This window comes from Phascolarctos cinereus, unplaced genomic scaffold (assembly GCF_003287225.1).
Source record: "Phascolarctos cinereus isolate Bilbo 61053 unplaced genomic scaffold, phaCin_HiC Scaffold_5;HRSCAF=322, whole genome shotgun sequence".
Lineage (NCBI taxonomy): Eukaryota > Metazoa > Chordata > Mammalia > Diprotodontia > Phascolarctidae > Phascolarctos > Phascolarctos cinereus.
In genome coordinates, this window is record NW_027555958.1 from 470,216,985 (window position 1) to 470,289,073 (window position 72,089).

A 72,089-nucleotide genomic window follows, 5' to 3' on the forward strand; every position below is an offset into this window, starting at 1 on the left:
GAAAAAGAATAAAAGAAGACAGAAGGGAATCCTAACATATTGAGTCCTAATAGTTAGCATTTATATAATTATTTAAGGTTTGTGAAGTTCTTTAAACTTATATATATATATATATATATATATATACAAATATGTATTTCTCTGTGTATATATGTCTATATCTATATATAGACATGTATGTATAGATGTATACATACATATACTCATGCATGCATAAAAACAATCTACCCTGTGAGGTAGGGGCTGTTATTATTATTAAGGGAACTGAGATTGATAAAAATAAGTGCCTTTTAAATGTCTGTATAGGATTCAAACTGACATCTTCCTTTTTCCATATCTAGCATTCTACTCAGCACACTACACCATCTAGCTTTATTTTTTTATTTTTTAAAATTATTTTATTTTCAATTCATAGAACAAAACAAGCATTTCTATAATACCGTATAATTTAAAAAAAGGTGGTTGCATATGAAATTATAAATCTAACATGTACAATTTACTGTTCCCTCCAAATATAAAACAACTTTATCATGTAAATTTCTTTCTTTTTCCTTTTATTTCTTCTCTCTCCGGCCTCATACCGATATTTATCTATGTGTAATATTATTTCTATACATACTTCTATTTATCAATTCTTTCTCTGGATGCAGATAGTGTTTTTATTAATTTGTCCTTTATTTTTAATTTGTGTATTTATAATAGACAAAATGACTTAGTCACTCAAAGTCTTTCTTAAACTAATATTGCTGTTACTGTATACAACATTCTCTTGGTTCTGCTCACTTCATTATTCATAATTTTGTGCAAGTCTTTCCATGCCTTTCTAAGATCATTGAGCTCATTATTTCCTACAGTACAGCGGTATTCCATCACAGCCATACACCACAACTTATTCAGGCATTCCTGAATTGATGAGGATCCTTGCAATTTCCAGTTCTTTGCCACCACAAAGAGAGATGCTATAAATATCCCAGTCACATTGAAAGTTATAATCACTACTTGTGAATTTCCCTCCATTTTAGTTTTACTCACTAATTTCTTTCTCAATCTCTCTTTTTAACCTATCCTTGTTACCTTATCTTCTCCCCTACTCTCTCACCTCCACTTCACCCACCCCTCCAAGAGTCCCTCCCACCCTTCCCCACCCCCAATCTCCATCCATACAGCTCTCAAAAAGTCGCCTCTATTCTCTCCCCCACCCTCCCAAATTCCACTCCATACACCCCTCTAAAAATCTGAAAGTTATGACACCAAGAACCAAAAAAAAAAAACCAGAAAAAAAGAGAATCTGAAGCTATCTCATTAAGAAAACAAAACTGATATGGAGAATAAATTAAGGAGAAATAATACAAAAATTGTCAGATTACCAGAATGTTATGATCCAAAAAAGAATCTGGATACAATAATACAATAAATTATTAAAGAAAATTGCCCTTATGTTCTAGAATAAGAGAGTAAAGTAGAAATAGGAGAAAAAAGTTACCTTTTACCATTTGAAAAAGATCCTAGAAGGAAAACTTATAGGAATGTCATAGCCAGGTTTCAAAAGTCCCAGGTTAAGGAGAAAATATTGTAAGCAAAAAGAAAAAAACAGAATTTAAATATTGCAGAATACAGTCAAGATTTCATAAGACCTAGTAGCTTCTGCTCTACAAGACCATCGGTATTGGAACATTATATTTTGAAGAGCAAAATAGCTGGGGTTGAATCTAAGAATAACTTACCCAGCAAAGCTGAATGAAAAAAAATTCCTGAATGAACAAAAAAAAAATAGGCGTTTAATGAACTAAAAGTTTTTGTAACAAAAGGACCAGAACTCAGTGGAAACTTAGATACAAAAGATCTAGAATAAATACAAGAAAAGCATTAAAGGCTCATTATAAGGTGCTCATTAAAGTCAAACTGTTTATTATATATATGAAAATATTATCAATAATCTTAAAACTGTCATAGTTAACTAACGTGGTTGGAAAGAAAGGTTGGGACTGAATTGTGTATGATGGAGTAATTCTGAAAAAACAAAATTGAGCAGTAATAGTGAAAGGGACCAAGTATATTATAAAAATGGGGCATGAAAGAAAGAACTAATATACAGGAATCAGATGGGGGTGGAGAGCTGGCAATGTTGGAACCTTACTCTCATCTGGGTTGAAGAGGAAACAACGTACACCTGGAAGGGTATAAAAGTCTTCTGAACATGTAGAGAGGTGCAAAAACTGGGGTAGAGGGTTGGGGAGAGACTTATACTTTGTTTAAAAAAAATCTGTGCAAGCAGAGAGAGGGCTTGCATAGTTAGACAACAGTTTCTCCAAAAGAGACCTGGGAATTTTAGTGGAAAAATCCCAAATGAGGCCAGTAGTATGCCATAGCAGCCAAGACATATCCTCTGATGTGGATACTTGGAAGTAGCTCTGATTTCACCAGTGTGGGCACTCCTAATTGCAGAGCCAAGCCACTCATGTGGGGACTCCTGCCTCTATCATCCTGTAATCCCCCATGGGGTGGGGGGGTGGATGAGGCAACATGCTGGGGGCTTTAATCTAGTTTTCTTGCTATCGCATAGATGACAATGGAATGTGCAGGGTGTCCATTGTTTATCCCTTTCTTTCACCCCATAACCAACTCACCTTCTTTACTGGGCTCTCTGGTGACATCCATATTTGACACTACAATCTTCCCATGGTAATTGGCTGCTGATGGATTTGCTATGGTCTACCCAGGCCTGCCACACACCACCTCCTTCGTCCTGATAGAAGCACAACATATGTTGTTCATTTATGGGTACACTATTTTAGAAAGGACTTTGCTAAACTTGAGTGAATCTGGAGGATGGAAAGCAATGGCGTTCATGGAAAGAAGTGGGGATGCAAAGCCTGAGTTAAGTATGATATGATTACAGTCCTCAACTATTTGAAAGGCAGGACCTGAAGTCAAGAAGACTTATCTTACTGAGTTCAAATCTACCCTCAGACGCTTACTAGTTGTGTGATCCTCGGCAAGTCATTTAACCCTGTTTGCCTCAGTTTCCTCATCTGTAAAATAATCTGGAGAAGGAAATGGCAAATCACTCCAGTATCTTTGCCAAGAAAACATCAGATGGGGTCAAGAAGAGTTAAACACAATGGAAAAAAATGACTGAACAATATTAAGAAAGAGACATTCAGCTGTTTCTTTTTCCTCTTTTGACCTAGAAAAAGTGGTGAATGTTGTTGCCAGGTAGATTTTAGATCATTAAAACGAACAACTCCCTAACAAGACAAACACAGAAAGTCTACAATATAGAATTATAAGTACAAAACAAAGCACGATGTGAGGTCCTGGGGGAAGGCAATTTTTGATTAAGAAAGACTTCATGGATAAGGTAGAATTTCAATTGAGTCTATAAAATAGGCAGGAATTAAATAAGTAAAGAGAGAGTAGCATAGCATTCTAGGCATTGGTAAGAACTTTGTCAATGGCAAAGAAGCAATAGAATATAGCACCATAATGAGATGAGGGTCATAGAGTCAACTATTTTTGCTGGAACATAAGAGTGCATGAGAAGGAGTTTCCAAGTCGAGACTAATCCTTTCCTACCATTCTTTCTACCACCACCCATCTTGGTTGCCTAACAAGAAGTTTTCTTTTGCTTTCCTCTCCCCTAACCTTCCACTTTGTTTTCCCCTTCCTGACAAGTCTCTTTTGTATATTTCCTTTGGGAGTACTTTATACATCTCCAAGAGACACTGCACATCAGCTTAACATAAAGAAATTTTGAAAATCCATTTTTTTAAAGTTGCACTTCATACGTGATGGAAAAATATTCATCTTTGTAGATTTGTTGGAGGCACAGCAGCTGAGAAATGCTACATTTTTCAAGGGAAGATGTCTGTGGGAAAAATGAGGACAATCTACCATCTTGATATAACCAGGTGAAGCTCTCACAGGCCCAGTGCAATAACCATTTGATAATTCTGAATTGTGTTGGAGATACCACAAAGGCTCAAAAATGCCTAGGAGAACAGACGGTAAAAAATAGAGACAGAACAAACATCCCGTTCCCTCTTTCTAAATCCAAGGAGAGTCCTGCTTCTTTAATGAATATAATCATTACTCTACATGTGTGGAGGTCTCCATGTTTCCCCTCTATGATCACATTTAACCATTTCACTTTCCTAAATCTCTGTGCCTACTTCCTCCAAAAATTATCTTGTATATATTTTGTGTATATCTATATTTGAGCAGGTCTTTCTTCCAATTAGAATGTAAACACCATGAGGGAAAGGACAATTTAACCTTTCTCTTTGTATCCCCGGCATCCAGCATGGTGCCTGGCATGCAAATAGAACTTAATAAACTATTACTGTTTGGTTGTTTGTTTGCATGATAGGCTGACAAGAAGTCACAACCTTTCTCTTCCAAGATTCTTTGTACTTTTTTTTTTGGAAGTGATGTGGGCATAGTATAGACAACAGATTATATTTATACAGGAAGCCAGGGTGTGGAAACTTCCTCTACTAGCTCTATAATTTAAAGTATTCTACAGTTACCTAGAACACTAAGAGATGAAGTGAATGGTGAACATACAAGGGTGAATTGATAAATATTTAACATTCACTTCCTTGTCTGTATGTGTGACTGTGGTATATACAACACACTTTTAAGTTTATTCTTCATTATTCACATTTCTCCATTATTTTCTTATATCTAGGCCATCAAAAAACAATGAATCAGGCTCTGGTTTGTAATATTTCCTGATTTCCAATGTATAAATACTTAAAATGAAAATTTAATAAGCATCTCTCTTAAGCTGATTTGAACTGGCTCCAGCACACCCCTGGACTCACATAGATAGTATACAAAGGGTGCACAAGGAAGGGGGAGATAAAATTGAATAAATTATCTCACATGAAGAGGTGCAAATGACCTATTAAATTGAATAAATTATCTCACATGAAGAGGCGCAAATGACCTATTGCAGGGGAGGAGAAGATGGAAGGGTGGGCCATGGGCACTTGAACCTTTGTCTCATCAGTATTGACTCAAAGATGGAATAAGATACAAAAACAGTTGAATATATAAACCTATCTTAGCCAACAGGGAAGTAGGAGGGAAGGAGATTAAGTAATGGTACGGGGGGGGCGCTGACATAAGGGAGGGCAAATGAGGGGAAGTTGTAGACAGAAATAAAATGCAGGTGAGGTGGGAAAGAGTGAAAGGAGAGAGAGGACAAACAGAAGGAAGAATAGGATGGAGGGAAATACATAGGGGTAGTAATCAGAACCATAAATGTGAATGGGATGAACTCTCCCATAAAATGGAAGTGAATATCAGAAGTAGACAAAAAATCAGAATCCTACAATATGTTGCTTACAAGAAATACACTGGAAGGAGACAGACACACATAGAGTAAAGGTAAGGGGCTGGAGTGGAATCTATTATGCTTCAGCGCAAATAAAAAAAAAAGCAGGGATAGCAATCTGATGTTAGACAAAGTAAAAGCAAAAATATACCTAGTTAAAAGATACCATAGACAATGAAGCAATAAAATTAGAACAAGGAATAGTCTACCTGTCAGATCTATGGGGAAGACAATAATTCATGACCGAACAAAAAGTGTCTCTGATAAAGGCCTCATTTTTCAAAAATGTAGAGAACTGAGTGAAATTTAAAGCCATTCTCCAACTGATAAATGGTCAAAGGATACAAACAGGCAGTTTTTAGTTAAATAAATCAAAGATCTCTGTAGGTAAATGAGTAAGTGCTGTAAATCACTTTTGAACAGAGAAAAACAAATTAAAACAACCCTGAAATACCATTTTACACCAATGAAATTGGCTATTATGACCAAAAAAAGGAAAATGATGAACTTTGGAGAGGATGTGAGAAAATTGGGACACTAATGTACTGTTGGTGGAATTGTGAACTAATCTAACTACTCTGGAGAGTGATTTGAAACTATGCCCAAGTGGCAACGAAACTCTGCATACCCTTTGATTGAGCAATACCACTACGAGGTCTGTATCCCAAAGAGATCATGAAAAAGGGCAAAAGATCTACATGTGCAAAAATATTTATAGCAGCCCTTTTCATTGTGGTGAAATATTAGAAACTGAGGGGATGCCCATCAATTGGGGAATGGCTAAACGATCTGAGGAATAGGAATGTAATGGGATACTATTGTGCAATAAGAAATGATGAACAGCCAGATTTCAGACAAAACCTGGAAAGACTTGTACAAACTGATGCCAAGTGATATGAGTAAAAAGAGGTAAATATTGTATACCGTATCAGCAGCACTGTGTGGCAGTCAATTATGAATGACTCTGCTCTTCTCAGCAACTCAAAGATACAAGACAAGTACAAAGAACTCATGAAGTAAAGTTCTATCCATATCTAGATAAAGAGCTAATGGAATCAGAATTCAGATTGAAGCACATTTTATATTTACTTTATTCTTTCTCATGGTTTTATTTCCTTTTGATCTGGTTCTTCTTCCACACCTGTGTCAAATATAGAAATCTGTTTTACATGACATCATATCTATAAACTATGTCAAAAATGCCTACCATTTTCAGAAGGGAAGGAAGGAAGGTAAGGAGAAAAAAATGGAACTCAAAATCTTGTAAAAATGAATGCTAAAAATTTTCTTAATATGTAGTTGGGGAAAAATAAAATTGTATGTAAATTTAAAAAAAATATAAACTCTCTGTAGACAAAGGAAAAAGAAATGGTAGTTATAATAATAGCTGCCAACATAAGATTACTGGTATAGACATCTGACCATACTTATAAGGAAAGGATCAATGTCTTTCTACTGTCTCCAGGACAAAACACAAACTCCTCAACTTGGCTTCTAAAACTCTCCACAGCCTAGCTCCAGGCTAATTGTCCAGATTTATCTCACTTTATTACATTTTCCATGTTCTTGATTTTAACCCAGTATCACTTCCTGCTGTACTCTGAATATGGTATTCTGTATATCATCCAGAATACACTCCTTCATCACCCCTGCCCTTCAGAAGTTTTGGTTTCTTTCAAAGCCCATCATAGGTCTCATCTCTTCCAGAAAGCCTTCCATGATGCCTTTAGTTATTGATGATCTCTCCCTCATCAAGCTATCTTGTATTTAATTATCTATGTAAACACAGCACCTGTCAAGTAGAATACAAGTTTCTTTAGAACTGGAATGGGTTTTTAATTTCCCTTTCATGTTCTCTGTAGCAATGCCTTTCACAAAGTCTAACCAATTCGTGTTGAATCGAGAGTTGAGATAAACTCATTTCTGGCAGTGTTGTTGATAGGATCCATGTTTAGGCATATGTTGAGATAGATAGCTTCTGAGGGTTATAACACTGGTGGTGTGTATCTATGTTTGGAGTGGGTGAAGGAGGGTTTATTTGATCCTCACACAGGAAAGGTTACTTGGGCAATATCTATGAGTATACTTAATTGGTTGAGACCCATTGAGACCCTTTCTGCCTAGCTATATGATGAAGGTAATGACACTGGCTGCCTAGCATTCATTAGTATAATAGCTTTAATGATTTGATTGGTTCCTATAAAAAGATGCTGTATAAATGCAAATTATCATTTGGAATGATAATTGACCAGTTTTAGTTGCACAATCCTCACCCCTAATATCCATATGTCAGAAAATTAGGTTTGATAGTAATTCTTGAGGAAAGCCCCTCCCCAAACCATGGAGGTCCATAACTTTTCTTTTTCTTTTTCACTTTTTGCTGACTGAAAGAGAAATAGCTTCCATCCATTTTTTCCCCAAATGTCTTACATTCAAGGGCAGCAATATGTTACATTAAGGTGGAAAATTCTAAGGCAGGGTAAATATGAAGTCCCAGAACCTCTGAATGAATTTATATGAAGAGATTCATTATAATTTGTATCCCACCAGGAGTCTACACATGCAGCTTAACGAGATAAGGACTGTGCCAAAAACAAAGACTAAAGTGCTTTCCTGAAGAGTTTTCTGGTGAAAATCTCAGTAAGTCATCATTGATCATCTTTCCTCAGCTCCAGCCAGGTGCTAGGGAGACATGACTGATTAGAAGCAAGAACTAAACTATTCAATAAAGAGATGTAAGATATATCCCTGCCAAGGAGATAGAATGAAACAGTGGAAAGGGTACTAGTCTTGGTGTCAGAAGACCTGGCGTTGGAACCCAGATCTTTCCTTAACTATGTTGACCTTAGACAAATCACTTCCTTTTTATGGGCCTCATATTTCACCTCACCATGAACTCCAAGATCTCTACCAGGTCTAAATCTATGATTGGATAACTCAATATGAAGAATGGGAGCACACCTCTTTGGAGATCAATTGATTTCATTTTCTATAACAAAAGGAACATGCAGATTACCTGTGCCATTTGAATAATGTTATTGAAAGCAATAGCAAGTTAAATTCTAAGACAAAGACAACCTGTCATAGGCACTATCCTTGTATATTCATTCTTCTCTTCAATTTAATTAAAATCAGCACTAAGAACAATGAGGTGTTTATCAGAGAAACTTGCCATATTTTTCCCCAAAATTCTCTGCTTTACTTCTAGTTTTGGCTGCATTAATTTAATTTGTGCAAAAACTTTTTAATTTAATGTAATCAAAAATATCCAGTTTAATTCCCATGATCTCTGTCTCTTGTTTGGTCACTCCATAGATCTGATAGATAAAATTTTTCGTGGTCCCCTAAATTACTTATTATATCCTTTATGTGCAAATTATATACACATTTTGACCTTGCCTTTGTATATGATGTGAGATGTTGGTCTGTGCCAGTTTATGCCAAATTGCTTTTGAGTTTTCCCAGTAATTTATGTCAAATAGTGAGTTCTTTCCCCCAAAGCTTAGGTCTTTGGGTTGATCAAAAACTAGATTGCTGCAAATTATGTATCTATTCTATTCCACTGAGCCATTACTCTGTTTCTTAGCCAGTACCAGATTGGTTTGCCTTTATTTTGGTATATGGTGTGAGATCTTGGTTTATGCCTAGTCTCTGCCATACTCTTTTCCAGTTTTCCCAGCAGTTTTTGTCAAAGAGTGAGTTCTTATCCCAGAAGCTGGGGTCTTTGGGTTTATCAAATAGTAGATTACTATACTCATTTACTACTGTGTCTTGCAACCTATTCCACTGATCCACCACTCTATTTCTTAACCATTACCAAGTAGTTTTGATGATTGTTGCTTTATAATACAATTTGAGATCTGGAATGGCTAGGCCACCTTCCTCTGCATTTCTTTTCATTAGTTCCCTTGATATTCTGGACCTTTTCCTATTCCAAATGAATATTGTTATTATTTTTTCTAGCTGCATAAAATATTTTTTTTTCAGTAGTTTTCTTGGTATGGCACTGAATAAGTAAATTAGCTTAGGTAGAATTGTTATTTTTATTGTATTCGCTCAGCCTACCCATGAGCAACTGATGTTTCTCCAGTAATTTAGATTTGATTTTATTTGTGTGAAAAGTGTTTTGCAATTGTGTTCATAGAGTTCCTGGGTTTGTTTCAGTAAGTAGACTCCTAAATATTTTATAATATCTAAAGTTATTGTAAATGGAATTTCTCTATCTCTTATTGTTGGCCTTTGTTGGTAATATATGTATATGTATAAATGCCAATGATTTGTGTGGGTTTATTTTATAGCCTGCAAATTTGCTAAAGTTGTTTATTATTTCAGTAGTTTTTTATTTGATTCTCTAGGATTCTTTAAGTATATCATCATATCATCTGCAAAGAGTGATAGCTTTGTTTCTTCTTTACCTATTCTGATACCTTCAATTTCTTTTTCTTCTCTTATTTCTTAAGCTATTGTTTCCAATACCACATTGAACAACAGTGGTGATAATGGATTTACTTGTTTCACCCCCAATCTTATTGGAAATGCTCCTAACTTACACCCATTACATATGATGCTTGCTGAAGGTTTTAGGTAGATGTTACTTAATATTTTAAGGAAGACTCCATTTATTCCTATGCTCTCCACCATTTTTAATAGGAATGGTTGTTCTATTTTGTCAAAAAATTTTTTCTGCATCTATTGAGATGGTCATGTGGTTTCTGTTAGTTTTGTTGTTGATATGTTTTGTTGTTGAGAGTTTTTCTAATATTGAACTAGCCCTGCATTCCTAGTATAAATCTGACCTTGTCATAGTGTGTTATTCTTGTGATAAGTTGCCATAATTTATTTGGTAATATTTCATTTAAAAATTTTATATCTGAATTCATTACAGAAATTGTTCTATAATTTTCTTTCTCTGTTTTGACTCTTCCTGGTTTAGGTATCAGTAACATATTTGTATCATAAAAATAATTTGGTAAGACTCTTTCTTTGCCTATTTTCCCAAACAGTCTATACAGTATTGGACTCAATTGTTCTTTAAATGTTTGATAGAATTCACTTGTAAATCCATCTGGCCCTGGAGATTTTTTTCCTAAGGAGTTCATCGATGGCTTGTTCAATTTATTTTTTCTGAGGTAGGGTTATTTAAATATTTTACTTCCTCTTCTGTTAATCTGGGCAATTTATGTTTGTGTAAATATTCATCCATTTCACTAAGATTGTCAAATGTATTGGCATACAGTTTGGCAAAATAGTTCCTAATTATTGTTTTAATTTCTTCTTCATTGGTTGTGGATTCACCCTTTTCATTTTTGATACTGATAATTTGGATTTCTTCTTTTCTTTTTTAATTAAATTAACCAAAGTTTATCTATTTTATTGTTTTTTCATAAAACTAGATCTTAGTTTTATTTATTAGTTTGATAGTTTTCTTAATTTCACTTTTATTAATCTGTCTTTTGATTTTCAGTATTTCTACCAGATTGTTTTAATGATCACCACTTTGTAGTATAGTTTAAAATCTGGTACTGCTGGGCCATTGTCTTTAATATGTATTTTTTTTTCTTTGATTCCCTTAAAATTCTTCATCTTTTGTTCTTTCAGATGAATTTTCCTATTATTTTTTCTAGATCTATACAATATATCTTTGGCAGTTTGACTGACATGGCACTGAATTAGTAAATTAAATTAGGTGGGATTGATGTTTTTATTATATTGGCTTAGCTTACCCATGAAGAAATATATTTGCCAATTGTTTAGATATGACTTTACTTGTATGAAAATATTTTTGTAATTGTTTTCATATAGTTCCTGGGTTTGTCTTGGCAGGTAGAATCCCAAGTATTTTATATTGTCTGCAGTTATTTTAAATGGAATTTCTCTTTGCATCTCTTCTTGTCGTGTCTTTTTTTGTAATAAATATATATGTGTATATACATATATATATATATGTATGTATGAAAATGCTGATGATTCATGTGGATTTATTTTATATCCCACAACTTTGCTGAAATTGTTAATTGTTTTAAGTAGCTTTTTAGTTTATTCTCTAGGGTTATCTAAGTATACAATCCTATCATCTGCAAAGTGATAATTTTGTTTCCTCATTGTTTATTTCTATTTCTGTCAATTTTTTAATATAATAAATGCTATAGATAAAATTTCAAATATGATATTAAATAATAGTGATCATAATAGACATCCTTACTTCTTTTTCTGCATCTATTGATATGATCATATGATTTTTTTATTGATGTGGTTAGTAATGTTTATATATATTTTTTCCTAATATTGAACCAGTGATGCAATTCTTGTATAAATATCACCTGGTCATAGCATATTATCTTTGTGATATATTGCTATAGTCTCCTTTCTAACAACATTCCTCAGGGAAATTGGTCAATAATGTACTTTATCTGTTTTTGCTTTCCTTAATTTAGGTACAAAATTGACTTAGAGAAGGGATTTAGTAGGATTCCTTCTTCACCTATTTTACAAATAGGCTATTTAGTATTGCCATCAATTATCTTTAAATGTTTGTTAGAATTCACTTACAAATCCATCTGGTCCTGAGGATTTTTCTTAAGGAGCTTATTTATGGTTGGTTTGATTTCTTATTCCAAGATATGGTTATTTAATATTTTATTTTTTCTTCTGTTAATTGAGGCAATTCATAGTTTTTGTAAATATTGATCTATTTAATTTTTATGTTGTCAACTTTATTGTCATATAATTGGGCTAAATAGTTCTTCATAATTGCTTTAATTTCATCTTCATTGTTGTCATTATGTTTAATGAAATTATTGACTATTTCCATGATTTCTTCTTTGACACATGCATTCTTCAGAATTAAATTTAGTTTTTAATTAATTTTTATTATATGCTTCAGAAGTTCTTTGATGTATATAATTTTTATTGCATTATGTTCTGAAGTGATTGCATTTAATAATTCTGCTTTTTCTCTGTTTGTGAAATTTTTATGCACTAATACTTGGTCACTTTTTTGTGAAAGTACCATGTACAGATGAATGATATTTACTCCTTTCTATGCCCATCCAATTTTCTCCAGAGGTTTATCATATCTAAGTTTTCTAAAATTCTATTGATCTCCTTAATGTTGTTTTTATAAATTTTATGGTTTGATTTATCTGAGAGGGGAAAGTTGTGGTTCTCCACTACCATAGTTTTACTATTTCCTTCTGTAACTTATTTAACTTTTCCTTTAAAATTTTGATTGTTCTGCCATTTATAGCATATGTTTAATATTATTACTTCATTGTCTGTGGTATCTTTTAGCAAAGTGTAATTTTCCTAATTATCTCTTTTAATTTGGTCTTTTTTTACTTTTATTTTATCTGAGATCATGATTCTTACCCCTGCTTTTTTTTTTTACCTCAGCTGAAACAGAATAAATTTGGCTCCAACCTCTTATTTTGTCCCTTTAAATATCTTTATATTCAAATGTGTTTCTTGTAAAAAACAAGTTGGTGGGTTCTAGTTTCTAATCCATTCTGCTATCTGCTTCCATTATATGTGTGAGTTCATTGTATTCATGTTCTCAGTTATGGTTTCTAATTGTGTATTTCCTCAAAGTTATTTTCTTCTGTTCATCCTTCTCTCTCTTTTTCTTGTTCCTTTTCAGAATTCTGTTCTGCTTCTGACAACTGTCTAATTTAATCCACCCTTCCTTTTATCAGCTGCTCTTTCTCTTATCCTTTTCCTCTCCTACTTTCCTGCTGATATGATAGATTTCTATACCCAATTGAGTGTGTGTGTGTGTTCTCTCTTTGAACCAGTTTAGATGAGAGTGAAATTCAAGTGTTGCCCACCATGTTCCCCCTCCATTGTAAAAGGTCTTCATTCTGTACCTCTTTTATGTGAGATAATTTTCCTTATTCTTCCTTTCCTTTCCCTCTTTTCCCAGTGCACCCCTCTTTCTCATCTCTTATTTTTTTTAGATCATCCAAATATAATCAACACATCCATGCACTCTGTCTATGTAGATTCCTTCTAACTACCCTAATAATAAAATTCTTAGCAGTTACATGAATCATCTTCCCATATACATTTAAACAGTTTAATGTTATTACATCCATTTTGATTTCTCTCTCATGTTTACCTTAAGTTTTGTCTTTGAATATCCAATTCTTATTTAGCTCTGATCTTTTCATCAGAAATGCTTGAAAGTCTTCTATTTCATTTGTTCATTTTTCCCCTGAAGGATAAACTCAGCCTTACAGGGTGGATTATTCTTGGTTGTAATCCTAGCTCCATTACTTTCCAGAATATCACATTCTAAGCCCTATGTTTCTTTAACATGGAAGCTACTAAATCTTATGTGATCCTGACTGTGGCTCCATAATATTTGAATTATTTTTTTCTTTTCTTCTTGCAATATTTTCTCTTTGAATTGGGGGCTCTGGAATTTGGCTATAATGTTTATGGAATTTTTCCATTTCCTCTACCCTCAAGAGGTCATCTCTGAATTACTGGAATTTCTATTTTACCTTCTGGTCCTAAGACATTGGAGTAGTTATTTTTTTTAACATAATGTTTAGATTCTTTCTTTGATCATGACTTTCAGGTAGTCTAATAATTCTTAAATGTCCTCTCCTCTACCTATTTTCCAGGTCATTTTTATGTGACATTTCACATTTTCTTTTATTTTTTCCCATTCTTTTGGTTTTGTTTTATTGTTTCTTGATGTTTCATGAAGTCATTAGCTTCCATTTGCCCAATTCTAATTCTTAAGGAATTATTTTCTTCAGTGAACTTTTCTACCTCTTTTTTTCCCCATTTGTCCAATTCTACTTTTTAGAGAATTCTTTCTTCTATGCATTTTTGTCTTTTTTCTTTTTTACCATTTAGCCAATTATATTTTTAAGGTGCTATTTTCTTCAGTATTTCTGTGTCTCCCTTTCCAAACTGTTAGTTATATTTCTATAATTATCTGCATCATATTAATTTCTTTTTCTGATTTCCTTCTACCACTCTTATCTTGTTCTAAAGAACAAGTCTTCTAGGAATTCTTGTTAGGCTTATATCTAATTTGCATTTTTCTTTAAGGCTTTACTTGTGGGTATTTTTTCCATTTTTGTCTTTTTAGTTTGCGTCTTGAGCTTTCCTGTCGTCATAGCAGCTTTTTTAATAGTAATTTCCTTTTTTTTTTTTCTGTTCTTTCCTCATTTTTTCCAGCCTATTTCTGGACTTTGAATGTTATGTTAAAATTGACTTCTGCTTACCTAGAGGTGAGAAAGCACAGTCCCGTATTTTATTTTTTTGTGCTGGTCTTTTCAGAACTAATTATGGGGGTGTCTGTAAGTTAACAGTTTTCCAAGATGGAGTGATGCTAGGAGAGGTATGGTCGCTGCTTTCCTGCTGTACGCTCTTCTCTTTACCCAGAAAGGGTCCCTAGTAGCCTGCAGCCACAAATTCTAGCACTCCTCTCTGCCCTTGAACCTCAGTGGAGGTCTCTGTTTCCTTGTGATCATTCACAAGTGCTCCTCTCTGCCCTGGAACTCTGATCCAGAACCACATAGGGCAATGGAATACAAAGTATTAGCTCAGGATCACCCATAATCTCATTCTGACCAGTTGTCTAATCCTCTTACTGTCTTTGGTTTGAGAGCTCTTGAAGCTGCTTCTGTCACTGTCCCAGCTGCTTCCAAGGCCCACTATTGCTGGTGGTGTAGCATGGCTAGCCCCCACCCCAGTGTCATAGACTTCTTCCAACCTCCTAAGTTTCCTTGAGCTGAAAAAAATGTCTTACCTTAACCTTTTGTTTGCTATGCCTTTTCAGAATTCAATTTGATATGTTATTTCAAAATTGTTTGGAGGGGAATATTGAAGATTTCAGGTGAGTTGCTGACTACTCTGCCATTTTCCATTTCTAGACTTTTGAAAGTATAAGACTGCTCTCAGAACCTTTTTAATTTGGCCCTCTAAAAGAACAACAACAGCAAAAAAAAAAAGCTCTCATTGCCTTATGCTGGTTACATCTCTGCATCGGATAGAGCATTAATTGTAAATAAGGAATCTTTCCCACCAGCTTAGGTCTACTGCTTTCATGGGCTGTCCAGGAAATGATATCCAGGGACTTCTTTTATATCCCTTGATATTTTGTTACACTTCTCACAAAACAAACTGATCCCAAATACTTAACCATTTTCTGCAGCTCTTTCATTCAAAGCTCAGGATTTTACATTTTTTAATGGATAATTTGCTTTCCACTGTGTTTTAGGCATTCACATGCAATATAGATAATGTTAAAAGAATTTCCTATCAAAGAAAAGGAGACAAAAATTTTTCAGTATTTGTTTGCGTGTTTGCTTATTTCTTCATATGTTTGTTTTGCAGGTAGTGATGCATCTATTTGCAATTTAGCTGAAAAGGATTTGGAAAAAGAAAAAAAAATCCAGGGAAATTGAGTTTCAAATATAGGGTGAAGAGAAACAATGTTTTCTGTTTTGAATCACCCCTATGGCTAGTAAATAACACAAAATTTGGAATCAGGAAGATGAGTTCAAATCCTGCTTTAGACACTGGGGAAATCCCCTTGACTTCTCTGTCTCTATTTCCACATGTAGAAAAAGAAAATAACAATAGCACCTATCTCCCAGAGATAGTGGCTACATAATAGTGTTGCTTAAGACAAGGTCATGGGAAAGTACAAGACAAAGATCTCACTGGGGTCTTACCTATATGCATTCATTCTTTCAATTCAATTTAGTCTCAAATGAGGGAATATTTGTAAAGTGCTTTGCAAACTTGAAGTGCCATATTACTTTTTAAAGTGCATCATTTATTTGTCTCTGTAAATCAAAAAGTTAATATGGAAAATGTGGGGAAATTATGCCACAAAAATTAATGGAGATATTCTAGAAGTTAAGTTAGCTAATTGAAAACATCTACATATAGGAAATTTTAAATTTCAGGAAAAATTTTCTCTCTCTAATCCAATTGATCTAGAGCATGTTTCTGGACCTCTTCTTTGTCCCCATCTCACTTTGCCTTTTGATGATGCATATTTGTTTCATTCCTTGCTCTTCCAAATGCACTAAAAGATCCTTTAGAGGAGAAACTATTTTTCCATCTTTGTATTGTCATTGTTGAGTGCAGTGTTTTCTGCAGAATAGACACATAATAAAGATTGTTCAACTGGATGAGTGCTGTCCATAAAATATAAGATCATTTACCAAGATCTTCCCCCTTTTCTCTCTTCTTCATTTCCTATCATTCAGAGCTCTTTAGCTACCATTTCCTCCTTCATTCAAGTTTCAGGTGAAGAAGTAGGTATTTTTTGAAAGGCCAAACCTTCCACATGTTATTCATCAATTCCTATCTTATCCATCAGATTGACCCCATAATAAGAATAATTCTCTGTCTCTGTCTGTCTCTGTCTGTCTCTCTCTCTGTCTCTCTGTCTCTCTCCCTATCTCTCTCTCTATGTCTCTCTTTGTGTCTCTCTGTCTCTCTCCCTGTCTCTCTCTCTATGTCTCTCTCTCTGTCTCTGTCTCTCTCTCTTTCTCTCTTTGCCTCTCTGGGTCTCCCTGACTCTCTCTCTCTGCCTCTCTCTCTGTGTCTCTCTCTGTGTCTCTCTGTCATCTCTCTATCTACTAGATCTACTGGCTTCTCCTTCCCTGATGCCTACGAGTGTTATGATATCTTATTTTTATAAACAAAGTAAACAAACTAAAAGCCTCACCTTGATTCTCTAATCCCCCATTTCTGCTAGTTATCAACCTCTATCTTTCCTCCTATTTATTGAACTAAGTCTGCACTAGCTTCCTCCACTTCCTGGCCCATTAACCACTTTTCTTAACCCTCTGATGTATGTCTCTTGACTTCATCATTCAACAGAAATTACTTTCTTTAAGATTACTGATGATCTTACTTGCCCAGTCTAATGGTTTTTCTTGACTTCTATGAAGCACTTGACACTATTGTCTGCCTTGTCCTTGATACTATTTTTTCTCCAGGTTTTGGTGACCCCACATTCTCCAGTTTCTCAACCTATCTATGACTGCTCATTCTCAGTCTCCTTTAATGGTTCTCCAGCTACATCATGCTGACTAATGGTGGATACTTTCTAAAGCTGTGCTGGATCTTTTATTTCCTTTTCACTCTATGTTATTTCATTTAGTAATCTCATCTACTCCTATGGATCTAATTGTAATTTCTATGTAGAAGAGTTTCTATAATATGCCAAATGTGATCATTAGTCTTCTCTTTGGAGACCTTACGTAAAAGGGAGTCCAGTACTTCCTCTCCATTCAGCTGATTTCCATTTTGAGACATCTCTAATGATTTGGATGCTCATTCTTTTTATATGAGTCTTTACAGAGTTTTCATAAATGACAGGTTGTTCCAACCTAAAAAAAGGCTCAGAAGTGCAAAGAGACGTAATGACAATGACTGGAAAAATTGTGAAGCCGGAAGACATTCAGCAACTTCCAAATGTAAGAATGCAGTGATTCTGTGCCTGCCTCACTAGAACAGAGCTTTTGCTGCTGCTTCTAGGTAAGAGCTTGGCTAAGATTGCTGGGAACAATATTGCTATGTGTCATTGGCTTTAATGCCCTGTGGGGTTTCCACACTCATGAATACACAATGTTTTAACCAAAAAATGAATTGAAGTGTAATGTATTGGCTTTACAAGGTGCATTCCCACTGCTCAACTCACTTATAAATTAGGAAACAGGGACCTGACCTACCCTTGCAGTGACATAGGAAATTCCTGGATAAGAAAACATGGTGTCCCAATGCAAGTCAGTGCCTTCTCAGTACCTCTGTGTATATGTGTGTGTATACACATACACAGACATACACACACACACACACACACAGCATACACATACATATATAGACACATATGCATATACACATGTTTTATAATACTATAAAAATATATGCACACACTTATATCCATATCTATATACATACACATGTATATTTATAATGGTGATAGATGGACTGCACAGAGGTGTGTGTGTGTGTGTTTCTACGACTAAGCTGAAAAGTGGACATATACTTTGAGTAGCCAATATGCTGCACTTCAATTCATACTTTGCTTAAAAATTGTATATTATTATATTCATGGTTATACATACATACAAAAATGTATATACTATATATGTATATGTATATGTGTATATATATATATATATATATATATAGAGAGAGAGAGAGAGAGAGAGAGAGAGAGAGAGAGTGATATAAAGATAAATATACAAATATAGACATACATATAGATATTACAGCTATGGCTATAGATATATCAAATATGGATGTGGATGGAGTGTGAGGCCTATGTCTATTAATATTGTTGTTACAGGTGATTCCATATCATGCTTCAATGTTATTTCATGTCATGAGGCAGGCAGGTATTGCAGTTATACAGCATTGAGTTTCAAGTCAGGAAAACCTGAGGTCAAACACAGCCTCAGAAACTAACTACTTATATGTCTGTGTCATTTGATGTCTGTTCATCTCAGTTTCCTCAACTGTAAAGTGGAGATGATAATATCACAAATCTGCCATAGTTATTTTGAGGCTCAGATGAGATGAGATTTATAAAGCATTTAGCATAGCGGCTGGTCATAGGAGGCTCTATAGAATTGTGAATTGTTGTTATTGTTGTTGTTATTGTTATTATACAATGTATAAGGTGTGGTAAAGAAGCATGGATGGAAACACAAGACAACGTACTGCCAAAACAGTGCCAGGAGATCATGGCACCAAATGAGTGGAGACTGGGGAGGAATAAGAAAAACATATCAATTAAAAAACTCTATTAGGGATAGCTAGGGGCACAGTAGATAGAGCAATGGCCCTGGAATCAGGAGGACCTCAGTTCAAATTCTTCCTCAGACCCTAGCTGTGTGGCTATGGGCAAATTACTTTATCCTGATTGTCTCCAAAAAAAAAAAACACAACTATATTAAGGAACAACAAAGCATCAAAGACCGGAAAGGATCACTGCTTAGGTAGATGGAGACATGATAACAGATGATGGAAAATATATCTGCTCAACTCTTCATTCATTTCTGAATTGAATTCTAGTATGATGATCTTTGAGTAGGAACAGAAAGAATAAATGGTTAATGAAAGGAGTCGGAGCCCCAAACAAGTGGAGAGATAGCAAGACAACATTCTCTAATTGCCCTTGATGAGTTCAGATCATGTTGGGTTCAAGACCTACTTCTGACACTTAATGGCTACATTACCTTGAACAAGTCATTTAACTTTTCACTGCTCTAGGCAATTCCCTAAGACTGTCAGGTGCAGAGAGGTTTCCAGCCTACATTGGTAGAGGGTTTCTTTCACCTGGGAGTTCCTGGTACCAATGAAATCACTAGTTCTACTCCAAACAGCTATTGGATAAGGGCATAGACGACATGCTTATCAAATTTAGAGATCGCCGAGAGACAGGAAGGATAGCTGAAAGGATGAATTGTTTTTCAAGCATGGAATTTTAGATATGAGAGGGACCTGGAACCAGTCATTCTGTCCCAGAATACAAACTACCATAGTCCTAACAAGTGACCATTGAGCGTTTGCTTAAAACCATCAGTGAAGAAGAGGCCACCACCGCTTGGAGGGGGCTACTCCACTTTGAGAGAGCTCTAAGCATAAGGATGATTTTTTTCTTGAAATCAAGTCTAAATTGTCTTCTTTGTACCCATCATTACTGGTTCTGCCCACTGGAGCCATGCCAAACACATTGAATTTCTCTTCTTCCTGCTGGCCCTTCAAGGCCTTGAAGATAACTAGTATAAGATTATAGAATCTTACATTTAGAGCTGGAAGGAGATTTAATGGTCATCTGCCCCAATCCTCTCATTTTTCATGTGGGAAAAATGAGGAGCAGGAAGGTTTAGTGACTTCGTAGAATCACATGATCACATATTTATAGCTGGAAGGGACCTTAGATGGTATTGACTCTAGTTCCTTTATTTTATAAATGAGAAATTTGAAGCAAAAAGGGCTAAGCAACATTTTTAAGGTCACACAGCTAGTGATTGTCTAGAGTGGGATCTCAGTCCAGGTCTACTGAGCTCCAAATCCATTACTGTATTCACTCCCATACCTAGCACTTCTCCTGCTCAGGGTTACACAGACAGTAAACACTAGAGTTGACATCTGAACCCAGTTTCTCTGACTCTAAATCGATAATCCCATTCCACCACTCCCTGCCCTCAAGTCTTCTCTCTTCCATGTTTGATGTCCATATTTCCTAAGATCAAGTTTTCCAGATGCCCGATATTCTACAGATTAAACAAGCAGTTCTTTCACCAGCTAGAGGAAAATAGGGATATTGTGTTGCTTCCTTTCTTTTAATGATTCTAAATTTCTTTCATGCAGTCCCTCAATAGTTGTGCTTGATGTCTATGTCCTGGTTCCTTCTAATCTCAGACCACCTGAGTTCCGGAGTGATTTATCAGAACCATTTCTGAAATGGTTGGTGTTGTTATCAGTTCTGCCTTTCTTCTTGTCAATCAAGCATCTTCCTGCTGCAACTCATAAGCTAAAAAGCAAGGCTCCTTGGTATTCCACTCTATGTTCTGGCCTTTCTTATTATTACATTGCAATGAGCTGCAGAATTGCCGGCTGAGTTATCATTGCTGTGTGGGTGATTCATCAATTGATAGGCACTATCTAAAGTTTTTTGTTGTTGCTCTTCCAAGACTTCCTAAGGGTGATAAAAACATCAAGAACAAAGGAAAAAGATATAAAACTCTGCAGTACTAGCAATGTTCAATCTTTAGTTATATTTAAAGGTCATGCTCTCTTCCAGTGGATGTGTCTTGGTTTAAAGTGAGCCTCATCCTAACACTTCCTATTGAGAAAAGCCATCCCCAGTCCAAATAGATGGTTTTGGGAATTCATTCAGGAATCTCTCTCATTTAAAATAGCAGGAAGTTTAGGTCCTAGGACACTAAGAACTCTGGAAATATTTCTAATATTTCTAATCTCAACTCACAATTTTGAAATGATAGTGAGCCAGGGCTACTCAACAGTTACAGGTTCTTAGACAGCACTGGAAGGAACTCAGAGACCATGTAGCAGAAACTCCCCATTTGACCAAAGAAAAGAGTCCCAGTATCAATTAATGAATTAATTAAATGAATGAATTACCCAAAGTTATCTGGGTAAAAATCATCAGAAATGAATGCATGTACCTCTGTCTCCAGAGCCAATTCTCTTTCCACTGTAGTACAAGATAGAATCACAGAACTCATAATTCTCCTTAGGATATAAGTTCCCAAACCAGAATTATTGGTGAAATGAAGAGTTTTACTTCCTCTAAGAGAACATTAACTATTTTTGCTTCCTTTTATCTTGAGGGCCTGGATAGCCTTGGCAGTTTAATCTTTGCATGTGTGTGTGTGTGTGCGTGTGTGTGTGTGTGTGTACATATATTAGAGGGTAGCCCAGGGCCCTGAGTCATTTGCTCATGGTCCCATTGCTAGGGTGTACCAGAGGCATGACTGATTTGAAGACTGGCCCCATACTGTTCCAGGCTCCTTCTCACCTCACACCCACCTGGTTCATAACAAATGCTTATTTTATGGAATTCATTTCTGAAACAGAATCAGATTGATTGGTTTCTTTTAGTGAATAGCTCAAAGAAGACTTTGTGCACTACCATCCCCAATTGGGAGAGGATCCATATTAAAACACCCAACACAGAGAAGATGCTGCCCACATTTTGTCGAAATGATTTCCATTCAATTTAACAGACATGTATCAACTATTTATCAAATAGTTAAGTCATTCAGAAAGATTACAAAGACAAGTAAATCATAGTATGACAACTCCCCCCCCAACTCACTGGTCATTTTAGATGAGTTAAAATACTCATTCCTCATTATCACATATAGATTCTCCCTCTTCCATGAACACTTATTAAACTCTCTTTTGAAGTTCATTCAATCCATATTCTACTAACCATCATATACCATCCCTTAGGAAATTCTTTTTCCTTTCTTAATGAGTTCAGTGACTCTTTACCTCTGCTCCTTCCCTCATACTTGAGACTATACATATACATACACACATATGTGTATATGTGTGTATGTGTATTCCCAAGTACCTTAAATTTCTAGTTCCTCCATTTACTCATTTTTCATGACCTATCCTTGACCACACCTCAGCTACATATCAGACCGCTGATTTTTGCCGTTACCTACATGTTTAAATTCCTCATTCACGAATTCTAAAACTATTTTATACGCTCATAATCTTTTTGTCATTCTATCTTTCCCTTTGTCTTACCATTCCTTACCCTGTTATTCATTCTCAGTGTGACCTTCAATTTCTCCACCCCTCAGTCCTCATCAATCCATCACTCCTATACTGACTCCACTCTCTTCTTTTCCTTTTCATGACTCAGTGGTAAGCCAGTTCAACTCTACACTCCTTTCTACACTTGGTCTCTTTTCTCACCATTCTATCAAAGTCATCTCTTGCTTATTTGTGTGCTGCTGAATAGAGCTGGAGAAAAATAATGAAACATCAATGATTAGGTTTCATTAAATATAAATTTCATTATAATGTACACATGTATGTATATGTACATATACATGTGTACATAGAAATATGTATATGTGTGTGTGTATAGATCCATACATGTGTGTATATCTCCCTTTTTCACACACACATACTGTTTATCAAAAGGGTAGGCAGCTTCCTTGGGACTAGATAGCTTGTAAATTTCTTCTCTAAAATGTGGTTCCCGGAAGTGGATACAGTTCTCCAGATATTATCTGACCAGGTCAGAGTATAGTGTGACTATTACCTCCTTCACATTGGACATTGTACTTTTATGAATGATGATAATGTTAGTTTTATTGAATGTATTATTAAATTGCTCTCATTTGAGTCCAAAATCCACTCAGATCCAGAGGCCATATGCCCTAGATTGCAGTAGAAGAAGTAGGATGGAGCTCACTGAGCCCCTCTACTCTGATCAGCACTGGGGAAAGATGGAAGAAGGATGACCTCTTGCCACTGAAAATACATGGATACAATATTTTAACCTAAAGGATAAAAAGAAAGTAAGGAAATAAGATGAAGAAAGAAAAAAAAGGAATGAAACAAAAAATTAGAGAAAAAGTAAATGAACAGGAGAGGAACACATAGTCTATGTACAATAAGAGCAATATTACACTTTCAATGGTGACTACACACTAATTCCCTTGCTAGAGGTTGCCAAGAATCAGCATGGTGTAGTGACAAGAAACGGGTTCAGGTATTAGGGTGTACCACTTTCTAAATGTATGACCTTGGATAAGCTTCTTAACCCTTTTAAATGTTGTATTCCTCATTTGTAAAATGGGAATAATAGTAACTGATATTTCTATGAGACTCTATGATTTATAAAGTATTTTCCTAACAACAACTTTCTGAAGGGAATGTCTTATGATTGTTATTTTACAAGTAAAATTCTTTGGGGTTCACATTGAAACTCAGAGGTACAGTGACTTGCTTGTGGTCACTCAGCTAGTAAGCATCACAGTACAAATGTGTATCTAGCTTCTCTATGACTCCCAGTCCAATGGCTTTTCCCCATATGCTTGACTGATAACAATCAGTTACAAGCATTTAAGTACATGTTATATGCCAGGACAGTGTCATCCATTGAGGATCAGAAGGCAGCAATGATATGATCTTTGCATGTAATTCCATGCCTTTCTACCCTGCTCCCTCTGCTTTTGACCTAACATCTTTAGCTCCTCTGCCAAGAGCACACCATTACCAGCATGAAATTAAGACACTCCAGCCGTGTCTTCATAGGGCACCATTTTTGCAGTGGTCAATCACTGGATGGACATTAATATGTAGTATGTAAGTAAGGTCCTTTAAAAGATGAAATGTTTCAGAAGGCTGCACTGACCTGAACATTAAGGGGAGGGAACATTGCATCTGATCTCTCTACTCATACTCATAAATAGTGCCCAAAACACTGAGCTAGAATTACCATCACTGCTAATATAGAGCTAAAATTTGTCCAGGCCTTCTGAACACGTCTGGCTTTGAAAGTTAATTTTAGTTCTATGAAAAAGGAAAAAAAAAACCCTAAGATATGGAGGGATAAAAGGAGATTTCAAAGAAACAACTTAAATTTGGAAGAAAAGAAATAGAGGAGCAAAGAATCATAGATTTAGTGATGGAAAGGACCTTAGAGATCAATCAATACATTTCTAATTTTGTAGATGAACAAAGAGACTTGAAGTGGTTTGCCCGGGGTCACACAGCTAGTAAGCAGCAGAGCTGAGGCTTGAATCCCAAGCCCTTGCCTATGGGGATCTTTCTATGTTGGATTTCTGTCCCTTCCAGTATAAGGGACTATTCCGAAATCAGCACTAACAAAACTGCTTTAGATATAATATTGGTAAAATGCTTAGCACAATGCTAGGCACATAGAAGGCACAATATAAGTGTTAATCATAATAACAACACTTGCAATTATGATTATTGTTGTTGTCTTCTTAAGATTTTAGAATAACATTTGAAAAGCACATCTTTCTATACCTGTGGAGAAAATGGAGATAACATGTGCTAAGTGATCCTCCAATCGTTTTGCTTTGGAAGGGATGAAATGACTAAATTCAAAAAGTAGTCAGTCATTAATGGCTCAATGACAACTTAGAGGAGGGCCCAAGTGGAGTGTACCTGAGCTCTTTAGGTACTTACTATTTCTATAGATAACATAGACAAGGCCAGCTGGCATGCTTATTAAATTTGCAAATGAAATAAAACTTGGAGGCCCAGCTAACACCTTTGGTGATAGCATTAGAATCCAAAAAGATCTGGAGATAAATAGGAATGAGCAACTCAATTTCATACAACAAAAATAAAATAATTTTCTAGTATATCAAATGAGCAAGCAATGAGCATTTATTAGATACTCAATGTATGGTAGAAACTCTGCTTATCCTTGAGGAAACTGAAACAGTGCCTTTCTTCCAAGAGCTTACATTCTACTAGGAGTATACATCAATGAAATTACAGGTCTGTGTATATGTGTGTGGTCACAACCCACTGTTTAAGAAGTGCTGAGGGGGTCATGAGTAGAAAAAAAAGTTTAAGAAGCCTTGGTACACACACACACACACACACACACACACACACACACACACACACACACAATCATGCACATAGACATGTCTATACTCATGCATCTAAATATGAAAATAGGGTTCATGGGTGGCATGGATAGAGCGGATCTAAGGCACTGTCTGCCTGTGTGAGTTAAAAGGTGGAGGGCTGTGCCTGCATTACCAGCAGCTGAGATGGAGGAGAAAATCAGGTAGGAGCCATAACTGATAAGGCTGAGTGATCTCTTCTATTTCCAAGGAGATCTGCCACACAGCCAAATATGTCTAGTCTAGGAGAACAATATTTAGAAATTCAGGAAGATTCTTCTCTGATTGCTCTTAAGGGAGGAAGTAACCCTTAGCTTAGCTAGACCAGAAAAGCCTCTTCCAGCCAAATGATGGTTACACAGAAGCCCATCAAAACTAGCAAAGACCATGTAAACCTAGTTTCCCAAGTAAAAGAGCCAACAGAAATCACAGAAGTTCCCCAGATTAGAATGTACTGAAGAATACACAAGAGTAAGTGAGGTCTTCAGTTGTGAACAATGTAAGATCTGAGCTGGAACCTGGAGAGGGAGAGCCGTCTTGCCCAGTGGCAGTTCCCTCTCTAAAGGTGCAAGTCCTGGATCTCATGGAACATGACAGGACTGGCTTCTCAAACAAGGCCACTTCTCCAAGGTCTCTAGCCCACCATTCAAAAGTTTATGCCTTTCAAAAGACTCTCAATCGCCTCCTTTGCAGGTTTCTTTCAAAGTACGTCTCCAAGCAACTGACGTAAATTCCCTTTGGCAGGTACACATTATTGTGCTCATCTTAGACTCTGCTAAACAGAACTTACTTCTCCCTCTGGGTAAGCAGAAGGCAGCACAGGACTGTCTTTCAGGACACTGCCCAAGAGGCTGTTACATATACATATATTTGTTCTACTGGGGGGAATCCATCATGATCACAGCTCAGTATGTATTGGATAGATACAAAATAAATACACTTAGGTTTAATTGGGAAAAGTAGCAAATCTGGGAGAATTGGGAAAGGTCTATTGAAGGAGGTTGTGCTTAAGCCGAATATTGAAGGGAGCTAGGATTCTGAAGAGATGGAAGAAGAATAGAAAGCAGTCTTGGCAGGCAAGATAGCCCATGCTTTTGTACATAGGCAGTAGTTAAAATTCAATGTAGTGGGAGCCACAAGTAGGCCAGTTTATGTAGAATGTAGAACAAGTGAAGGAGATGTGTAGCATCTGCCTGGAAATATAGCTAGAGCCAGGTTGTGAACAAAGTGATTTAAATGAGAAAATACAAGAGTGTATTTGATCATAGAAGCACTTGAGAGCCATTGAAAGTTCTGAAGGTGACTGTGAGGGTGGAGGTGTTCTAAGATCTGTGCTTTAGGAAAATAAATTTGGCAGCACTTTGGACAATGAGGTTAGAGGGGGGGAGATACTAGATGCAGAGAGATTATGTAGAAGTATGTTGCATCACTAGATTATAAGCTCCTTGAAGGCAGACGTGGTCTTTTACCTCAATTTTTTATCTCCAGCACTTAGCACAGTGTCTGACATGTAGTAGGAGCTTAATAAATGTTTACTGATTGATTGATTGTCAACATCCTGATGGGTCTGTAAAATCCCAGCTGCCTTTCTCACCCCCCAGCCATTCCTATCTTTTTCTACCAGATGTTTTTGACCTAGCCAAGTGAGAGGTCATGAGGGCTTGGACCACGATGGTTGTGGTTTGAGTAGTAACGAAGAGTTTTTTCGAGAAAGCAGAACAGACAAGATGTGCCATTTATTTTATATCCAGGGTATGTGTTAGAGGCAAGAGTTGAGTGTGATTATGAGGTGTTGAGTCCAGGTGAAGCCTCTGGCAGAGGGCTTCAGGGCTTCCCAAGGGTCCCAGGAGGTCGGAGCTTTTATTATCTCCATTTCACTCATTAGGAAACTTTGAGGAACCAAGTGACTTGTTCATTGTCAAACCAGATAAAGCTCTGGACTTCCAGGCAGGCAGACCTGACTTTTCATCCTGCCATGGACACTATGGGACAAAGGACAACGTTTTGACTGCTCTGCCAGAGTCGAAACTCCTCAGCCTCTCACTCAGGTCCCTCTACAACATCTCCTATTTCTTGCACTCAGTAATTCATTCCAATGGCTTTTCAAACAAGCAATCCACTATGCCACCTCTAGGTCCTTCATACTCATGTTAACCCCTCTGCCTGTCTTTCTACACTTGCACCTGTGTCAGGCCTCCTCAAGGTCAAACACATGTCACCTCCTTAAGAAAGCCTCATCTGGTTCTCCTGGTTGGTGGCTAAGTCCCCCATCCTTCCCAGCCTCAGTTTTCTCATATGTATTTACGCGTTAGCTGGGTAGGTGTGATGACTTCTGAGGTCCCTTCCATGTTGAAGATCCCAGGATCCCTTCAACATTACCATGTATGTATTTTACATCTATATATTTGTGAAGAGAGGGAGTCATGTGGTGCCAGCCTGAAAGCCACAAGGATCTGGGCTCAAGTCCCATCTGTGCTACCTACTCATTGAGTAACCCCAAGCAAGTCACTGGATCCCTCCGTGCTCTAGACCACTCTCCAAGACTCCCAACTGCAGAGAAGGGGCCAACCAGGGTAAGGAGAGGGAGCTTCACCATCTGGGAATGCTCTGGGCCAAAGATATCACAAAATCAGACTTTGTCTTCGGGATGTTTACTTGGAGTCTCCCCTGACAGAATAGAAGTTCCTTGAGGGCGGGGACTATGTATTTTTTGTCTTTGATTTCATCATACCTAGCACACAGTAGGCACTAAGTGCTTATTTATTGACTGATTGGTTGGTTGTCCCTATAATCCTTTCTCCTTAGAATCTTCATGGAACCATGTAAAATGAAATGAATCGTATCATAGGTTTAGAGGCCATTGAGTCCAAAATACTAATTTTACAGATGAGGAAACTGAGGAAAAGGGCAGTTAATCAATTTGCTTACAATCTTCCAGCTATTAAATGTAGGAGGAGTAATTTGAACCCATGTCTTTCTGATCCCAAATCCCATGCCCTATCCCCTTAGCCAAATATAACAACAACAATAATAATAACAAGGTGATGATAAAGCTGATGATAACAACAGTAACAATAGCTGTCAGCATGTATGTAATACTTTGTGGTTTACATACATTTTCTCACTTGGTCTCTTTGGCAACAGCACCGGTGATGTAATTTGGGGAGCAGGCCCAGGTGGGCCATTCTCCCAGGATCCCCTTCCCTTCTTGTAGACTTTACCACCATGGAGCCATATGGGTCCTTTCTCCCACCCTCTGATTTGTACCTCCCATTTCTTTTTTTCTTTTCTTTTCTCCCTTGTCATCTCTTTGAAGGCAGTGGTTGGCTTTGTCTTTGCTTATGTTGGTATCCCTAGCACTCAGTATAGCACCTGCACATAATACACAATAAATGTTTGTTGCCTGGTGTAGGTGCCTTTATTTCTTCTATTTTTATAGATGAGGAAACTGAGTCAGAGACAGGTTAAGTGAATTGCCCAGGTTGGCAATGGTCACACAGTTTGTTATAATCTGAGGTAGGATTCACACTCAGGTTTTCCAAAGGCTAGTTATTCGGATGCTTACTCCACATTAAAACAAATTATAAACTCCTTGAAGGCGACAGCTGCATCTTTACCTTTGCATCTCCCTGGTTCCAAGCATATGACAGACACTTCTGTTGAATTAAAATTAATGGTATGAAAAGAGTATGAGTGGGGCTTTGCAGGGCAATTCTTTTGTGTTTACATAGAAACAAAACACAGTGACAGATATTGGGGCTAGCAGCCACCCAAGCTGGCCTGATGCAGACCCAGCTTCAGTTTCCTGATGAGCAGAGAGCTCAGTGAAAACAAAGCAGAGGAAATAAGGAAGTGAGGGAGAGTATTCTAATTTTAGGTTTTGCTTTCCGCTGCCTAGTTTTAATCACGCCTACCCAGATTCATTTTAAGCTCAGCAACATGCTTGTTTTTATGACTGCCCCCTTGCCCCTGCCTCATCTCACAGCACATCTTCAGCCTTAATAAAATGAAAGTTGTCTGCTGAGGCAGGAAAGGTCAGAAAGACTGTGAGGGTAGAGAGATGTTGGGAAAGAGGATCGCAGAATTGTAGGATTTCTGGGTTAGAAAGGACTTACATGAGCAGCCATCTAGGCCAGGCTAGAGCTGAGTGAGAATCCCCTCCCTTTTACCCCTTTCCCTTACAACATGCCTGACAAGTGCACCCAGACTCTACATAAAGACCCTCAGGAATGGGATTCAATTGCTTCCCGAAGCAGCCAATACCCCTTTGGGACAGCTCTAATGGGGAGGGCATTTTCTTTGACCTCAAGCCAACATCTGCCTCTCTGCAGCTTCCACCTTATGCTCCTAGTTGTGCCCTCCGAAGCCCAGTAGAACAAGTCTCATCCTTCTTCCAAGTGACATCTCTTCAAATACTTGGTGACAGCTGTCATTCACCCCCACCTCTTCTCTTCCCTAAACTAAACAGCAACAGTTCTTTCCATTGACCTACCCATATCATGATCTTGTGTAGGCCCCTTCACTGTAGAGATTGTCTCCTCTGGATGCTACAGTTTATCAAAGGCCTTCCTAAAGTGGGACATTGACGTTTGAATACACTGCTCCAGATGAGACTGGCTAAGTCACAGACAATAAGTTTATCACTTCTTAATTCCATTTAAATGCCATTTAAATCCACTGTAGTTTTAGGATCATATGGTCATAGAGTTAAATAAATAGGCAAACAGTTCAATAAGAAAGAAAGAAAGAAAGAAAGAAAGAAAGAAAGAAAGAAAGAAAGAAAGAAGAAGAAAGAAAGAAAGAAAGAGAAAGGAAGGAAGGAAGGAAGAAGGAAGAAAGAAAGAAAGAAAGAAAGAAAGAAGAAAGAAAGAAAGAAAGAAAAGAAAGGAAGGAAGGAAGGAAAGGAAGGAAGAAAGAAAGAAAGAGAAAGAAAGAAAGAAAGAAAGAAAGAAAGAAAGAAAGAAGAAAGAAAGAAAGAAAGGAAGAAAGAACAAAAGAAAGAAAGAGAGAGAAAGGGAGGAAGGAAAGGAGGATGAAAGAAAGAAGGGAAGAAAGAAGGAAAAAAGAAAGGAAGAAAGGAAGAAAGAAAAAGAAAGAAAGAAGAAAGGAAGGAAGGAAGGAAGAAAGAAAAAGAAAGAAAGAAAGAAAGAAAGAAAAAGAAAGAGAAAAGGAAATAGAGGAAGAGAGAGAGAAAGAAAAGAAGGAAGAGAGAGAAACAAAAGGAAAGACATAATAAAGCAATAATAATTGTTATGTATCAGGTACTATGCTAAGTGCTACATGTAAAAATAAAAACAAAAAGGACAATCCCTCCCTTGAGGAGCTTAAGTTCCAATGCAGAAAGATACCACAGAAAAGAGGGAAGGAGAATTGCTATATAGGGACAAGGCTCCTGAGGAAGGAGTGGAATCCTCCAAACAGTCTTGGGGAAGGGGGAGAGGGCTAACAGTGAGATGAGGATGGATGGCTTGGGTTTCTCACAAATTTGGCTCAGGCCTCAACAATTAGAGATGAGGGACATGGGGGATGGCAGGGGACAGAGAAATGTCTGATAGGGATTTTAGAAATCTTCAGAAAGACTTCCAAAATATTACAAATAAAGTCCAGCACTTTAATTTTACAGATGAAGAAACTGAGACCTAAACATTTTAAGTGACTTGCTCATGATCACACAATACATAAGGCAAGACTCAAATTCAGATGTTCTGATGCTAGGTCCAATGCCCTTTCCAGTCAGCCACCTAACCATACAAAATTCCATAGTTGGAAGGAAGGTCAGAGGCTACCTAGTATAAATGGTACCTAAAATGAATCTTCTCTACAGCATATCTAGGAGGCAGGTGGGTACAATAGCCAAGGTACTCCATTTAGATTTAGAAAACCTGGGTTTAAATTCTGCCTTTGCTACTTGTGACTTTGGATATGTCATTTGCTTGAACCTCAGTTTCAACGTCCATAAAATGAGTTTGACTGCCTGCTCTCTGATCTATGACCCTGATATGTCATCATCCAGTCTCTACTTGAAGATTCCCATTGAGAAATGGCTTCCTGAGGCAACCCATTCCAATATTGCACAGTGATAATTGTTATCAAAGCTTTCCTCGACCTCAAACCAAAATTCTTTTTTATTGTAACTTCCTCCCATCCCTCCTGGTTCTTTCCACAGGAGCTAAACAAAATAAACTCAATCCCTCTCTTCAAATACTTAATCAAAATTATTACATCTTCCTACCTCTGCCACCCCTTCCCTTCCCTTCCCTTCCTTCCCTTCCCTTCCCTTCCCTTCCCTTCCCTTCCCTTCCCTTCCCTTCCCTTCCCTTCCCTTCCCTTCCCTTCCCTTCCCTTCCCTTCCCTTCCCTTCCCTTCCCTTCATGACTGAATGTTCCTGGTACCTTCAACTGATAATCATTTGTTGTGGACTCAAATCAGAGTTTAGAATCTAATTGTGGTGATAGGGCAAGTGGACATAAGAGATTAATGAAAAATAATAACGTAATATTCTAGCATGATCCAAAGTGCCAAATGAATAATAAAGACAATAAGGACTATGGCTATGTCCTGATTAGTGTGAATAATGAATCTCCTGAAGTGGCCCATTTATCTAAACTCACAGTCTCTGAAGTTACAATTATGGAAAATCTGATAATTGGTTTCAGCCTAATGGATATATGCAGTGTGAATGCATATGATTCAGAGCTGGGAGTGAGCACTGTGGACTGTGGTGGTCTAGGCTTCCTCTAGGTTAAGGAGATTAAATTGTGCCCTGAAGGATGAGTGGAATCTGGTAGAAATAGAGGATGGGAGGACAGTCAAAGTGGAGAAAACAGAGAATTTATGAGTGAAGACCCTTAATTGCAGGTGATATTATGGGTCAGATTGATAAGATTTGATACTTCTGTAGGGGAGAGAAGAGAGGACTTGTAGAAGGAGGTAATTAGAAAGCTAGGTGTGAAGCTAATTATGGAAGGCTTTGAATTTCAAGTGGAGGGATTTGGACATTATCATGTTCTTCATGTGGCATCATTAAAGTTTCTTGAGCAAGAGTACAGCTTGATGAAATTGCATTTTAGGAAAACTAATCTTTCAACGATCACATCTTGAGAAGGAGTGAGGCTATGAGTCAGAATGACTCCCACATTGTCAAGGTTGGGGGTGATAGCCCAGTGACTTAACTTTGTAAGGCCTTCAGACTACTGTCCAAGACACTCTGGTGCAAAAGAGTTTCTGGCAAGTATTTGTGAAGGGTTACATCATCTGGTAGTTCCCTACACCATCAAATCATATGTCTGGAGGAAAAATAGTAGAGCTTATGTACTGGATCAGTTTTTTGTTGTTGTTTATCCTTCACTCTCAAAAAGGACCATGCCATCAGCAAGGTGATGTGAAGACTTGCAAATGAATTGCATTTAAGGAAGGGAGAGCTGTGCAAAGTCATTAGCCTCTCTTTGTCCTGCTTTGTCTTCTGGAGCCTTCTGGATCCACTGGCAAGATATGGATCAAAAGACCCAAGAGAGGGCCCTTGGATCAAAAGAAGACAAAATATCAATGGATCAAGAAGCATTTATTGTACACCTACTGTGTACACAATGGTCAGGCCCCTTTGCTAAGCCAAGGAATCAAAAAAAAGAGAGGAAAATTTTCCCTGCCCTCAAGGAGCTTACCTTCCAGTTGGAAAATAGCACCTGTTCATTTGAATAAATACAAAAAGCTTTATATAAAATAAATAGAAAGTGATTGGGGAGTACTAGCAGCTGGGGGAATCAGGCCAAGCCTCTCAAAGGAGATAACATTGGAGACTGAGCTTTGAAGGAAGTTAAGGCTAAGGTGGGGGCATTCTAATGCAAAATGGAGTTGGGAAATAAAACGTTATGCAGATCTGCCAGTGAACAGAACATAGAATGGATGAAGAGAAATAACATAGAAAAATTAAGCACATATTGTTTGTTTGTTGAAGATTAATGGCATCACTGGGTGATGTCTTGACTTGTGTATGAAATGCATTTAAGTGAGGCAGAGTAGTAAAAAGTCATCAACCTCACTTTTCCAAAGTCATCAAAGTTCAATAATGGAGAGGGAGAGAGATGAGGGATGAAGGATGAGAGATGAGGGATGGAGGGAGAGAGAGAGAGAGAGAGAGAGAGAGAGAGAGAGAGAGAGAGAGAGAGAGAGAGAGAGAGAGAGAGAGAGAGAGAGAGAGAGAGAGAGAGAGAGAGAGAGAGAGAGAGAGATTGGGTTCACCTGCTGGAGGAAATGGGAGGGGTAGACTCAAGACGGCATTTAAAGGAATTAGCTTTGGCCAGGTGTCTCTTCTGCTGAGATGGGAGGGGTAGACTCAAGACGGCATTTAAAGGAATTAGCTTTGGCCAGGTGTCTCTTCTGCTGAGAAGAGAATCTTCTCAAAGAAAATGGAGTGAAGGAAATAGGCCGGAATGTTGTCAGGAGCGTATGAGATGAAGAAAAGGGGTGAAGACACAGCTCCTGGTGAGTGACCTGAATACTTTTGGTGATGTATGTGGTGAGGTCCTCGGCTTGGACTAGGCAACATGGGGTGAGAAGGAGCTTGTGGGAAGGTAGAGCAGAGAATAGAAGGTTGAGAAGGCCCCTTGTGTCAAGTGGGATAAAGAACGAACCAGGAAGGAAAATGATTACTTTGAGATTTGTTGTTGTTCAGTTGTTTTTGAGTTGTGTCTGACCTTTCAGGACTATATTTGAGGTTTTCTTGGCAAAGATAGTGAAGTGGCTTGCCATTTCCTTCTCCGGGTCATTTTACAGCTTAAGAACTGAGTCCAATGGGGTTAAGTGACTTGCCCAAGGTCGCACAGCTAGTAAGTGTCTGAGGTCAGATTTGAATTCAGGAAGATGAGTCTTTCTGATTCCAGCTCTGGTGCTCTATCCACTGAGCCACCCAGGTGAGATTAGGCAGCAAAATTTTCAGTGAGCCTAGTCAACACTGATTCATGACTTCCTCCAGCTCTGTCTAGCAGCACATAAGTTTGGAGAAAGATTAAAGATGGTGGAAGTAATTCAAGGTTGAGTGGAGGTATAAGCCAGGAGGACAAGGGAGCAAGGGATTCCAAGTAAAGAATAATGTAGACTTCCAAGTGCTTCCAAGGCAGTGCTGTACAGCACTGCACAGCTGTACAGTGGAGGGAGAACTGAGCCTGGAGTCAGGAAGACCTGTGTTCAAATTTTGCCACAGATATTTACAAACTGTGTGACCTGGACAAGTCACTTAACCTCCGTTTGTCTCAGTTTCTTTTAAAGTAGAAACAATAAGACTTACCTCAAAGAGTTGTTAAGAGCTTCAAATGAGATAATATTTGTTAAATACTTGGCATGTAGTAGGAGCTATATAAATGCTTATTCTCATTCCCCCATTTAAATGTTTAGGAAAGTAGACAGGAGCCAGATTTTTGAGTTCCATGACACTTAACTAATTGCTTAACCTCAATTTCTTCATTTATAAAATGGGGCTGATGATACTGTCTGGAGTATCTGACTTGCTTTAAGGTTTGAATGAGTTAATATATGTAAAGGGCTTTGTTAACCATGAAAGGTTGCAGATTGTTTAGAGACTGGACTTGTTACTTTCTTAGTATTATTGATATAGAGAAGTCCTGTACGAGAAAACTCTTTGATCATGAGGTGAACACCTTCTCCGTGACTTACTGCTGCCTAGAGCAGTGAGGACTCAAGTGATTGGTTAAGGTCACATGAAGTCATTATTTTATCAAAAGTAGAAGTTGAACCCAGGTCTTCTTGGTTCTAAGTCCAGCTCTCTAACTACTATGCCGCACTGTCCCTATGCACCCAGAAGTATTCCATAAGTGATGGTTATTTTTACTCATCCAGGAAAGCTAACAGGGACCTGATTTTGTCAGATCATGACAAGGCATGTCCTGAGATGTCAGCTGGGTGTTCAAGGGAAAACCAGTGAGTCTGAATGCAAAGTGAATGGTGTGGTCACAGTTTTATCCTTTATGGAAACGAGGCCCTAGAAAACCCTCATCCACAGCCTCAGTGTTCCAGGGCTGGTGATGGTGTGTTTCTTGGGACAGAAAGCATAGACGTGGTAGGAACTTAAGAAATGGAGAATTACAAAAAAATTCCCTCCCACGGATGTCTAAAAATGATATTGCTAACAGCTTTAGGTATCACGGTTGTGCAGGCAGAAAAGTATTTGATTAAGCTTCCTGGCATCTTTTTGTAGTGTGGGTGTCTTGGGATCGACATGCATTCTCTCCCTGGGATTTCAGTTGCAGTGAGTGGTACTGTCTGGCTTCTGCATGGGCTCTGCATGGTAGATGATATATTCCATCTACCATGAGCTGCTTTAACCTACGACTTCCCTGGCTCAAGTCATTGACTTTCACCTTGTTCTTTCCAATGGCATGACCATCTACTTATCTGGGGCTGTGAGTCATTTGACCTTTATGGAAATTTGCATCCAAAGAGCTAAAGGCTGACATTTATGGAGGCTTTATGACTAGACTTGGGAGATTTTGGATTATTTTAAAAGCCAGGAGCTTCTCTGTTTCTGGTATAGATCAATTGTCTCTTGACCTAGTGCTTCTCCTATTGTTTGTTCTCTCAGCCTCAGTTTCCTCATTTGGTTCAAGCTAACCTTTTTACATTCTTAGAAATGACTAAGAAAATTTTATAATGACACTCACTAATTTCCATGTGGAAAATCAACTTGGCACAGCGAATGCAGTATTGGACCTGGAGTCAGGAAGACCTGAGTTTGAATCCTGTTCCATTTGTGTAACCCTGGATAAGTCATTGTGTCTTCATCTATATAATAAGGATGATAATAGTACCTACTTTTTTGAAAGTGAAAAATGCTAACCGCATTTTGCATAGCATCAATCACTATGAAAAGTGAATTCGTAGGCCATAGATCTGAATCAGGAGTTCATGAAGGCATTGCATATCTATAGCTATCTATGTATCTATATGTATATATAATATCTATGTATGTATATGTGTATATGTATGAGGGTATATTTGTATATGTTATATACATATACATATATGTGTATGTCCACATATGTGTATATTCATACATGCACATTTTGATAACTTTCAGAATAGTTTATTTAGAATTTTATTTATTCAATTTTACAAATTTAAAATTTTTCTGAGGAGGGTTCATAGGCTTCATCGGACTGCAGCCCAAAGAACCACTGGCCTGCACTAGAAGGGACCCCTTCAATTGTCTCCTCCAACCAACTCACTTTACAGAGAAGAAAATTAAGGCCCTAAGATGTACAGTGACTTGTCCTCAATGATCACTAAATTCCCATCTACCTAAAATCTAGGTAGATTAGCTGCTCACAGCTAGAAAAAATCAGAAGGGGGATCTGAATCCAGGTTCCATAACTCTGGATTCAGGGGCTGATTCATAAGAATTCTCATTTTGGTTATTTGAAAACTTCTTTTCTAAATGTGGTATTGATACTTTTTATTCATTACTGTCATTTCCCAGTAATCCCCGCTTTCCTAGTAGAACTCTGATTTGTGACAAAGAAGTACAGTAAAGGAAAAAAGACAATGCACTGACCATGCCTGTTAGTGCGTGTCTCATTACGCACCTGGAGTGCACCACCTCCCTATCCAGAGGAGGGAGCTGTTTCCTTATAAGTACTCCAGTATCAGTACTTGTCATTGCATTCATTGCCCCCATTTTATAGATGAGGAAACAAGGTCACAGAGGTTAAAGGATTGCCCACAGACACACAGCTAAGGATTATCAAAGGTAGGATTCAAATCCATGTCTCTTGGGGACCCAAGGCATGAACCCTTTTTACTCTACCATACTACTTTATTTAGAGGAGTTTCAAGTGTGGTGGGCATTATAGCCTAGAGCAGTCATAAATATACCTAAGTGTAATAGGTCATAATTGAGTGTGGGTATGAATGTATGTCTATGCATGTGAGTCTGTATGTGTATGTGTATGAATGTCCATGCCTTTGTCTTGCACCAGGTCCCCGCTGGCCGTACCTCTTTTGCCAAAGGTCGTGATACTTTCTTCTTTGGATAATGCCTATAATTAAAAAGAGGAATATATAATCAGGAATTTGGAAAGGTTAAAGGAGACTGAGTGCATTAGCCTGTGGCTTCTACTTCAATTTCTGTCATTACTCACAAAAATACACTTAGAGAATAGGCCCCGTGTGCCTCGGCATCCTGGTATCTCTGGCCCACATGATGCACACCGGGGACTCTCCATGTGATTTGGATCAATTAGTCACTCCATTCACTTATCACAGATTTTGATCTTAAGAGACTTTTGAGATGAGATCGCCCAACACCTTCATTTCACGTGGGATGATACTACGGCGATGGTGGTAAGGTGACTTGTCCAAAGTCACACAGGTAGTAATTGTCAGAGGCAGGATTTGAACCTGGGTCCTTTGCACTGAGATGTCATACTCCCTCCACCAAAGCACTGTTTACTGAGGATTTCCGTATTTTTAGGTAGATGGGAATTTAGTGACCGTTGAGGACAAGCCCCCTCACTCTTATTTATGGGATGGATGGTTTTCTTATGAAGAGGTAGTGATAGCAGCAATCCCTACCACCTCACAGGGCTCTTATGGAAGCCAATGAGAGAGCAGAAGTGAAAATAGAAGGCCCAGTGACATGTGAGATATGATAGGTGGTCATTCCAAAAGCATAACTCTCAAGCAGGAAAGTAAGTCATCAGTTAAATCCCTTCATTTTACAGAGAAGGAAACTGAGGCCAAGTAAGGTAATGTGACGTCCTAGACTATGAGGTTAGGAAGTAGCTGAGCCAGCATTTGAAGTGAAAGCCTATAATTCCAAGCTCTGCATTTTTCCCATCATACTCCACTGTTTCCCTTAGTTTAGAGATGGCCTGGCATCACTTCCACATTTTTGTTACAAATCAAATCCTGGGTGCTGACTTCTGAGTCATGTACTTTCCAATGGTGCAGGCAGAGATGTGATTGGGCCCTAGGGAATGAGACACAGGCCCAGGACCTACTAGCGCGATATCAGGCAAGACTATTTGAAGTCTTAATACATTTCATAAGGAAAAACAAAACAACCTTCCAATCGCAATAGTACCATTAACTTGCATGCCAGGATAAAGGCAAAATGGATACATGATTTACACATAAAGGGTGATTCTAAAATTAGGAGAGCAAGGAAAGTTTACCTGTAAGATCTATGGAGAATGGAAAAAAAATGACCAAAAAAGAGAAAACATGAAATGCAAAATGGATAATTTTGATTGCATTTAGTTAAAAGTTTTTGCACGAGCAAAGTCAACGCAACCAAGATTAGAACGGAAGCAGAAAGCTGAGAAATAATTTTTATATCCAGTTTCTCTGATAAAGGCCTCATTTCTAAAATATATAGAGAATTGAGTCAAATTTATACAAATATAGGTCATCTCCCAAATGATAAATGGTCAAAGGATAGGAACAAATATTTTTTTTCCGATGAAGAAATTAAAGCTGTCTATAGTCATATAAAAATGCTCTAAATCACTATTGGTTAGAGAAATGCAAATTAAAATAACTCTGAGGTACCACCTCATACCTATCAGACTGGCTAATATGACACAATAGGAAAATGATAAATGTTGGAGAAGATGTGAGAAAATTGTAACACTAATGCACTGTTAGTGAAGTTGTGAACTGATCCAACCATTCTGGAGAACAATTTGGAAACAATGACAAATGGACTATAAAATTATACATATCCTTTGATCTAGCAATATCACCATTAGGTCTGTATCCAAAAGATCACAAAAAAGGGTAAAACACCCACAAGTACAAATATATTTATAGCAGCTCTATATGGTGGCCAAGAATTGAAAATGGAGGAGATGCCCATCAATTGGGATATGACTGAACAAGTCATGGTATATGAATGTAATGGAATACTATTGTTCCATAAGAAAGGATGAGAAGGCAGACTTAAAAAACAAAACAAAAGAAAACAAACAAAATGAATAAAAAGCCTGGAAAAGCTTGAATGAACTGATGTTGACTGAAATGAGCAGAATCAGGAGAACATCGTACACAATAAAAGCCATGTTGTGAGATGACCAACCTTGATAGACTTATCTCTTCTCAGCAATGTAATGGTCTAAGACAATTAAAAAGAATCATGATGGAAAATGCTATCCATATCCAGAGAAAGAATTATAGATTCTGAATGCATATTGAAGCATAATATTTTCTCTCTCTCTTTTTCTTGTGGTTTTTCACTTTTGTTCTGATTCTTCTTTCACAACATGACTTTTTTTTTGGTGAGGCATTCTAAGTTAAGTGACTTGCCCAAGGTCATGCAACTAGTACATGTCGAATGTTTGGTCTGAGCCCAGATTTAAACTCAGGTCCTCCTGACTTCAGGGCCAGTGCTGTATACACTGTGCCACCTAGCTGCCCTACACAACATGACTTTTAATGTAGAAATAGGTTTAATATGATTGTACATCATCTATAGACTACATCAGATTGTGAGGGGGAAGAAAGAGGAGAATTTTGAACTCAAAATCTCCCAAAAGTGAATGTTGAAAACTAAACATAAATAAATTTTTTAAAAAAATTAAAAAAAGAAAAAAACCCATCAGTCAAAAGCCCAAGAACTGCACAGTCAGTGCTCTCCAGCAAAGGCCGCAAACAGCTTACTGATGGTTTGTCTCAGCAAGGAAACATTCGAGTATTCCTCTATTTCATTGCATTTTTCTGGAGTACCTAGAACCCTAAGGCCTATTGTGAGCCTAGGTAAAATACTGTGGGGGGACATCAAATGAACAATTTCCAGTGGTCCTGGGGTCCCCCCAACCTTCCCAAAGAGAGACAAACTGCCACGCGAAAGCACCAGGATCAGCCAGTATGTCTGGAGAACTTGTGTGCTCTAACTCTAAGTCAGTTGAAGCTGTCTTCTTGCAGTTGCAAGTAATAACTACGAGACAACAACAACAACAACAGCAATAATAATACCTAGGGCTACTTATTAGATAGAGCTTCAAGGTTTCCAAATGACCTAGAAAGGTTAAGGGGGTGCCTAGGGTTAGAAAACTAGCAGTAACATGGGATCCCAGTTTTCATCACCTACTTAGAGTTCAATGTGCTGCCTCCCCAAACATGAGGAAGAGCCATTCTTCCAAAGACAAATTTACCAGTTGTCTCCCAAATGGAATCTCCTCAAGGGCAAGGTCTATTTCCCTTTTTCCTTTGTATCTTTAAACCTTAGCACAGTACCTGGCATGTACTAAGTAAGTCCTTGCTAAATGCTTGCTGGTTGATCCATTAACCCCACCCCAAAATAATAAAGACTGCATTAAAGTTTCCAAGGTGCTTTCCTTCTAATAGCTGTGAAAGCAAAATATTCAAGAGTTTTCATCTCTGTTTTGCTGATGAGGAAATTAAGGTTGTGAGCAGTTTCATGACCTGCCAGGGTCACACATCTAAGACAAGAAAGTAGGTGGATGAATCAGTTCCTATTCTCTTGAGGTCATGCGCATCACTGCAACTCCAACACTGTGCAAGGATTGACACCCCGCAAATGAAAGGGACGGTAAATCCCCAGTCTTAGTGTCTTGCTCTAATACTGTCCTCAGGATTTATCCATAGGACTGGGTTTGATGTGAAGTGAAGTTAGAATGAGTTCCTCCTGGTGTTTCCAGAAATAAATCCAGTTGGATAGATCCAAGGCAGGAAATGACTAGATTGCAGGTTCTGATGGATAGAGGCCTACTGATGTTCCTGTGTGTTAACAGGCTTTTGAAAATGGGCATCTTGGATAGCCAGGCAGTGCTGACATTGCCTCATTGGCTCAGAGGAGATGGGATTCTTGATCAGGTACTGGCTGGTCTTACTATTCTCTGAGGAGTCTTCCCAAAGACAGATTCTATGATTCTTTGTGTAAAAAGTGACAACATATTATTTTAATAAAGTTTTACTTTTAAGGATCAAAAATATTCTCTCTTTCTTGACTGTATATATTTGGGGAAAAAAGGAAAATTAATTCCTTTTACTAAATATACATAGTGAAGCATAACAAATTCCCTCATTGGCCACATTCAGATTTCTCATTCCATACCCTGAATCCCTCACCTCTGTCAGCAGGTAGATAGCATGTTCCATCAGCAGTCCTCTGGAATCATGGATGATTATTGTATTGGTCAGAGTTCTTACAACTTTCAAACACATTTGTCCTAACATTGCTATTATTTTATAAATTGTTCTCCAGGTCCTGCTCATTTCATTCTTCATCAGTTTATAAAAGTCTTCAAGAGAGCAGGGACTATCTTTTTTTTTTTCTTATTTGTATCTAGCATTCAGTACAGTGCCTGGCACATAGTAAACACAATAAATGTATTGAATTGAATTCATGATTGTTTTTATAATATTAATATTTTGTATAAATCATTCTACTGGTTCTTCTCACTTCCCTCTGCATTCATCTGTATGAACTATGTCTCTTTGAAATAATTTATTTCAGGAACAGCTAGGTGGCACAGTGGATACAGCACCAACCCTGAAGTTAGGAGGACCTGAGTTCCAATCTGACCTCAGACCAAACACTTGACACTTACTGGCTATGTGACCCTGGGCAAGTCACTTAACCCCAATCGCCTTAAAAAAAGAAATAATCTATTTCCTCATTTCATACAGCATGATAATATTAATATGCACCACAATTTATTTAGTAGTTCCCCAATTTTCAGGCATCCCCTTACTTCCAATATTTTCCACCTTCACAAAAAGGGCTACTATAAATACCTGTTATACATATAGGCCCTTTTCCTCTTTTTTGATCTCTTTTGGATCTAGCTGGGTCAAAGAGCATGCACTATTTAGTAATTTTTTGTACATAATTATGAATTCCCTTCCAGAATCAAGACCATTAAACGTGTCAGTGCACCTGTTATCCCATACCTACTCCAACATTTGTCATTTTCCTTTTTGTCATCTTTGCCAACCTGATGGGCTTGAGATAATTATTTGGGAAATAGCTCCAAGCAATGTTGGCTGGAGTTCAAAACATAGGATTGAGCAGCAATGGACAATGAGGTAATGAGGTGAGAATCCAAAGTTGGGCAGCCTTTAGTTTCACACTGTGTGTCCTCATGGTCAGTGATAGAAAGGTGGTCAATCAGTTAGTCCAAAATGGTACACAAAATACAATTTTCTCCATAGGGACTGAACTTCATCATAGAGACAATAGGGTACAGTGGAAACAGCCTTAGACCTGAAATTGAAGGTGTTGTTTTTGAACCCAATATCAGCAACTTGTTATCTGTGTTACCTTGGACAAATTATTTTTTTTTTCCTTTCTATGTTTTGTTCTCTGGAAAATAAGGTATTTGGCCTAGATAAGTGTCAGGTCCCTTCTATTATTGAGTCTATGAGAAATTCATTGGCAAAACACCAGCTGAGGGGGGGTGTGTGTGTGTGTATGTGTGTGTGTGTGTATGTGTGTGTGTGTGTGTGTGTGTTCAGGGCTAAAATTGAATGTCCCAAATATCCAGGTCTTTGTCTTCCTTTTCCTCGTCAAATTAGTCAGTTAATCAGTTGACAAACATTTATTAAGCACTTGTCATTTGCCAAGCACTATATTAGGGGTTCATGGTGAGAAAAAAGGATGGGAATTTTGAGTTACGTTTTATACTAGATCTGGAATTAGGATAGGTAGTGGAGTAATGGGAGTAAGTTGCCTAAGCAGTAAGATAAATTCCCACCCTATTGCCATTAGATAAAGTGAGAATTCTACTGGTGTTGAAAGCCTTTCCCATCCTGGCTCCAGCCTACCTTTCCAGAATTTATCAATATATCTTCCAGTCTGTGATGTAGCCAATCTAACTTGGCTACTATCCTTGTACACACTGTCCTCCATGCCTACAGTGCCTTGTCTCCTCACCTCTCCCTCTTAGAACTCATGCCTCTCTCTAAAACTCATTCAAATGTCATCTCTTACATGAAGTCTTTCCTGATCCCCAAGCTCTTAATGCCCCTGCAATTCATATATCTTTTATATTTACTTACGTTGTCTGTGTTCATGAGTTCTTCCCCCCGCCCCAGACTGTAAGCTTCTTCAAGGAAGAGACCATATCCTTTTCTTTATATGCCTGGTGCCCAGAACAGTGATTGACATGTAGTACATGTTTAATATACGATTGTTAATTGACAAATTGGTTGATTGATTTTGTTTGTGCTAGCAATTGCAATCTCTAGGAAATCCCCAGAGTTATGCCCATGGAGAGAAATAGTCTTGGTAGTCTTGAAAGAAATTGTTTTTTGGCTGAAAAGGACAGAATGAAAATTATCAACATGGAGGATAAGTAAAGAGATAGTAAGAGAGCACTGAGCTACACTTGATGAATTCAAATCCCTCTTGTTCAGATGGAGTTTAACATTGGGTCCTAAAAGAATTGACAGATGTGATTGCTGAGCCACTCAGTTAATTTCTGAAAAACTGTGGAAACCACAAGAGGTATCAGAAGAGCTGTAAAGGGCTAACGTCTTAATTTGTTTTAAAAGGAAGAAAAAGCAATCCACATACTCTAGGCCAATGAGCTTGATTTTGATGCCTGGAAAATTTCTAAAATGGATTAACAAATAGATGATTGATAAAAATCTAGAAAGAGAAGTATTGCTTATCAAGAGCTATCATGGCTTCCTCAACAAGTCATGACAAACTAACACCATTTTTTAATTGATAGAATTGGTAAACCAATTGATAAGGGTGTGGCTATGGTCTACCTATATGTAGGAGATGGCAAGATTTGACCTAGACTATAACACAATTAAATGGATTCAGAACTTGTTTGATGACTGGGATCAGACATTGTAACGGTTCAATATCGAAATGGTGTAAGTTGCCAGTGGAGGACCCTAGAGATCTGTGCTTAACTTGCTACTGTTTCACATTTTCAAAAATGGCTTGGTTAAAGGCATGGTAGGCTTATTGAATCTCCATGTGACCAAAAGGTGAAAGATTTGTCATAATAGGGCCAAGATCCAGCCAGATTTTGATAGGGTGGAGCAATGAGAAGAATCTAATAATTTGGGAATAACAGAGATGAAGGATAAAGGTAAAGTCTTGTACTTGGGCCCAACAATTCACATACATATAGATAGAAGATATATGCATACACATACATAGAAGGGGATGAAATGTTCACTCGTTTCTATGGATTTTACTGAATTAGAAGCTCAGTATGAGTCATCAGTGTGATATTGCAGCAACAAACAAACAAAACTACTGTGCTTTGAGTTGCATCAAGGGAGACAAAGATTCCAGGAACAGTGAGAGATAATCCTGCTTACTCTCCTTTGTCCAACCTCATTGAGAGCTCCATGCTCAGTACTGGACACAACAGCTTAAAAAAATACTAACAAGGTGTAGGATGCCCTCAAAAGAGGAAGTAGGATGGTGAAGGGCCTTGAGTCTATGTCATGTCAAGATCAGTTTGGAAAACTAATTATGTTTAGCCTGGAGAAGAAGAAATCAGTATGGGGATGAGGAAATCTTCAAGTAAAGGATCGTAATGTGGAGTACACTTTGAGTTCCCTGAAAGACAGAAGCAGGAGCAGAGCCTAGAGAAGAGAGGAGGTAGGATGAGGTAGGGTGAGGTGGGATTACAACTGGTTTCAGTTCCTTGAAGGATTGTTGCCTCATATTGATATAGTCATTTGCTTGTTGTCTGGCCTACTAAAATGTAAGCTCCTTAAGGTCAGTGACTGTTTCTGCCTTTATTTTCATCTTCAGCACTTAGCTTAGAAACTGGCCCATAGTAAACACTGAATTAATACTTCTTGACTTGAATTATACACAGACTAGAGTTGATCTTTTTGGTCCCAGAGGGCAGAATAAGGACCATTGGGGGAAGTCATGAAGATACAAATTAGGTCCTTAGGGAAAAGTCCTGACCATTAGAGCTGTCCAAAAGAACAACAGGCTGTCTCAAGAGGCAGAATGTCCCCTCTGCTCCTAGGTCCCTTCCAACTCTCATGTTCTGTACTTCTATGAATGAACCCACAGGATCATTTGGTTTTCAAGAGAAAAAGAAACAGTACTGTACTCTTCTGGGCCTTCTCCTTTCTCTTCTTAGCCCACCTCTTCCTTCCTCAGGCCTCATGTTTCATACTGCACTAGACATTTGTTTTTAAATATTTCATTTTTAGTAATTTTCAGTTACCAAAAATTTATTTTCTCTCCCTCCAACCTTCCCACTTTTAGGAAGAGGGAACTAAACTCAAAGAAATATGCATAGTTAATGAAAATTAATTACTCCATTGACCATTTCCAAAACTACGTCTCACTTGGTATATTGGTTCCATTTCTTCCCTGTTAGAGGATAGCACACATCCTCATTGGTCCTTTGGAAACTTGACTCGTGTTTTCAAGGGTCTAAGTTCTCATCTTTTTCAAAGTTCATTATATTTATAATACTGTGGTTATTGTATAAATGATTCATTTGGTTCTGCTGAAATCACTACACATCATTTCTTAAAATTTTTTTCAGTTTCTCTAAAACCATCCCATTCCTTATTTCTTACAGCACAACAAATTCCATTACATTTCTAATTTGTTCAGTCATTCCCCCTAAATTTCCAGTTCTTTGCCACTACAAAAAGAGCTATTGTGGATTCTATTGGACATATGGTAATGACTTCATAATCTTTAGCATTCACACTGGCCATGAGTAGAGAGTCCAATAGAAGGGAAAGAAGGATAAGGAACTGGTTCATTTGCAAGGTGTAGACAGGGCTCTCATATGGAGGAAAATGATTAAACAAACTTCCCAAGTATGGGGTTTCCAAGTTGATAGCCAAAGGGAGGAAGCAAGCCTGAGTGCCAGCCTTATCCACCTGCAATGAATGAGTTGCTAGAATATCAAGGGCAGTTCTGGTGCTCTAGTAAGGACAAACAGCAATTGTAGGAGCTATAGTATAAGTCCACTGAGGCAGCGTCTGTGCTGGTCTGATTCCAACCCAATCACTCCCTCCTTAAAGAAGGGCTGAGATTGTGTTTAGGACTAAGAAAGTGGTCTGAGGAGGCCCATGGGATGGACAACAGAGATCCGGGCTTGCTACAACACATTGACTGGTGGTGGTGTTTGCTTTATAATTTTCTTGGCTTCTTCCTCTTCCTTTGCAAGAAACATCCAGTTCCACCCCCATAAGCATACACATTCACTGGGGTTGGGGGAAGTGAAGCTATTTGTAACATCACGGTAGCAAAGACAAAATTCACAAATAGAGGCCAAATGGGTAGGTACAAGAGTTCACTGTTGATCCATGCAGTGGTGTTCCCAGACCACAGAACTGAGCCTACATCTTAAGGAGAGTGTCGGTCTCTGCAGGAGCTCTTTAATTCTCTTCTTTCTATCCTCTTTTATCAATTCAGTGATAGCATTTCTTCTGAAGTTTCTGCCCTATCAGTTTCTGTGGCAATTTCTGACAGTCACACAGCAGAGCAAAGTTCTTTTCAGGAAATCAACTGGAATGCTCAATGTATGTTTCCCCAGCCTCTCAGCAGAACAACATTTTGGCATCAGGCACCTTCTGTCTGGGGGCTTGGGCCTGGGCTAGTGTTTTTGGATTCGTCTATATTGGAGGAAATGAGTCACACTTGATCAGAGGGTTGATACCACCTACTCTCCAAACCATGTGTGCAGCTGGGGGAAGGAGGAAAGAGAGCTCCATGGTGTGGTTAAGGTTCATTCCCCTGCCGGAGTTCCATTTGCAGAGCCTGCTTTCTGTTATTTCGTTATCCATAGACCAGTGGCTGCAAAGTCATATATACAATGTTTTGAGTTTTCATGTATACAGTGTTATGAGTAGTGCCTACTAAATTCTGATTTGCATAATGCCTTATAGGGAGAAGCAATCTGTTGAATTAATGTGGTAGACTCAGCATCACAATAGGAAGGCCTAACAGGATAAAGCATTCCAGCTCCCAAACTGGTCAACCAGGCCATCTGGTTTTTGAATTGCACTGAACGAAACAATCTTTGTCTAAAAGTCACCTTGAGAAACATTAGGGTAATCAGCCTCGGCTTGTCCATGCCTTATCTTTAAAATATGAAGAACATTTAAAAAGTCACACCTAGTTATTTTTAGTGCGTTGTTTATAATAGCTGACATTTACATATGGTTTGCAAAATTACCTTCATAATTGTCTTTTTGTCTCTATGCCTTCTACTGTAGAGCCCCATTCTCATGATCAGTGACTGGCTTACGAGGTCCACTATTTCAGGCATGCCCAACCATGCTTCATTTGACACCCTACTCCCCGGCTGCCCTCTTGACATCTTCAAAAGTAGCTTTACCTCCATATACTCTTCCACCCACTTCCAGATCTGGAAACCATCATCTAATCAACTCTGCCACTGCTCTTGGAAGGTGTATGGCAATGGGGAGTACTCCGATTCACCATTCCTACTAATATGTAAGTTTTAGCGTACCCCTTAGCAACCAATCCTCTATATGCATTGTTTCCACCTGTTAGATTGAGGTCAGAAAGGAAGTCGTATACAGGGCTCATTTTCTAGAGCTGTATAATTTCTCAGTCCAGGAAGTAGCATTGAAATCTTCATAGTCATTGACTCTCCGCTCTCTTCCAGGGAAAGTTTCTTCTGTTAGCATTACTAAATATAGAAATGTTTAAATCTTCAAAGTTCAGAATTTTGCACAGCAAGGGAAGAGAGTGAAAAAGAAAAGTACCCACCGTACAAGCACAAGTCAGATAGTGAAGAGGAATTTATTCCTACACAGAAAAGGGAATGTTAAGCAATAAGGATCAATTAAAGGACCACAACAGAATTTAGTAACTTTTTACTACTAATACAATGATTTAGACAGTTGAATTTTTTTTTGAATTTTATTAATTTATTTTGATTTATCAACAATCACTTCCATACGCTTTTGAGTTGAAAACTTTTCTCCCCCCTCCTCCCCCCCTCCCCAAGATGGCACACAATGTGATATAGGCTTTATATTTACATTCCTATTAAACATATTTTCACATTAGTGAAGTTGTAAGTAAAAAATAAAACCAATAGGAGAAGCCATCAGAAAGATGAAACAAAACTCAACGGAAGGTAAAAGTAAGTGATAGCGATTCAACTTCCATAGTTCTTTCTTTGGATGTGGACAGCATTTTCCATCCCGAGGCCTCTGGAGATGTCTTAGATCCCTCTAATGCTGAGAAGGGTTCAGTTTAACAATGTTAGTCATTGCATAGCATGGCTGTTATTGTGTACAAAGTCCTCTTGGTTCTGCTCACTTCACTCACCATCAGACCATATAAGTCTTTCCAGATTTTTCTGAATTCAGCCTGTTCATCATTTCTTATAGCACAATAGTATTCCATTACCTCCATATACCACAACTTGCTCAGCCATTCCCCAATGGATGGGCATCCTCTCAATTTCCAATTCTTTGCCACCACAAAAAGAGCTGCTATGAATATTTTTGTACATGTGGGTCCTTTTCCCATTTGTTTGATCTCTTTGGGATACAGCCCTAGAAGTGTTATTGCTGGATCAAAGGGTATGCACATTTTTGTAACCCTTTGGGCACAGTTCCAAATAGTTCTCCAAAATGGTTGGATCATTTCACAACTCCACCAACAATGTATTAGTGTTCCAATTTTCCCACATCTTCTCCAACATTTATTATTTTCCTGTTTTGTCATGTTGGCCAATCTGATAGGTGTGATGTGGTATCTCAGAGTTGTTTTGATTTGCATTTCTCTAATCAATAATGATTTAGATCATTTTTTCATATGACTATAGATGGCTTTAATTTCTTCATCTTAGAGCTTAAACAGTTGAAATTTAAGCCTCACAAAATAGAGTGTTTGCAAGGCTGCTAATTAATTAGCTGTTTTACATTTCCCCTCTGCATCAACTGGCATTATTCTGTCAAACAGTAAAGCAGGGATTGTCCTTCTGATGGCCTGCTTTTCCAATTCTGATTCTTTCTTTGTTGCAAGTTCAATCTTGTGATTGGTGCCATACTTGCAAACAATCAGCTAGATGCTTCTCTCATTGTCAACACTCTCAGGAGTCTATGTTATTTATAAGTTCAATACTAGAGAATAAAAAATTTAAAAAAATAAGGCAGGACAGCCAGAGTCCTCCAGTATAAGCCTGGGAAGTTTGGTCCATGTTCCACATGGGAAAGGATCCTTTTTCCATGCCTCAATTGGAGTCACATGTTATCTTCTTGGAGGTCTGATACAAGCTGCCTGACCCACTGCCATCCAATGCAATTGAGGCTCTTTAATTACCTGGGTGAACCACATCTCTCACAGAAGAGTAGATTCCTTTTAAATAGCAGCAACAGCTTCTGAATCCTAAACACTTGCTATTAGGGAATGATGGGAAAATTGTTCTCTGTGTCTCACTTGACCTTGGTGCTGGAGCCAGGCTGCAAGGCCAGGATGAGCTATTCTCTTAAACCCCATCCCATTCTATATTCCACTGGGAGAGGATGTGGTTTACCTGGGGCCATTGATGCTACTCATGTACTTCCTTGATATTCCATGTTACCATTTTAAGGAAATTGGTTTCTGTCTTTATGACAGACCTGAAGTAGAAGTGATTCTAACGTCCTGCTGGATCTATAAGTAGTAAGTAGTTTTTCATGAAATGTGTGTGTGTGTGTGTGTGTGTGTGTGTGTTAATAAGACAATGGAATCATAAAAGAAAACTATTCCTCAGAACACAGGAATGATAGGACAAATATATTCCTCAACAGAGACCTCAACAATCCTTCCCACACCATTTTTCTATACACATACTCATTCATAGCATCTGACAGGCTCCTGGGAACATAGGAATATAACAATCTATATTATGGAATATTGCAAATCTTCCCTCAAGAAGGATCTTAATCAATATTCATTGAACTCAACTTGATGAAAGCACTAAATCTGATGGTAAACTATGAGAAACCAGTGGGCATATGCAATGATCTGATATAAGAAGGCTTGGTCCTTTCCTAAGACTGAATGAGCTTTAGCAACAGGAATGAATTAGCCTTACAATTCAGCAAAGTTTCATCATCCCAGGCTGTAAGCAGCCTTGCAGCTAATCCTCAAGTGTCCTTTTTGTCCAAAAATGAAGCAAAGAAGAACCCACAGAGTTACCAAGTTAGAGAATGTGGCCCATTGGAGTGGTTATTGGAGTCAGTGAGGACACATTAAGTACCTACTAAGGTAGAGGATGTGAAACCATGTGGCCTTTTCAAAAATCAAGCTAGGCAGCCATGAGGGCTAGAAGCAAGCCATAGATGGTGTGGAAATGGGCACCTATTGTGCTAGGGAAAAACAAAAACCCAAATTACTTTGTTTTTAGTGGAATGATAGCTCACTTTTCTTGAAGAGCAAAGCAGTAACTGGCTAACACAGGTACATCTGTCTTTATTCTCCTTACTAACTAAGTGGAGTAGATAGAGGATTGGACCTAGGGTGAGGATGATCTGAGCTCAAATCCATCCTTAGACACTTGCTATCTATTTGATGTATTTGCATCAGTTTCCTCATCAATAAATTGGAGATAATAAAAGCATTATAGATTTGGGTAAAGCTCAATAAGTATGGAGTAGGGACAAGGTACATCAGAAGACATTGCTAATGTGGTCTTGGTACCACTAACTTCTAGATTTCACCAAAAGTTAAGTTTAATATTGGGGTATTCATAAGTGTTTATATTTTTATCATCTTTGAAACTGGGGCCTTTAAACTATCAAGCTCAGATCTTAATACCCCTACTGAGGGACCTGACAGCAAACATCCATTAAAAGAATAAAGTATTTAGTCAGAACAATTTTACAAATGCAAAGATACTCCAAATGAATATATCCTTATCCTGATTCCCACCAAAATGGCCTAGGAAGACAGTTTCCCCAAGATTTACCATTTAAGTATTGAAAGCATGCATTCAACTTATTTTCTTAGCTAAAGAAAACCCCAAGATCTATCAAGGAATGAGGAATTGAGTGAATGGTTGGGTCAACTTGCATCACAACTTCTTGGAATTCCAACTTTAACCAAGACAGAGTTCAAATACCAGCTCTTAGGAAAAGCTTTCCTGATTTGTGTAGTTCTCTCCCATATCCCACATATTCATAAAAATTACTTTGTATTCATAGCATATATATATATATAATATATATGATATATAATATGTGTGTATATATGTGTGCTTGTGTGTGTAAGCACAGCCATATAATAAGCACATATATACATGTGTGTATATCTACCTATCTATATCTTCATATATATATATATATATATATATATATATATATATATCTGTACCTATTTGTCCATGTCTATCTATCTATCTATCTATCTGTCTGTCTGTCTGTCTGTCTGTCTGTCTGTCTTGTCTGTCTGTCTATCTCATCTATCTATCTATTTATCAATCTACCTACCTACCTATCTATGGTGAGAGGTAAGCTCCTTAAAGGTAAAGGAGTAGATTAGTTTGCCCTTGTATTACCCACCACTGGCACGTAGTTTGGGGCTCAATTAATGCCAATTAAATTGAATTGTATATACAGCAGGAGAGCCTACTGATTTCTACTAGTCAGGAAAAAAAATTAACTCTGTCCTCAAACCACCCCCCCGAAAGACATTGAGCCTCTTCTCCTGGGATGGAGGGAACAGTTCTTGGACCCACCTTCTGTCTAAATTAGATTGAACTTAATCCGTGGAGTTTGCAGTTTATTTAGAACCTCTAGTACCATTATAGGCTTGGGGAAATCAGTTAATTGAACAACAAGCATTTGCCAAATACATATGTGCCCAATGCTGTTCCAGGTTCTAGGGGCAGAAATACAAAGAGCAAAATAAAGGCAAGCCTTGAGGATTACGCAACAGACATATAAGGGTATATAGCATAAAGATAAGCAGAATAAATACAAATTATTTGTACAGAGTAGAAAAGGGATGAAAATGGGTTGGGTGTCCAAAACTGCCCAGAAAGGTTTCCAGTTTAATCTTGTGGGGCACCCTAAACACTAACATGCTATGGAAGGGGGTTTAGTCCAAAGAATCTCTACTAATACATGTATTCTTTGGGCCACAATTCCCCAGTTTCAGGAAGTGTGCATTTCTTTGTTTTTCCTTTCACTGTGATCAGAAGAAACACGAAATTCCCCGGTTCCCAAGATCAATCCTTCCTGTACGAGAAGCTTCAACTATTTGTTTTTTATTATTCATAGTTAATTATGATTCTTAGTTCCTTAAGGCCCAGTCACAGCAAACAGTCACCACCAATAAGTTGGGCAATAATGAAAATGTCTGGATAAGATACTTGGTTAAACCTCTAAGTATGCTGAGCTGGCTTTAATCTCTAGACTCTCACAATAGGATCAAATAGGATAATGCATGCGAGTGGCTGGCTTGTTGGCCTAAAGGATAAGGTGCTGGCTTTTCTGAGCTAGGGAAAGGTGTGGAAAGATTTCTTCTAACATTCCGTTTGTGTCTCCTATACAGGTCCTGCTGATATGGTCACTTTTGAGATTATTTTTTCTGTAATACTTTCGTTCAGGTAATTCAGAAAGCCAATGTAGATAATGAGACGGATGAATGAAAACAAACATGATGGCCAGATGAATAGATGTCTGGGTGAAAGAGAAAGAGAGAGGAGAAAAAGGAGAGAGGAAAAGGAAGAGTGTATATGAAGCACTTTCTACGTCCTAGGCAGTGTGCTAAACAGTGAGGACAGAAACAGAAAAAGTGAGCAAGTCCCTGTTCTTGAGGAATCTACCCTCAGACTGGGGGAGACAAACCAAACGAGCCAGTGCTGCTGAGGTGTGGCTAGAAGTCGGAAGGGTTTAGTGGCTGCTGTTGCTGTTTAGTCATTTTTTAGTTGTGTCTGACTCTTCATGGCCACTTTCAGGGTTTTCTTGGCAAACATACTGAAGTGGTTGGCCACTTCCTTCTCCAGCTCATTTTTACAGATGACAAAACTGAGACAAATAAGGTTAGGTGACTTGTCCAGGGTCACACAGCCAGTAAATATCTGAGGCTGCATTTGAACTCGGTTCTTTCTGACTCCAGGCCCACCACTCTATCCACCTACTGACTGAGAAGATGTCAAAGCTCAGGGGCCTTTAGGCTATAAAATATGTCAAATTAAAGTCCTAGAGATCTTTCCTCTGGGCTCAGAGGCAGCACATATGGTAGGGCTGATGGTGGGATAAAAATGTTTCAAGTCAGAAGGCACAGAATTCAGATCCTATTTCTGATACTTCCTAGTTTTGTCATCCTGGCCAAGGGACACAGCCTTAGTCTCTTATCTGTAAAATGATATTAACAATACTTGCACTCCCTTCCTCAAAGAGTTGTTGCGAGAACAAATCATTTTTAAGCCTTAATATTCTCTGAGAGTATGACTTAAAGTTACTTGGATGTAGTACGATAGACTCAAAGAAATACAAGAATTGGAAAGACATGACCTGAGTCTATTCCCACATCCCTCCATTTACCAGCTATATTACTGTAAGCAAGCCACTGAACCGCTCTGAGCCCCAGTTTTCTTATGTGGAAAATGGAGACGATAATGTGGCAATAAATAGAGCGCCAGGCTTGAAGTCAGGAAGACTCATCTTCCTGAGTTCAAATCTGGACTCAGACACTTACTAGCTGTGGGATCCTGGGTAAGAAAATGCAGGTTCTCCACCAGCCAGCACCACATCATCCGTATGTGGAACCATCAGTTATGGTAAGTGAAGAAATAGCAAATGTTGTGCATAAGTCCAGTTACTCTGGCACTATGTCAGGTGATAAATACACAAAGACTAAAACAATCCCTACCTTCAAGGAACTGGCATTCTTATATTCTGGTTCAATACTTTCATTGTACTGTTGAGGAAACTGAGTCCCAGAGAGGTAAAGTTACTACTCACTGAAGGACATACACACATGGAGTTTCCACCCTGGATCTGAACTTAGTTCATAGGACTTCAAGTACAGCATTCTTTCCACTGTACATGCCCTATCAACCTATCAAATGAATAATTATACCGCTAAGCACTATTATTATTTATCATTTCAAGTTGGGAGTGCCTTGAGATTAAGTTGAACTGAAAGGATAATATTTCTTTTGGGATTATATAGGAAAAGAGAAACTTCAGCTAACTTGATGCCCTACCTTTTTTTTTTAATCAATTGATATTCATTTACTTATTTAGTTAGTTTTTAGTTCCAATTTCTCTCTTTCCATCCACTCCTCTCCTACTCATTGAGACGGCAAGAAATATGATACACAGTACGCGTATAAAGTCATTCAAAACACAATTCTGCATTAGTCACATTTGGGGTGGGGAGGAAGAGTAAGAAAAATAAAGGAAATGTTTCAATCCGCAATCTGAATCTATCATTTCAACCTCTGGAGTAGTTTTAGAGCATGAATCCTTTAGAGTTGTGGTAGATTATTGTATTAATCAGGATTACTAAGTCCTTCACAGTTGATTATCTCTATAATGGTGCTGGTACATTGTTCTCATGGGTCTGCTCACTTCACTTTGCATCAGTTCATATAAGTCTTCCCTGGATTTTTCTGAAACCATCTGGCTTATTATTTCTTATAATACCATAGTATTTCATCACATTCATATACCATAACTTGTTCAGCCACTTCCCAATTGATGGACATCCTCTGTTTCCAATTATTTGCCACTACAAAAAGAGTTCTAAAATGTTTTTGTGCATATAAGTATTTTTCTTGTGCTTTTCCTTTTATCTCTAGAATATAGACATAGTAATGGTATTGCTGGGCCAAAGTGCAATAAATGCACCTACCTTTAGTTTTGTTATGAGTCTTAAATGAGAAGATAATTATAAAGCACTTAGATTTATACAGTCTATATGTTACTTCACTCACAATAGAATGTAAGCTCCCCAGGGGTAAGTACCTTCTCTCTCTCTCTTTCTCTCTCTTTCTGTATTTGCCTATCTAATAGTATATACATTTTGCATGTTAATGTGTTTTCCATCTTAAATAAAATGAATTGAGATTTAATTAACTAAGTACAGGTCATGAAATCAAAGAATCTTAGCTGTGGAAGAAACCTCACAGGCTGGTTTGATCATCACACACTCAAAGAATCTCTGTGACATCCGGAACAAGTAGTCACGTAAGTTTGCTCCATGTCTTACAGCAATGGGGCGCATACTACCTTCTGAGGCAGCCCATCCCACCTTTATCTAATTATGATTTTTTGAAAGATTTTATCTTATAATAAGTCAAAATTTTCTGTAGAATATCCACATAATTGTTTTTTGTCCTGCACTCTGGGCCAAGCATAGCATGTTTATTCCTTGTTCAAAGTGGGAGCTTTTCAAATACTATAAGACAGCTACCATGCCCTCTCCTCACCTTCACACTTCTGTAAAAACTGTCTCCAGACTAAATGTCCTCAGTTCCTTCGAGTCATCATAATATGAAGTGGCCTTTATATTCTTTATTCTGGTAACCATCTTCTGGAGGACTCTAAGTGCTTCCTAAAATATGGCATCTGAACTTGAACACAGCTCTCCAAATACTGTCTGACCGGAGCAGATAACATATGAAAGAGAAAGTCCTATTATGTAGTCAGAGAAGAAATGGATAATGTCTTTATATCATAAAACTGACATAGAATCGACATATTGTAGTCATGATAAATGATTAAAAAGGACAGCAAGGAAAAGAACAGTTTCAAAGTCATATTTCAGTCAGGAGGAAGACCATGAGAAGAATTATATTACTGTGCAGGGTTGTTGGACATATTATAGGCAACCAAGAGAGGGCAAATTACTTAATTCTTCTTTTATCAAAGACAACCTTCTTTGGCCTGAGGATAGAATAACAGTAGTTAACAAGTAACTGAAATATGACATGGTGATAGAGGACCTTGGCTGCACTAAATGATTTCAAGTCACCACTCAGGGACAACTACCTCCAATAGTGCTATAAAAAACAAACAAACAAACACATCAAGAAACAGGAGTAATGGTGAGGCATTATCCAATCAAGTTAACAAGAATTTATTAAGCACCTACCACGTGCCAGGCACAGTGCTAAGCTCTGAAGACACAAAGAGGCGAAAAAGGGTCTCTGCCCTTATGAAAGTTGAAATCTTGGTACAATCATAGAGACTGGGAGAGTAACTGCAGAATTGCAGAAAGGTAAATGGAATGACAACTTTCAAATAAAGGAAAACTCTTCAAACACTGGAGTTGAGGTTCTATTAACATTCTGGGGGCATAAATTATTAAAGGGATAATTTGTGTGCTTGTAGAAAGGAAAGCAGTGATTAATAAAGGCCTTTGTGTTTTCACCAAAAATAAGCAATTAACCAATAAGTCTAATTTCCTGCTTTGACTGTTACCAGAATTAACAGATTGAAAGATGGTCATGACGTTCGCTAGATTTTGGCAAAACATTGGAGAAAGTGTCTCATGAAGTCCCTTTGCCCAAAATAACGAAATATAGGATAGCTAATGCTTCAGGTAGGGGCATTCAGAACTGGGTAAATGACTTGACACTTAGCTTTTTTTTTTTAATTAATGAATCAATTTAAACCCAAAGTACGATGACTAATGGCACAGCCCAGAGGTCTTGTTTGGCTTTGTGCTGTTATGCATTTTTATCAATGACTTGGGCTAGGAAATATGTGCCACACTTATCAAATTGGCAAATTACACAAAACTGGGAGAAATAAACCATATGTTGCATGAGAAATTCATCCAAAAGGACCTCAATGGACTATAAGAATGTACTGAATCTTATTAGATGAAATGCAGTGGATAAGGGTTAAGTCCTCCTCTTCTACACTTGAGTTTACAAATCACCTACATGAATATAGGATGAGAGAAGTGTATCTGTGAAACACCTTGTGTGGGGAAAAAAAACTAACTGAGAGTTTAGGGGATTGTAATAACAATGAGGCAACAGTGCTATGTGAATGTAAAAGCAAGAAAAAAAAATAGATGAGTGAATGAATAAATAAATAATGAAATGTATGATTGTATTAGAAGAATCATAGCATCCTGAATTGGAAAGGTGAGAGCCCTGCTTTCATTTATACTGGTTAGACAACTCACAAAGTATTGTTCAGTTGCAGAAGCCACTATATAGGAAGGACTTTGAAAAACTGTAGAACTTCTGGAGAAGGGCAACTGTTTTATTGAGGGCCCTTGAAACTGTGCAAAACAGGATCAGTTGAGGGATCTGAAGATGGCTAGACTTAGAAAAGAAAACATATGGGCACATACTAAGTTTTTTTTTTTTTCAAGGACTGGGAGGACTAACATGTGGAAATGAGATGAGATTTATTTGCTTAGCTCTATCAATCAGAACTAAGGGGGATAGATGGAAGTCATGGAGACAACTTTTAGCTTGACATGGAGAGAAAACAAAACAAAACAAAACAAAAAAATAACAAAAAAAAATAACAGAGCTGCCCCCAAATAAAATGGACTCCCTGGCGAAATGCTGAGTTTCTTATCAGTAGGAGAATTCAAGTGAAGGCTGGATTGACAACATGTAGGGAACATCGTGAAAGCAATTCCTGTTCATGTATAAAATTGATCAAGTGGAAAAAGAAGTAGGAGACCTAACTGATGAAAATACCTCTCTAAAATGGAATTGGGCAAATGGAAAAAGAGTTACAAAAGCTCACTGAAGAACAGAATTCCTTAAAAATTACAATTGGGCAGGTTTAAGTTAATGACTCCATGAGATATCAAGAAACAATAAAACAAAATCAAAAGAATGAAAACATAAGAGAAAATGTGAACTATCTCATAGGAAAAACAAATGATATGGGAATAGATTGAGAAGAGATAATTTAAGAATTCTTGGACTACCTGAATGCCATGATTTAAAAAAGAGCCTAAATAACCTATTTCAAGAAATTTTCAGGGAAAACTGCCCAAATATCATCAAACCATAGGGTAAAATACAAATTGAAAGAATACATCAATCATCACTTGAAAAAGATCCCCAAATGAAAATTCTGGGAATATTATAGGGAAATTCCAAAGCTCCCAGAGAAAAAAGACTTCAAGCAGCCAGAAGTAGTCTAAATAAATAATGGGGTACTAGTCAGGACCACATAAAATTTAGCAGTTACCTCATTAAAGGACCAGAGGACTTGGGATACATTTTTGAGGGCAGAAGAGCTGGGATTACAACAATGAATAACCTATCCAGCAAATATGAATACAATACTTCAGGGGAAAAATGGATATTTAATAAACTAGAAGACTTTCAAGCATTCATTATGAGAAACTCAGAGCTGAATAGAAAATTAGACTTTCAATAAAACATACAAGAGAAGCATAAAAAGATAAAAATGAAAGAAATAAGGGACTCAGTGGGGTTAAACTGTTTATCTTTCTATATGGGAAGATGATACATGTATCTTCTAAAAATGTCATTATTAGGGCAGTTAGAAAGATTCTACTTAGGAAGAGGGTGCATAAGTGAGCCAATTATATGGGATTACATTAAAAAAATGGACAGATGACAATCAGGGATCCCCTTGGAGAAGGGGGAAGGGAAGGGAAGACTGGGGGAAATTATCTCTCATAAAAGAGGTGCACAAGGACGAGCTTTTGCAATAGAGGGGAAAGGGGGGGTAAGGCAATGTTGAACCTCACTCACATCTGACTTAGTTGAAAGAGTGAAATATATTTACATCTATGTCTATCAATCTATCTATCCATCTCTCTATCTTCAATCAGTAATAAAAATCTATCTTACCCAGTGGAGACATATGAAGGGTAAGGGATGAGAAAAAGAAAGGAGTGATAAAAGGGAGGGAAGATAAAGGAAGGCAGTGCTCAGAAACAAAAAAAAAGACTTTAAAGGAGAAAAAATATACAGCGAGGCAGCTTGGTGGTACAATGGATAGAGTGCCAGACCTAGAGTAAAGAAGATCTGAGCTCAAATCTGACCTCAGGCACTTACCACATGTGTGATCAAGGGCAAATGATTTAATCCTGTTTACCTCAGTTTCTTATCTGTCCAATGACCTGGAAAAGGAAATGACAACCCATTCCAGTATCTTTGCCAACAAAACTCCAAATAGGTTACAAAGAGTTGGACATGACTGAAATGACTGAACAACAATAAACAATGAAAAGAGAAAGTGAAGAATAAACAGAAGAAAATAGAGTGGAAGGAAAAGAACAGCTAGCAATCACAACTGTGAATGTAGATGGAATGAACTCACCCATAAAATGGAAGTGGATATCATAATGGATTATAAACCAGAATGCAGCAATTTATAGTTTACAAGAAACACATTTGAAATAGAAAGACACACAGAAGTTCCAAATAAGGCGATGGAGAAAAATCGATTGTGCTTCTGCTGATGTTAAAACAAAAGGCAGGGGTAGTAATCATGATTTCAGATGAAGGTAAAGCAAAAATAGACGTAGTTAAAAGGGATAATAAGGGAAACTACATCTTGCTAAAAGACACCACAGACAATGAAGTAATATCAATACTAAACATATATGCATCAGATGGCATTTCATCTAATTTCTTAAAGGGAAAGTTAAAAAAATTAAAAAAAGGAAAAGTTAAAGTATAGGAGGAAGTAGACAGTAAAATTATACTAGTGAGGGATCTCAAATTCCCCTTTCAGAGCTAGATAAATCCAACCATAAAATAAATAAATAAGTGAAGGAGATGAATAGAATCTCAGAAAATTCAGATATGCTAAACTCTGGAGAAAACTGAATGGGAACAGAAAGGAGTATACCGTTTTTCCCTATATGTGCCATCTTCACAAAAATTGACCATACCTTATGGAATAAAAACCTCACAACCAAAAGCAGAAAAGTAGAAATATTAAATGCATCCCTTTCAGACCACAATGCAATAAAAGTTATATTTAATAAGGGGCCATAGAAGCACAGATTAAAAGTTGATTGGAAACTAGATAATCAAATATCAAAGAATAAGGGGGTCAAAGAAACAATAAATTATTTTTATTAAAGAAGATAACAGCAATGAGACAGCACTCCAAAATTTGTGGATGCAGCCAAAACAGTACTTAAGTGAAAATTTATTTTTCTTAAAGTATACATCAATAAGAAAGAGAGAGAAAATGAAGTGGGCATGCAACTAAAAAAAAATAGTAGAAAAAAAAATGAACAAACCTAAATGAGCTCAATAAGAGGAAAAAAAATCCTTAGGACCAGATAGATTTAAAAGGGGATTCTACCAAATATTTGAGGGACAATCAATCCCAATACTATATAAAGCATTTAAAAAATATAAGTAAAGAAGGAGTCCTCCCAAATTCCTTTTATTACACAAATATCGTTTGACACCTAAAACATGGAGAAAAAAAAGAAAAAAAAGTAGTCTAATTTTGTTAATGAGATTCAATGAGAAAATTTTAAATAAAATATTAGCAAGGGGATTACAAAAATATATCACACATATCATACACTCTGACAAGGTGGGATTTATACTAGGTATGCAGGGCTGCCTCATTATTAGGAAAATTATCAGCATAATTGACTGTATCAATAATGAAAACAACAAAAATTATGATTATATCAGATTAAGAAAACTGACAAAATTCAATGCCCATTCTTATTAAAAACACTAGAAAGCATAGGAATTGATAGAGCCTTTCTTAAAATGATAAGTAATATCTACGTAAAACTAAGAGTAAGCATTATCAGTAATGGGAATAAAGTAGAAGCCTTCCCAATAACATCAGGAGTGAAACAAGGATGTCCATTATTACCATTATTATTCAATATTATCCTAGAGTTGTTAGCTGTAGCAATAAGACAAGAGAAATAAATTTAAGAAATAAAAATAGGCAATGAGAAAACAAAAGCATCACTCTTTGCAGATGATATATGATAAAACTTGAGGGAATAAACTAAAAAACTAGTTGAAACAATTAACATCAGTAAAGTTGCAGACTGTGAAATAAACTCACATAAATCATCAGCATTTCTGTATATTACCACAAAATCCAGAAGAGATAGAAAGGGAAATTCCATTTTAAATAACAGCAGATAGTATAAAATACTTGGGAGCCTACTTGCTAAGATAAACCCAGCAACTATATGAATACAATTACAAAACACTCTTCATACAAATAAAGACCGATATAAACTGGAGAAATATTAATTGCTCATGGGTCACCAAAGCCAATATAATAAAATGACAATTCTACCTAAATTAATTCACTTATTCAGTGCTATACCAGTCAAACTACCAAAGAAGTATTTTATAAAGCTAAAAAATAATAACAAAATTTATCTGGAAGAACAAAAGATCAAGAAGAAAAAAAATGTGAAAGAAGGTGATCCAGCAGTAGAAGATAGCAAGCTACATTGCAAAGTGTAGTCATCAAAACAATTTTGTACTGACCTAGAAATAGAGCAGCACATCAGTGGAACAGATAATGCCCACAATTCACAAGGTATGGTAACGTATATGGTTTCAGAAATCCTACCAAGGGGGAAGGGTAAAACCCCAAGGAAGTGAGACTTTTTGTGCTCTTAGGTGAATAGGAAGCTATAGTCTGAGGCCACCAGAAAGCTGCATCCAGAGAGGTCCAAGAGATCCTTGCTCCACTCCTAGATTAATCATGTCCTGACTTTGTCTCCTTTTCCTACCTTATTATATGCCTGTGAATAAGGTGTTGGAAGGACAAGGACTCTCATATATTGGTCACATCACCAGGAGGAATAATTATGGTTAAAGGTAATTTAAGTCTAAAATAGGGGAGAAAACTGCATCATTGAGATCTACCCTTTTCACTTTACAAATGAGGAAACCAAGGTTCAGAGATTATATGACTTGTCCTGTGTCACAGAGCTAGAAAGCATCTGAGGTGGGATTTGAACCCAAGTCTACCTGGCTCCAAGTCTGGCACCATGGATCACTAGCACAAACTCAAATGGGAATAAGAGCCACTAAACCATACAAAAAGGATGCATGTAGTGGCATATTGACTCAGAAAACCACATATTAACATGATCTCTTTTTTATTTTAGTTTAATTTGTTAAATATTTCCCAAATACATTTTAATTTGATTCTGGCCCATTCAGAAGTGTTGCAGGCCAAATACAGCTTAGTGACCTTGTGTTTGATACCTATGCCTTAGACAGGGGGAGAAAACTTAGATGTGTTAAATCATGGGATTTTAGGACCAATTTCCATTGAAAGGAAAGAGATCCTAAGTGTCCCAGGAATAGCAATGCCATCCGGAACACTTCTAATCCAGCCTCATAGCCATCATCTAGAAGAACAAAGTTAGAGAATGAGACCCTTGTAAATGTCCCTGCGAATGCTTCATTCCTGCCTCCTCAGTAGCCCTTTGTCTCCCAGCTGCAATATCGGCTTTCTTTCTCATCTTCCAGAAAACTCTTTATTCTGGAAGCTCAGTCCAGCCCCATAAATCCACATATTAGAAGTATACTCCCCTTCCCACCCTACCCCCACACTCTCCCTCACATTGGATATTTCTTTTATGTGTTGTCTTTTCCCATTGAATCTGAGGCCATCTCCAGTCATTCTGATCAATATCTTGCCACTGGACACATCTGGCTCCAGAGAACAGAGTGAGGCTAGTAACTTTGCACAGCCATGCCTCAATTAAATCTAATTCACTTGCATGTCTCTGCATCACCTTCTGATGTCATGGTTTTCTTCAAGAACAAAGGACAAACAAAAACAACACCAATCTCCTGTTGGAATGTAAGCTCCTCGAGGTCAGAGGCTCTCTTTCTACTTGTGTTTGTTTTCCCAGCATTTGACACACTGTGTGGCACATAGTAAGCACTTAGTGAATTCCTGTTGGCTGACTGGCTTCTAGAGTTGCAGGCAAGATTGTTCCCATGACCAAAAGCCATTGCACTGTCCAGTGGTTCAATGTGGGGAACATATATGGTGTGATCAACGAGAGTGATGTTTAAGATGTTCCAGTAGCATTGGCTTTGCCTCTTCAACCTAAGGACCATTAGGCTTCTCCAGCAGATTTACCACGGAGCCCTCTGATAGGTGTGATCTCATTCTATTCCAATGTAAATTCCTTGAAAGTAGGGATTGTTTTGTTTTTCTTTGTGTATCCCAATACTTACCCCACATTAAGTACTTAATAACAATATTCTCATTGTCATTCATAAGATAATAGCCTTAGAGTGACAATCCACTTCAGAAGTGATCTGCTTCAAATCCCACATTTTACAGATGAAGAAAATGAGGCAGGTGAGTGACTTTCTCAAGGTCACTCGGGTAGTAAAAGGAGGGCTGGGATTTAAACCCAGGCCACCTAAATCCCAGCCTAGCACTTTACCCACTATGCTGTACTCAGGTTTCCAGGTCCAGATGATTGATGTGGCAGAAGATTGAAAACATTAGCATGTATGGTGGCTGAGTTGCTATAGGATAACAACAAAACAAGGAACAATAGCTGATACGTATAGGACACCTACTCTGTGCCAAGCATTATCTCGTAACAACCCTATTATTATCCCTGTTTATCCTATCTGCCACCTACAGGGTCATAGTAAGATTTCAAATTGGGTGCACTCTAAGCACCTCAAACTCAACAGTTCCAAAACAGAATTCATTTTCCTCCCCCCGCACTCTCATCTCCAAACTCATTCTTCTTGTCTCTTCTTCATTTCCCATCAATATATTTGATAATTTCTCTGCTTCCCTGGCTACAATACTTTCTCTTAAATATAATAGCAACTTAAATTGGTTACATCACAGTTATATTGTGAGATCCATTCAGACTTTTTTTTTTTTTGAGGGTTGTGGGCAAGAGGATCACGAAGAGGGGTAGAAGATCATCCTCGAGTACTAACTTTGTAGGAACATTCCATTCCATGTTCAAGATTAATCCAAGGCCCATGATTCTCTCCAGCAGCCAAGGACAGCCCTCATGAGTTTGCCAAGGGCCTTTGTGGCTTCCACTTTACCTTCATCTAAACATCAAGACCATGCATAAAACATTTGCTTTCACTTCAGAAAAAGTTCTGCAAACTATAGATGAAGATGAATTTATCTTCCAGGCAGATGGAATCTGGAATCATTGAACTGAGAAAAGGAAAACTTGTTTTGAATCACAGGGATTTTTCTTCATTGCCTTTTATCCATCCCCCTATCCTCCTGCTTTAGGAATACACACATACGTTTGTGTATGTGCTTATATATGTATATATGTATGTTTATATGTGCATGCATGGATGTATACACACATGCATACATGCATACACACATACACATATAACTAAATATATGGGTCAAGTTGGAACTTTCTGGATGGTGTAGTTTATTTTGGAGAAAGAAAATGAATCCACAATGTAACTGCGTTTTCCAAATTCTGTTCTTTTTTTCCTTTCTTGTCTCATAAAGGATGACAAGACCAACATTTGTTTCACATCTCTAAAAACAAATGGAAACCTCTGATCAGGAAAAAAAGGGGGAGATAGGGAGGGAAGAATTTCACTTGCATTTTAAAGGACATTTAGGTTTTGTCAGTTGTTGTGAGAATAGTATTGGATGCCTTTGTTTCAAAGCTGGATCCCGAAGGAGCTGTAAAAGACAAATAACACTGTGGTCTTCCAAAGTTTTAAATGATAATAATAATAGCAACACATTCAGGTTTACAAAACACTCTTTTCCAGAACAACCAGGTTGAGGGAGGTTTTTGTTTTTATTCTCGTTTTACACATGGGAAGCTGAGGCTTCGAGATTTTAGTTGACTTAAGTATAGATTGTGAGACAATGTTAGTAAAGTAGAGGTCAAGTACAGATATCCTGACTTCTGTCATGTTTTATTCCCTACCCTATGCTGCCTTAGGGATAGAGGAGAAGATTCCAACTGAAATCCATATAGCTGATATGGTTTAAAAAGCACTTCCCATATATCATCTCATTTGATCTTAACAACTAATGTGGGCTGTAAGATGGACAGGCATTATCAGTCACATTTCCCAGGAGGGTTAACCTCACCAAAGATGTTGACTGATTTGCCCAACATAAAATAGCTAATATATGAAAGATCTCATTAACTTGAAAGATAATCATAACAAACGAATAGGATATTAAGAAAGTATAATTTCACTGCACTCTGCCCTGGCCAGACCACTTGTAGGGTATTGTATTCCATTCTGTGCACCACACTTCAAAAGTGACAGTAAAAAGTTGCTGAGTTTCTAAAAGAGAAAAAAAGAACACCAAGTAGTTAAGGGCCTCAGGGTGATGTCATATAAGATTTGGTTGAAGTAAAAGGGTGGGGCGGAGGGGAAAGGAGGTGTGTTTAAGCCTGGAGAGGAGAAAATGTGGGAGTTGAGAGCATTACTCAAATACTGCATTTGAAGAGCTGTCTTGTAGAAGATGATCAGACTTGTCCTATTTGGCCCCAGAATAAAGAATTATGGATGAAAGTTGCAAAAAGACACATTTGAGCCAAATTCCAGAAAACCAAACCAAACCAAACAAACAAGCCAAAGCCTTTCCCCCAAACTGGAATTGTTCCAGGTAGAAGAGAGCACCATGGGAGGTTATGCTTTTCCATTTATTGAAAGTTTTGAAGTAAATGCCATGTGACTTGGCCCTTGTTTGGTAGCTTGTAAAAGGCATTCTTCTTCAGGGGTGTATTGGTTAGAATAGACGGCCCTTGAGATCTCTTCTATTTCTTATATTTCTGAATTGTGTGATTTTTGACTGGAAGAGACTTGAAGCAAATCACTCCAGCCAGTCTGTGACTGCTTCAATCAGCTGATAAACCCAAACCTAAGGTGAAGGTCACAGGTGTGGCCAGTCCATTGGTGCAGCACTTAAAGTCACTGTGTTCTGTAGCCATAGTGTTCTTTCAAATTCCGAAGTGGTCTTAGATATGAACTCTGTTGGTCAATGAAGAGCCTATCTTGATAAATTTCCTACTTCTTGGGGCCCATTGACCTAGACCCTGAACCTGAATATGTCTTGTTTTAATCCCCCTAAGCTTGATTCTCTGAACTTGACTGGGCTGTTCTGGGCATACCCCCTGCAGACATTTTGTATTGGCGGTCCTGAAGACTCCAAGTTTTTTAACTGAATTAAACCCAATAATTATTTGTTTGGTGTTTACAGTGTGTAAGATACTGTACTGTATGTTTGGTGATACAAAGAGAGGGACAAAAAAAGAAATAATCCATGCCCTTGGCGGGCTTACATTCTGCTAGATGGAATAAGCAATGACTACCAATTTACAATTTAATTAAACATTTATAAAATTCAAGCAGAGGAACTTACATTCATTTTCCCATTATACTACGTTGTCTCAAAAAAATACATTCTATAATGCTTTTCCATTCATAAAGCACTTCTCACCAGTTGCCTCATTGGATTCAGTTCTCTGGAAGCTCCTTTGTAGATTATCTGATTTATCCTGGTGCTAAGGACCACCCTGGGAATTTTTTTTTAATATTTTTTATCTACCACTTTGATTCAATTCAACAAGCATTTTAAAAGGCCTACTAAGTGCTTGGCATTGTGAGAAGCTCTGGTGATACAAATACTAAAATGAAACAATCTCTGGCCCCACCAAGTGGAAGTTAAGGGGGTACCCATAACTGGAGAAAGGCTGAATAAATTATGGTACAGAATGTAATGGATTACTATGGTGTTGTAAGAAATGACAAAAGAGTTGATTTCAAGGAAAACTGGGAATATTTATATCAACTAATGGAGAGGAAAGAGAGAAAAAACAGGAGAAAATCTATTCTATAATAATCCTGTATAAAAGAAACACCTTTGCAAGACTGATGAACTTTGATCAGTGCAATGATCCACTGTGATTCTAAGGGAGTGATGCTGAAGAATGCTACTCATGTCCTGGCACAGACGTGACAGACCCAGTATGGAGAAGAAGACATACATCTGGGGCGTGACCATTGTGAGAATTTGTTTTCCTCAACTGTGAAAATATTTTACAAGGATTTGGCTTTTCTTTTCTTTTCTTTTTTTCCCCTAAGGAAACAACAAGGAGCTTAGCTTTTACTGTATAGGACAGAACAATACACAAATATAGCAATTTTTTTTTTTGGTGAAGGGAATTGAGGTTAAGTGACTTGCCCAGGGTCACACATCTAGTAAGTGTTAGGTGTCTGAGGCTGGATTTGAACACAGGGACTCTTGACTCTAGGGCCAGTGCTCTATTCACTGTGCCACCTTGCGGCCCCTGACAATGACATTTTAATATGAATTTATTAAGTGACTACCAGCTGCCAGAAGCAGAGGTAGCCTGTCAGAGTAACCAGAGAGCTGGCCTTGGAGCAGGAGAGTTGAGTTGAGGGCCCGCTTGTGACATACTCTGCCTGTGCCTAGCATATAATAAGTGCTTAATAATTGTTTTTGGAGTGACTTGACTATGTGATGCTGAGCCAGACACAACTAGGATGTAGCTTGCAGAGCAGGTACTGGACAGCTTTGAGTGGAGTTTCCCCATGGGGATTTGGGTTAACCTTTGCAATCACAAGTCCAAATAAACAAAAAAGTGCCAGGCCTTATGTTAGACTCTAGTGATACAAAGATAAAACAGAATGGTTCCAGCCCTCAAAGAATTTATATTCAACTTAGAGGAATAACACCCAGGAAGTCCATCTGCAAATGTCAACATGGCTTAGTGGGGAAGGCACATGACTTGGAGGCTTGGAGTCAGGGATATCTAGGTTCAAATTCCACCTCTTAAACTTACTATCTGTGTACCTGGGAAAGCCACTAAGCACCTCCCCCCTCCCCCCTTGCATCTCACTTTCCTCAATGGTAAAATTAGGAAACTCAATAAGCTCAGGGTCCTTTCCAGCTCTAAATCTATGCTCCTTTTTTTCTGGCTATGTAACCATCCCACTACTACTTTAGGGATAAGACTGTGTTTCTCATAATCTATTCTCCTAAGGTAGGCATTATTGTTGTAGTAGTAGTAGTAGTAGTAGTAGTAGTAGTAGTAGTAGTAGTAGTAGTAGTAGTAGTCGTCATTGTCATTTTCATAGTGGTGGTGGTGGTGGTGCTGGTAGTAGTAGTAGTAGTGGTAGCAGCGGTAGCAGTAGTAATGATAATAACAATGATAATAGCTTTTATATTGCACTCTAAGGTTCACAAAGCTCTTCACTTACTGTGTTATTTCATTTTACACTCCCAACAACCCTGTGAAGTTGGTGATATTATTGTTCCTATTATACAAAGGAGGAAACTGAGGCACAGAGAGTTTAAATGAGTTGCCCAGGATCACACAGTAAATATCCGAGATGGAATTTGAACCCAGGTGTCCTCGACTCCAAGATGATTTTGGCAACTTTCATCAATTTATATTCCACTCTTAAAAAAAAAAACCTTTGGATTATAACCATTGGAGTCCTTTGATTAAAGTCTTTCCTTCTCTCTAAAAAACAATCCACTAGTTTTATTTCTACTAATACCTCAAAATAGGCAGAGTAAATGGGCTTCTCCTGCTATAGTAAGGAGTGACAGACATGGGAGGTTTGGCTTGAGGCTCCTTGGATCCCCATCTCTCTGTTCTCATCAATAAAACACACTTAACACATTGCTCTCATGCTCTGATTGTTGTACTTACATGCCCCAATTCTCCTATTAAATCCAAAGTGTATTTGTATTTAAATGTAAATTGTATTTAGCATATCCTTAGTGCTTAGATGATGGAATGCTTAGGCTTTTCAATCACTCCCAGGGATAACTCCCACGCTGTGGAATCCAGTGCTTCTCTAACGCCCAGACAGGGCACAGATGAGCAAGAGTCAAAGGCATAGCCTGAGGACACTCAGAGAGCAGCACAGCTTGGATGGGATTTCCCTAGTGCAAAAGCTCCCTATCAGTTCCTGCACTTGAGCACCCAATTTACAGCAATGACTTCCAGTGCTGGAGTTGAAGTGTTTCTAAGAAATTCTGCCTACATTGTCAAGAACTCAGCTGATTATTATGTTTTTTATGCAGTTTTTATGTTTGTGTTTTCAATGGAGATTGGCCAATCCTAGCCTTTATGAGTATCTTGACTGATTCAATCCCAATGTGGACTTCAGTGCATGCACAGGCAATCTACCTACCACAAACCCCACATGGATGAGGCAAGAGAGTCTGATTCTGGAAAAGCATAATGGTATGCGACAGGAGCTCCCTGCTCCCCAATTTGGAGCATGCTTAGGCATCCTGTAAGTGGTTTTGGTCTGCTGAGTGGTGAAGAAATGCACTGTTGACTGGCTTTTGGGCTAAAAATAGATACATTCTAAATGTCTATAGTCTTTCCTTTCCTTCCTGCTCAATTGCTGTTCAGGTAAGAGAGAGGTATGCAATGAGCTCCTAAGTGGGGAGAAATATCAGGGGATCTGGACTCACCTAGGACTGAGATGGACCATAAATACAGATCACTGTTCTTTGCCTCTTTATATGTGGTCTGTTTAGCTTTTAAGTGAAGGGTTATTGGAGATGGCTATATCCTTGTGAGCTTTAAAAGTTTATAATACTGAGGGTCAGAAACCTGGGAGCTCGTTTCCATGCTACAATTTTCTAGGAGCCAGATGGTGAAGAGTACAATCTCAAGCAATGAGTCTGACCAAGCATAAGTCACAGGCAGTCAGTGATTTCTTCGTCAAATGGGTTGAATTCAGAAGTGAACTTGGTGAGGCAAATTGTATGAATAAACTTCTTCAAGTTTCAACCCACTTTCTTAGAGATAAAGGGGAGAATGAGTCCGCTAGTGTTGGTGGGAAATATATATGTATATATATGTATATATGTATATGTATATATATATGTATATGTGTATGTATATATGTGTATATATATGTATTTTTTTTTCTAATTTCTCAGTAAATATATCTTTCTAAAAGCCAACTGAAGTAAATTCATTAAATAATGCTTGGTGACTCATCAGTAAAACAACATTGGGGAGAATATACTAGAATGGAGCTACACCTCATAGCATTGGAGAAAGCCATTCTCAAACTCTGTTCGGGATTAACTCTGAATGACTCAGCTCTTCTCAGCAATACAATAATCCAAGACAAGTACAAAGGACTCATGAAGAAAGGAAAATGCTGTCCATATTCAAATAAAGAACTGATGGACTCTGAATACAGGTCAAAACACATTTTTTTCACTTTATTCTTTCTTGTGTTTTTTTTCTTCTTGATCTGTTTCTTCTTTCACAACTGTGACTAATATGGAAATATTTTTTACATGATAGCACATGTATAAACTATATCAAACTGTCTACTATTTTCAGAATAGAGGAGGGAAGGGAGGAGGGGAGAAATATTTGGAACTCAAAATCTTGTAAAAATGAATGCTAAAAATTTGCCTGACGTAGAACTGGGGGAAAATAAAACACTATTAAACTTAAAAAAAAACCCCTCTATTCACAACTGTGACTCATGTGTAAGAGTAGAAATTGGGATGAGGCTATCCCAAAGTATATAAGAACTACATGCGAGGAAATAATTACCCAAATTTGGCAATTGGTTCTCTCTGTTAAAGAAATAAATTTAGAGTCAGAGGAACTAACTCTTAGAGCAGTCCAAGAGTGGAATGGGCTTCTTCCAGACGTACCCAGCCTAGTGATTTTTCCTGTTAAGGTACTTAGTAAAAGTTGCATCAGACTTAATTCAATTCAAGGAGATAACATTTTCAAGGCATTTTTTGAAACAACACATTGGATAACATGTAAGCATTATTATTCTTAGGAAAATGGACTGTTGTTATTATTATGATTATTTTTTTACTGAACCTGAAGCTGAAATTGTGTGACTTCGTATCAGTGAATCCCCCTATTAGTTCCAAGGTCATCTTTTTTCTTTCCTCTTTTTCTTATTCCTTTTCCCTTGCCCCTTAACATGATTCTCTAGGGTTTCCATATAAGACAAAAATTTCAAGGCTTGTGTTTCTTTCTTCCCTTAAATATTCAGGACTGCTATTAATGTTTCTTAATTAGAGTGATATTTATCATTCCCTAAAGACTTCCCTCATTGCCTCCAAGATTTGGTGGGTTTTCTGGAGTTTCTTATTAATATGTACCACACATTCTTCAGGTTGCTATAAAAGGCTCTTTGTCTTTAAACACGCCATGGCCTTATTATAATTCCTGGCTGCAATTAGGACAGAAGACATGAGAAATGCCAACAAGAGTAACAGCTGGATCATTGACAGAGAACACACACTGTAGTCACTTATAATATTCAGGAACAGGGAAGGTTATATCAGGAAACTTAGTTAAATAAAGGTCAGCCTTCCCAAACAGACAAGTCAATGAAAGTACACCAGTTCCTTACAGAACATTAGTTGAATCATTTGTAAATCTCTATATTCCAAGGGTAATGTGATTTTTCTCAGTGTCCAAATTAACTTTAAGCCAAAGGAGAAGAGATATTACCTACAATAAGTTTGAATTCATGTCATACCAAAAAGACTTCAGAAAAAAATGCTACAACTTACTGAAGAAAGCAACCAAATTCTAACCATATGAGTCAAAGAAAATTTAAAAATTAGTCAATAAGAAAGGATCAAGAGAAACTGTAATTTTAGAATTATCTTCCTTCTTTTTTCCTCATGAAATGAAAGCC